Source organism: Sarcophilus harrisii, chromosome 6 (genome assembly GCF_902635505.1).
Source record: "Sarcophilus harrisii chromosome 6, mSarHar1.11, whole genome shotgun sequence".
Lineage (NCBI taxonomy): Eukaryota > Metazoa > Chordata > Mammalia > Dasyuromorphia > Dasyuridae > Sarcophilus > Sarcophilus harrisii.
This window is the reverse complement of record NC_045431.1, coordinates 248,308,930-248,381,018: the sequence shown is the minus strand read 5'-3', so window position 1 is coordinate 248,381,018 and position 72,089 is coordinate 248,308,930. Positions and strand designations below refer to the sequence as shown.

At 37.0% G+C, this 72,089-nt stretch overlaps 5 protein-coding genes across 5 annotated transcripts in view; all 5 read right to left on the bottom strand.

The window, feature by feature from the left end:
* Window positions 1–2,518, bottom strand: part of LOC100913449 (olfactory receptor 10Q1-like) — a 5,852-nt gene extending 3,334 nt beyond the window's left edge. The window contains exon 1 of the mRNA XM_003773969.2: window positions 2,486–2,518. Coding sequence (XP_003774017.2) covers window positions 2,486–2,518 — 33 coding nt within the window. The remainder of the gene's footprint in view (window positions 1–2,485) is intronic.
* Window positions 2,519–8,560: 6,042 nt separating this feature from the next.
* LOC100913714 (olfactory receptor 10Q1-like) lies at window positions 8,561–9,523 on the bottom strand. The gene has a single exon (XM_003773970.1). The coding sequence runs from the start codon at window positions 9,521–9,523 to the stop codon at window positions 8,561–8,563; it is 963 nt and encodes a 320-aa protein (XP_003774018.1).
* Window positions 9,524–19,268: 9,745 nt separating this feature from the next.
* LOC100913981 (olfactory receptor 10Q1-like) lies at window positions 19,269–20,231 on the bottom strand. The gene has a single exon (XM_003773971.1). The coding sequence runs from the start codon at window positions 20,229–20,231 to the stop codon at window positions 19,269–19,271; it is 963 nt and encodes a 320-aa protein (XP_003774019.1).
* A 12,558-nt stretch (window positions 20,232–32,789) lies between these two features.
* LOC100914237 (olfactory receptor 10Q1-like) lies at window positions 32,790–38,856 on the bottom strand. The gene is made up of 2 exons (XM_003773972.3): window positions 38,832–38,856; window positions 32,790–33,757 (listed from the first exon to the last, which is right to left on the bottom strand). Exons 1-2 carry the CDS (start codon window positions 38,854–38,856, stop codon window positions 32,790–32,792), a joined length of 993 nt encoding a protein of 330 aa, XP_003774020.3.
* A 9,915-nt stretch (window positions 38,857–48,771) lies between these two features.
* LOC105750928 (olfactory receptor 10Q1-like) lies at window positions 48,772–60,918 on the bottom strand. Its single transcript, XM_031943681.1, has 2 exons — window positions 60,837–60,918; window positions 48,772–49,730 (listed from the first exon to the last, which is right to left on the bottom strand). Exons 1-2 carry the CDS (start codon window positions 60,916–60,918, stop codon window positions 48,772–48,774), a joined length of 1,041 nt encoding a protein of 346 aa, XP_031799541.1.
* Between the last annotated feature and the right edge of the window lie 11,171 nt (window positions 60,919–72,089).

Genomic DNA, 72,089 nt, shown 5'->3' with positions numbered 1-72,089 from the left:
AGAAGTATTCAGGATTGGATCATAATATGACTCCTTTGATCCTGATGGATCAAAGTTGGAGCTCAGCCTGGAGCTGTCTGGGCTACCTGAAGAGCTCTCCATTGATTGAGCCAACAAATATTTATTGCCTGACTACTATGTGCCTACCATAGTTATATGGTACTGTGTGGGATAAAAAGGAAGAACAGATGTGCCCTGAGAATGCAGAATCATTGTATGTCAGAGCTTGGAGGGACCTTAGAACATAGAATATTGGAGCTGGGAAGGAACCTGGAAAGGGGTATGTTAGAACTAGAAGAATACAACTTAAAGCAAGGAGGGACTTTAGAAAAGGGAGTTTCAGAGTAAGAAGGAACTTTAGAAAACAAAATCTCAATGTGGTAGAGACCTTTAAATTTAGAAGATGGAATGTGTCACAGCTGAAATATATCTTAGAGATCTCCAAGTTTAATATCAACATTTTACAGGTGAGAATATTAAAGACCAGAAAGAGAAAATGACATACTCCAGTTGTGAATTCCATAGCACAGATTAATTAGAACCCAGTGAATTCCATAGCACAGATTAATTAGAAACCAGGACATCTTAATCCATCATTCTTTCTTCTACACTACTCAGTTGGCATAATCTCTCTTATTTATCAACCAAGAAGCATTATTATATTGTTGTTTGTCCTTCATTCTTGAAGAGGACCATGAGAAGTGATTCTATGACATGCAAGTGAATTGAACCTACTACAAACCAGACATAGTATTAAATCCTAGAGATACAATTACAAAGAATGAAATAAACTTCATTGATGAGGTGCTGACAATCTAATAGAGGAGAGAGCAAGTAAATATAAAATGTATGTAGCATTAATACAAATTAATTAATTTACCTTGTTATTAAATATAAGGTCATTTGGAAAGGGAGAGCCTAATAGTTTGCAGGGGAATAAAAAAAAAGCCTTTTGCAGAAGACTATGCTCAAACTGGGTCATAAAGGAAGAGAAAGACTCTATGAGGTGGAACTGAGGAGAAAGTTCTTTCCAAGCATGTGAGGTAGTTATGCAAAGATGCAGAGGTGGTAGAAGTATAAGGGGCAGAAGAAGACCAGTTTGGCTGGACAAGAATCCAGAAGGAAGAACAATGGATTATTCTATACTTTTGGAAACAAGGATAATTTATTTTCAGCAACTGCAGTATTGGGCAATAGAAAGAGCAGGTCAGTTGATACTGGATTTAGATGAGTCAAGAACCAGATCCTGAACTAATTCTGGATGTCAGCATTTTTAAAAGTAAAATGAGGGTTTTGTTTTCAATATCCTTAAAGATAAGTGTCATTTCTTATAAGACTGAAATCTTTGACATCTCTCCTTCCTTCTTGAGGACCAGGAATTGAGACCACAGACAAATTGATTCAATTTGATGCCAGAAAAACTTAGTCTAGAGAAAAAGGTCCTGCATTTGGAGTCAGAGAATCTTGGATTCAATATTGAATCTTCTTGGGCAAGTCATTATGGAATTGTGGATCGGTAGGATTGAGGCTTTCTAGTCAAATTCCTCTCATTATAGAAGAGGAAATTAAGCTCTCGAATTGTTAAGTGACCTAAGATTATAGGACCATTGACCTAGAGCTGGAAGAGACCTAAAAGATCACTTAGTGCAAAAACCTTCATTTTACAAATGAGAAACTAACACTCAAACAGGACAGATGATTTGCTCAATTACAGAGGTCATGAGTATGAGGGGAGATATTTGAACCAAGGTCCTCTGACCAAGGAGCCCATATTCATTTCTCTATGCTCAGTTTTCTTCTCTGCAAAATAAATGGGTTGGATGCAACCAATAATCTTCTCTTTAAAAAATTTTTAAAGTAGTATTTATACAAGCAAAGATAATTTTCAACATTACCTTTTGCAAAACTTTGTGTTCTAAATTTTTCTCCTTCTCTCTCTTCTTCTTCTCCTAAAGAGCAAACAATCCACAAAAGTTTAAACAGTTCAATTCTTCTAAATTCTTCTAAACATTTTTCCATATTCATCATGCTGCACACACACAAAAAAATCAAGGAAAAAAAGGAAAAAAAAAACATGAGAAAGAAAAGACAAATAACAACAAAAACAGGTGAAAGTACTATACTTTGATTTACATTCAGAGACCATAGTTTTTTTGTTTTTTTTTTTTTGGATGTAGATCACAAGACTATTGGAAATGCCTTTCTCATTTCAACTAGTAGTTTTCAGAGTGTTTGGTAGCCCCTAAGTTTCTTGAAACCTTTTTAAGGTTTCTGTAAGGTAAAAAATTCTAAGACATTTTAATTTTTAATATATTAATAACTATAATTAAAATAAACAAAAAATCTTTAGGGTCTCAATGATTTTGCAGAGCATAAGGGGGTTCTGTGTGTAGCACTAGACTAGATGATCTCTAAGATTCTTCCAACTCTAAATCCCAACATCTTTATTTAGTCAATTAAACAAAAATAAAGAAAAAAATTATACTCCCTTACCACTATTCAGTGACTCTGACTCCATGAGCCATTTAAGGAAAATCTTTGTTTCATGGGCCTTTGTCTTGAGATGCTCCAGTGACAGTGTTCATAAAATACTTTGTAATTCTCAACTTCTTGTTGAGTTAAATGGAATGAGAGCCCATGACATTCAAAGGAGGCAGGGTTTCCTATAAAGGAGAGACCTTGGCTGGTGCAGGTACTCCCTGCCTCTGCTTTCTGGCTGGATTTCATTCAGTTGCAAATGGATAGAAATTTCAGTGTCCTTCACAAGCTAAGAGCCTTCAAGTACAATTGCTTTTTGGGTAATGATCAAAACAGAGTTTTCTTAGATTATGGTCCAAGTTTATTCCCTGCATCAAGTAACCCAGTTATTTGACACAGTACCTCTATCCATCAACAGGATAGACATTGTCTTCTTATCCAGGTTATTTTGGGCTCTCTTTGAGTTATTTCTCAGGGGAATGATTCAGTGAATCACATGCTTTTCCCTAGGGCTGTCTTAAAGTGGGTCTGAGATTTGGGGAAAGCATTCTGAATAGAGGACAACAAAGACAAAGTTAATGGGCAGTCACATCCTCCAGGGTTTTATCTGTGGAGGCCACAGGTGATATGTGGGGAATAGGAAGAAGCAAGTTTGCATTGCAATCTGCTCCCCATCAGAGGCTTAATCTGTGTATCAATAATTCTCTCCCAGGGGAATGTTAAAGATGCAAATTTATGGAGACTTAAGATTCATGAAAATTTTTAACACTGTGGAAAGACTTTTGTATATGAGAAGGGAGGGGAAGCAGGAAAGTGATTGAGAATCAGGAATCCTGGATGATGGAATGATTAAGAGTCCCAGGTTGGTTTTTAGATCTTTTAGTTCATTCATTTTTCAATAAATACTGCCATATATTACACTGATCCTTGTTATATAACCAAGAAATTCAAATAAACAGAACTCACTTTAAAAATGATTTCTTTGAATATTTCATGCATTTTTAGAACTGTCATTTTTATCCAATAATAGCCCTTAGTAAAGTGCTTGTTAATGAGGTGATTTAGACAATTCTAATAGACTTGTGTTGGAAAGTGCCATTTGCATCCAGGAAGAGAACTATGGAGATGAATGTGTATCAAAGCATAGTATTTTCACCTTTTTGTTGTGGTGGTTTGCTTGTTTTTCTTTTTCTTTTGATTTTCTTTTTCTTGCATAGCATGACGAATATGGAAATATTTAGAAGAATGGAACATATTTATTCTATAGCTGTTGTCTTGGGGAAGAGGTGGGGGAAGAGAGGAAGCAAAATTTGGAACACAAGATTTTGAATGTTGAAAACTATCATTGCATGTTTTTGGAAAAATAAAATACCATTAAGTGTGGAAATAGCTTTCAAATGGGAAAAAGGTGCTGCTGTAATGCCAAAGTTCATTTTTAATGGGGTGACCAGTTCCTACAATTGTCCTATCTTGTCATTCTGCCTTAAGGTTATGACCATCCCCTCTAAATGGTTGAGATAAAGGTTTTATAAGACATTCGTTAATGTCATTAGAATATCAGTAACCTCCCTCCATCCCCACCTAGGTCTCTCCTTTGTCATTGTTCTTGTTATTCCATAAAAGGCTTGCTGTCCCAATACTCGGGGCTAGACTCTTTGAGATGATAGTCTCGTCTAACCCTGGGATCCATTGGTCCCAGTGCTTCTCTACATTTAATAAACTATTGAATTGGTCTCTAATCTCTGTCTTGCTCAGTTTCTTTTGGCATTACACTGCTTGAATGAATAAATGATTTATAATTATTTCTATTTTACTTCTCTAAAAATCTCTGCATTTTATGAAATTAGAAGTTTGGAGCTTCTCTAAATTTCATTATCTTCTCCAGTGTCATTAGCACAGGGCTTGAAATAAAGTGGATTTTAGGTATAGTGTAGTTTCTAGATCTCTTATGGAGTGTCATAGCTAAACTATTTGTAATGGCTCTACTTGCCTCAAATCTCTCCCCACTTCAATCCATCCTCCATTCAGTCACTAAAGTGATCTTCCTAAAGTTGAGTTCTATCATATCCCCGCCTCCCCTCCCTTCCCCCCCCCCCCACTCATACTCAACAAATTCTAATGACTCTCTATAGTCTTGAGGATCAAATATCAAATTTTCTGCTGACATCCTAAACTTTTCATAACAACTCATTGTTGCCTTTTAAGTCTTCTTCTACTTTACTCTTAAATATTTAGTTTTTGATCCAGTGATCTTCATCTTCTGATTATTTCACTAACAAGATGCTTTCTCTCTTGACTCTATATATTTCTTGTGGCTGTCTCCAATGCATGAAATGCTCTCTCTCCTTTGTCCCATCTGCTGCCCTCCTTTGCTTCCTTTAAATCCCAACTAAAATTTCCTTTTTTACTGGAAACCTTCCACACCTTCATTTAATTAGACTTCTTTTCTTCTGTTATTTCCTAGTTAGCCTAAGTAGAGGATTCTGGGAAGCAGAATTGGTAAGTAGGTTGATAAATTCCAAGCTCTTCAGATTTCCTCCACAAACAGAACAAATTTATGCCTCAGATTGAACATAGGTGGGTGAAATACAAATAAGATTTGGGGCAGAACACCAGTCCTTCTAGGATAACAGGAGAAACTCTGAAGAAAGACCTGGGGCTAGGATTAATCTATGTGAAATGCAAATACCTCTGGGCTAGCTCTGTAGAAAGGGCAAATGAGAACCCCTGGGGCTAATGGTATTTGGTTGGAGCCTTAGTTCAAAAACTTTCACTTCTGGGATAGTAAGAGGAGTCCAGGATCTAAGGGAACCTCAGTTGATTAGGAACCCTAGCCCAGCTGTGTTGTGATGCTACCCTCGAGGAGAAAGATCCAGCAAAAGTTAAGTGCAGAAGTAGGGGAACAGGGACACCGCTGACTGCTGGCATTTTCAGCAGGGGGGAGCTCTTGGTTTGAGATTCCAGGTCACAGGGGAGAGCAGAAGTGAAACCTAGAACACCATCCTGCCACTCCATGATAGTTCTTACTGAAAAAAATGAATTAGCAAAGAAGAAAGACCTCAAGGAGAGAAACTTACTAATAGAGACAACCAGGATTCATGCTGAAAGACATTAAAAAAAAGCCTCTCCTACTCCAAAGAGTAATGTTAAATTGCTCCCTGCCCAGAGAGAAGTTTTAGAACTCAAAAAGATTTCAAAAATCAAATGAGAGAGATTAAGAAAAAACTAAAAAAACAAAAACAAAAACAAAAAAACAACAACCCCCCCCCAACAAAAAACACTACAAGACTAAAACAAAACAAAACAAAACAAAATCCAAGAAAAACAAGATTATAAAAAAAGGTAACTAACCAAAAACAGAGATCCAGAATCTTAAGGAAAATTCTTTGAAAATTAAAATTGGGGAAACCAGTGAAGTGATAAGAGACCAAGAAACAAAATATAAAGAAAGAAAAAAAAATAGAACAGAATGTGAAACAACTTAAGTAAAACTTGCTTGCATATATTTATTTATGAGTGGTTTTTCTCCTATTAGCCTGTAAGGTCCTTGAAGTTAGGGACTGTTTTGTCTTTTTTTGTATCTTTAATCCTTAACATAGAGCTTGGCATTCAGCAGGTGCTTAATAAACACTGATTGTTGATTACCTAGATATCTGGCCTCAGAGACAGGAAAGCTGATTTCAGTTTGTACTTTTGAAAGATTTTGTCTGTGTTATTCTGTGTAAATCATTTTCCTTCTTGCTCTAAGAAAAGTAATCACATCAGGATTCTTATTTCTTTTGGAGAGCACTGCTCATTGATTAGCATATAGTTTCATTTGACTATCTTGTGACTAATTTCTCCTGTGCCCCACAGAAAACTTTGGTCTTCTTTTTGTTCTGTCTCTCTTATTAGAATATAATCTGTGAGGCACTTAAATGGCAAAATGAATATATCACTTTTTTTTTTAAAGTGAGGAAGACTTGAATTCAAGTCTGGCTTCAGATATTTATGAACAGTATGACTGTGGGCAAGTTAAGAAGAAATTACAAAAATATACCAGGGACTAATGGCAACAGGATGAAAATATTGTACATGCCTCTGTTCCTATCTGACCTAGAAGCACTTAGTTATCCTAGTCACTGAAAAGCTACCAGGCAGAGAATTATTATTTGCTCAAATTACATATATGCACAATCAGTTCTTAATGAACTTAGCAATCAACTAATTTTTTTCTTCACTACCCACTATATCAAAATTTAAGAAATCTATTTTATGTGTAATTTTTATATGTAAATAAAATATTAAAAAGAAAAAGATTCTACAACATATCATAAAATGGCTATCCTTCTGCTTCAAGAGAAAAGTAAGATTAGGATCTAAGAAGGTTGGGGTGCATGAAACCAGAGAATTGGGCTCTTATTGAAATATACCTATTTGCCTAAATTTACATACAGAGTTTTGGATAGAAATTATAGTTTTTTCCTATCAATGGAAATTAATTAACAATGTGGTGCTTCCTGAAAAAACTTAGTGGTATGTGCACCTGCTTAAAAGTCCTGACCTTCTAATTGTTGTGGAAACACTATTTCCACAAAGGACAGCCAACCGTTTCACTGATATAGTTTCATGATTGTGGGAGTTAATGCCCAAAGAGCTTTAAAACTGTGCATATATATCCTTTGATCCAACAGTGCCATTACTGGATCTGTATCCCAAGGAAATCATAAAGGAGGGAAAAGGACCCATATGTGCAAAAATATTTGTAGTAGCTCTTTTTGGAGCAAAGAATTGGAAAATGAAGAGATGCCCATCAATTGAGGAATGGTTGAATAAGCTGTGGTAATGAAGATAATGGAATATTATTGTTCTATAAAAAATGATGAACTAACTTTCTGAGCTCCAAAATGTTGGAGAGAAGCAAGGGCACAGTAATAGTGGTAGAACAGATTTTTAGGGAAGATTAGTTGGACAGGAAGAAGTACATGGGAGTGTGTAGGGAGATGTAAGCACACACAATCCCAATAATGGTGCTATTACCACAGAGGATCATTATGTAGAGGAGAAGGAAGAAACAGAAAAAGAAAACCTGGATACTGGGAGAAGTGGTTAAAACTTGGAACACAAACTTGAAGGGGCCAGACTAGTTAAGATGGAAAGTATTGGAAGAAGATATCTCACCATCTTCTCTGAGCTTCTTCGGTCCCTACGACCAAAGACATATACCATCCAATAAGAGATGAGTGTGATGGGACATAAGGGAGTTGCCTCTCAGTAGGGTTTTTCTTGTCTACATTTTCCTAAGTTTCAGAGCAATGAGTCTAGAAGAATTCTTAGGGGATCCACTCAGAAGATCATTCATGAAGAACTGACATTTTCCAGTCTGTTATGTAGGGTGGGACCTCTTCTGTAAAAAAGGTTTTTAATCTAGATTTTAAGGTACATCTTTCTATTCACCGATAACTGAAACTTACCATTTAGCATGGGGACAAAATTATCTTTTATTTTGCAGTGTTATTTTGAGGATCAAATGAGATAGTATATATAAGGAGGATTCATCGCATGGAACATACTCAAAATTGCTCTTCTTGGTTCTAGTTGATTACATGGAACATTTAGGGCCTACTTCTGCTTGTATGGTGATTACACTCTGAGAGAACTTGGATTTTTTTGTGACAACAAACCTGTTAAAGTCTTGTTCCTAAAGGTTCAAAATTTATTTCTCTTAATAGAATGTTCTTTATCTCTAGGAATCCAGGAACCAGAATTTCTAGTGTCAGTTCCAGTTGGTACCCAGCTCTAATGAAAGATAAACAGAAAGCACTGTGTGTCATTTTAAAAGGGTTTCAGTCTGTTTATTAAAAAAAGTTTGTATTTTAATCCACATTTGCTTACCTAGGTAGAGAATCGCAGAACAAAACAGAACAAAAAAATCTATAGTGACATGGATCTAAACAATAAGCCAGCTGATATGTATTTATTAAGCACTCTTTATGAAACTAAAGTAACTAAGGAAGTATGAATTGTGGGAAATGATGTGTTGGAGCTCTGTTTTTTAAGGGCTCTATTTCTTAGCCACCATCAGGTCTCCTACCCTCCACCTTCACAGATTCTCAAAGGCTGCCTTTTTGCTCATGGCTTTTTTCAGAGCATTTTTGACATCCTTGTTCCTTAAGGTATAAATGACGGGATTGAGGAGGGGAGTGACAAAGGTATAGACCAATGCAAGATACCGATCTTCATCTGCAGGAGTGCTTGATGGGGGCCGAAAGTAGACCAAACTGCAGCAGCCATATTGTAGCAGGACCACAGTGAGATGGGAAGAGCAGGTAGAGAAGGCTCGCTGGCGTCCCTCAGCTGAAGGGATGTGCAAGATGGCGATGGTAATGAAGACATAGGAAATGCAGATGAGTAGGAAGGGGGTGGTCAGTACAAGGATGCTTATCACATAGAGGACAGCCTGTGGCACACGAGTGTCAGCACAAGCTAGCTGTAGGACAGGTGGTATATCACAGAAGAAATGATTGATCTCCAGGAAGCGTCCACAGAAGGGTAGGGTGAAAACCAATGATGTGAGTGGCAGTGAAAGAAAAAAAGCCAGACCCAGGGGTCCAGTCACCATTTGGATACACAGCTGTGGGGTCATGATGAGAGTGTATTGTAGGGGATGGCAGATGGCCACATAGCGATCATATGCCATGACAGCCAATAGGAAACAGTCAGTGCTGCCAAGGGTGGCAAAAAAGAACATCTGGGTTGCACAAGCAGTCAATGAGATGGGTTTCCTTTCCCCCATGATGTTGGAGAGCATCAGTGGAACTAAAGTAGTTGTATAACAGATCTCTAGGAAGGACAGGCTGGACAGAAAGAAGTACATGGGGGTTTGCAGGGAGATATTTGTGTACACAGCCCAGATAATGGCAGCATTCCCACAGAGAATCATTACATAGAGAAAAAGGAAGAAGCAAAATAGGAGAACCTGAATCTTGGGGGAAGAAGTGAACACTCTGAATACAAATTCAGTGGGACCAGATTGATTGAGATGAATAATAGCAGGAGAAGACATGTCACCTATCAAAGAAAAATAGAAAGTCAAGACAAGTTCCTGAATTTCCTTGATAATATGCCATTTCTAGAGAATAGACTGATAGAATCTTGAACTTTCACTATATTAAGGATCCTTTGACAGAAATACTTTTAACTCTTTGATTTTTAAATTCATTGTTTCATGGAGCAAGTAAAATTTCATGATCTCTCTGCTGCCATCTTTCTCTTTCAGTTTAATAGTGTATATCATCAGTGCAAAACTCTTTATGCTTACTCTCTCAGCCTTGCACTTGAAAAGGCAAGTTGAGTCTTGGGAGGCCAATTGACTAGCATTGTGGGGATAATCCTGAGTGGTTGTAATTTTTAACATCATTTCTCATGAACTCCCAATATGAAAAATCTTCCATTATTACTTAACAGTGGTTAATTAATTTGCTTTTTCAGAAGTATATATATTGAGAAGGTTTAGAAAAGATGGAAATTAGAAACCTAGAAATATATTCTTTCTTCCATTTAATGGAGTCTTGGAAGAGCATAGTCTGAAAGTTAAAGTGCTTGGTAGGTAATATACCTTTTATCCTAGGACCTTCCCTCCCTAATGCACTTCATTCACACCCACTGAGATATGTACATCACACAAACACACATATCTAGAAAAAGAGCCTCTCTAGGGATAGTCAACTCTAACTTCATTGACAAGGGCAACGAGAAAGTAAATAGAGGGTATAAGTCACCAAGTGGTACCTTCAGGGCCTAGAAATCCTTTTCTTTACTGGCATAACCACCAATAGTGCTTCTGGGAGTGACATAATCAATGGACCTTGAACATGTTCCCTAGCTCACTTGGGCCAGCATCTTCCAGGGTCAGGTCTATTAGCTGCTGGATTAAGGCAGTGCTGGCATTGGTCATGAAAGTCAATTTTTGCAGCTGGCTGATACAGGAGCCTTTGCTGCTGTCACTAGTATCTCAAGACACTTTAGATGGTTCTTTGGTCTATTTTTTTATTTCTATTATTTTTTTCTTCTGATCTTTTGAATTCCACAAGTTTACTACTTGATTCATTCTACCTCCAGTTTAACATCCACCTTAGATGAGGAAATAAGAAAGCATGTAAAAGGTACCATGGTACCACAATAAGATCAGATGAACATGCTAAGAATTAAAATATTAAGAAAAAGTCCTATAGACAGACTATTGCCATTTGTGGAGGAAAAGACTGTCAAAGAAAATTTGTTCTTTTTGTCTTTGTTCAAGTGCATTTAATGAGGAGATTCTGGTGTCAGGATTTCAGTCTACCCTCCAAATTATGAGATGAATAATGTAAACTTCTACTTATAGAGCTAAAAGGTGAAGCCATAGAAGAAGAGCAGAAGTAGAAGGTAAAAAGAATAGATAGAAAAAGAGGATGGGGAAATGTAGGGAAAGAAGGAAGAATAGTTGTTAAATATACTCAATGTGGCTCCTTCTCCCAACTACTTTTCACACTGGAAATTTTGTTCCCAGGAAGTACCTAATATCTTCCCTCCCAAAGTTTCTAGGAATAGCCCTGAATGGTTGAATTTCTGATAATTTTGTTCTTGGACCACCATCCACTAGATTTCCCATTGTTAACCAGTCAGTTGAAATTGGTGAGATTTCACAAAAGTGTGAGAAAGAAGCAAGAGCAAGCAGAGTAGGTGTAAAATAATATCCTCAAGCCAGGGGACATTCTTCCCTTTCATACACACAGTGCTTTTGAGGAGAGTTTAAATTTAATAATAAAAAAGTATTTGTAATAGTTAGTGCCTTTATAAATATTATCTCTCTTTCTCTTCACAAAACCCTAGGTGCTATTCTTATCTCCATTTCATAGATGGAAAAAAGAGGCAGGGAGACATTAAGTGACTTGCCTGGATCACACACTCAATAAAGCTTCTTGGTGTGGATTTGTAGTCAGATCTTCCTGCCTCCAGGTTCAGCACTCCATGCAGTACACCACAAAGGTTTGATACATGGAAAAAACACATGAGACTCTAAGGGAAATCTGAGGGCACAGGAAGTCCTAGTGCCAGACCCCTTGTGTTCAATGCCAACCTTTCCAGTTCTTGAAGACAGCTGTCACATTTAACCAAAGTCATATGTTTTTAGCACATGACTAGGAAAGAAAGGCTTGACTCTTGGATTTTTTCCTATTTTTACCAGCTGTCATATTGGGTAGTTCTCAATTATCTAAATAAAATGAGGAGGTTGGAAAAATTGGTCTCTTTCAGTTTTGACCCTATGATCCTGTGAGGGCAGAATTTTTTTTTAACCTAGAAAAGATGGATGATCAGCAACATCTATTTGGAACCAAGTAGATCTCTTTTCAATGATTCAAACTTACCCATTAGGACACATAGACTTCACTTGGCTATTAATATGGAAGACATTGCCATCTTCTTAGTCATCAGGCTTCCAAAGTAGATTTTATCAACTACTTATTTTCTCTCATTCTCCATATCCAATCATTTCCCATCTTTCCTCATTTATTCCTACATAACATCTATTGCATGTGCCCATGTTTTTCTTCTGATACTGCTACCACTCGGCTACAGGCCCCCACCTCCATATGCCTGTAAATTGCAATAGCTTTCTAACTGGTTTTCCCGCCACAAGTCTCTCCATTCCAACCTCCACTCAGCTGTCAAAGGGATCTTCCTAAAGCATACTTCCAATCATGTCAACTCTTCCCCTTGCACTCAATCTATTCCACTAACTTCCAGTCTCCAGAATTCAATATGAAATCTCCTTTTTAGTCATTGTTATCTTCATCTCTTCTTACATTTCCAATCTTCTTACCCATTTTATTCTGTCACATATTCTGTGGTGCAGTCACATTGTTCTCACATTCTTCCCACGAGACACTCTACTTCCCCACTGAAAACATTTTTTCTAACTGTCCCCTAAGCTTGAAATGCTCTTCCCCTCCAACCTCTGCCTTCTGCCTTCTCTGGATTTCATCACATTAAATAACACAGAAGAACTTGATAATGAAACTTGGCTTCTACCTTTCACCTCACCTGATGAACAATTGGTGTGGAATGAGATATATGCTTTCAGACATATAAAATAAATGGAAATTTTGTTTGACTAAACTAAGTTATTTCAGGAAGGGTTCTATTGTGGCAAGGTAGGAAATCATTGAGAAATGATAGTGATATGTATAAAAAAGGAATAACCTCAAATTCTTTTGAAAGAAAAGCAGGGGCCCTTAGATATGGTGCTTGAGACATAAAAGGGAAACTATTCAATTTTATTAGTTATATAGAGAATCAGAGATAGTCTAAATTTTTAAAAATTATACTCCAAAATACTCTCCTGCTTCTTTGATCCTCAGAAGTCCTGGGTCAAAATCCTAAACCTGTTCTTAACTAGGACAAATTACTTCTTTCTGAGCCCCAATAACTCTTCCTAGGATGTATGTGAGACATGGCAAGATCTGGAGAAAAGATCAAGAAAATAGAAGAATATTTGGACTACTGAAAGCTATGATCAAAGAAAGAACCTTGATATAATAATACAAAAAATAATTAAAGAATATTCTTCTGAAAGGATAGAACAATAGGGGAAAGTAGAAATATAAAAAGCCCACCAAAGAACCCTTGAAAGAGATCTTGCAAGGAAAACATACAGAACATCATAGGTAAATTTTGAAATTCTCAGATCAAAGAGAAAATTTTACAAGGTACAATAAAAAATTCAAATATACTGGAGCTACAATTAGACTAACACAAGAACTATATGCAGCTACAATAAAAGACTTCAAGTCCTGGAACCCTATATATTGAACAAGCAAATGAAATAGGGTTGGGGCCAAAAATATTAACTCCAGCAAAATTATATATAATACTGAAAGACCAAAATGGACATTTATCCACTAGATTTTTCAGGATTTTGTTGCAACCAAGTCAGAACTCAATAGAAACCTTGACATATAATTGGCCAAATTAAAGACTACTTTCAAGGGACTCAGTAAGGTCAACATTTTTATGTTTTATATGTGAAAATGTAAACCATATGAATAAGATTGTCATTGATAATTGAATAGTCCAAAAGTAAAGACTGGGGAAGAGCTGAATATGATGTGATTCTAACAAAACAAAACCACATAGAAAAACTGTAATTATGCTAAGTGCAAGAGCAAAAATAGACACAGAGGTATTAAATAAGGGAGGAGACCTGATAGGTCTGAAATCTTACTGGAATCAGGAATGTATTAAACTAGGAAATATATACCTAGAAGGGTTTAACACCCTCCAAAAGCTATAAATACACGAGTGAGGGAAAAGGATAAAGCAGGGAAGAGAAGGATATTTATTTTATTAGGAGTTGGACAAAGTGTATATCATTAATGGGAAAGGGGTAAAGAGAAAGGGAAAGGGTGAAGGTGGAAGCTAAAGGAGGGATCGTTGAGGTGGTGGCAAGGGGAGGTAAAGTAATAGCAAGGCAAGCTAATTAGTGGAAGTAGAAGTTAGCAGAAATAGGAGACGAGATAATGCATATATATGTTTATGTATATGCGTATGTATATGTGGGCTGATGTATATGTACATTTTCATATGTGCATGTGTATATTTGTATGTGTATGTGTGTTTGTGTCTATATGAGTGTGTGCCAGCACAAATATATCCATGATAAAATTTAGCCTGCTTGAGGGAAATAGGGAGAATAAAAAAGTAAAAAAAGAATAAAATAAAAAATGCACAGCAGAGAACACAAGAAACCCTAAGAGGAAGCAAAGGACAGTTATGAATGCAGTTTTTTTTTTTATTATATATACTTTCTTGAAAGACATTTACGTATTTTGAAGAGAATTCTGTTGTGTACATGACAATTGTTTCTTTTTTTTTCTGTTTTTCTTTTTTTTAAATTTAAGTTTTAAAGCAAAAAAAAAAAAAAAAAAAAAGAAATGAGATGTCTCAAGGTCTCTTCTAAAATCTTTGAATTTCCTGACCTATATTCCACTGATTTTCCCTGATGATAAAGCAGCAGATTTATCCAAATACTTGGTGTTTGACATGTAGGAAGAATTTAATGAATATATGTTGAACAGAGTTGAACTAAAGTAAGCTTCTGGGTTACAAAGATTCCCTGAGTCTGTGCATGTGGTGACTTCAAAGAACTGTGGAGTCTATGGGATAATTCTTCTTTATACTTAAAGCTCCTCAATTTTGGACTTATTGAAGATTAGGAAGTCATGCCAGACAATAAACTGATACCCAGAAAATGTTCAAAGACAAAGAAAGGAAGGCCCTTTCTACCTTGGACACCTCTTCTGTGGAGGATTTTGGTAATGTGATCATAAATGGCACATGGTGAAAAGGCTTCTCTTTCTATTTTCATCAGAACATGTAGAAGGAAATTTCTTCCTCAGTGTGAGGGCAGAGTAAAGCACTCTGGGTTTGCAGTCAGAGGATAGGAGTTCAAATCAGAGTTCTGCATGATTTTTCTCATTTGCTAATGAAGGGGCTGGACTAGTTGAATTCTTATGTTGCTGAGAGCTCTAAAACTATAATTTTGTGATTTTATAAGATGAAAATTTCTTGAATTATCTTCTGGACAATGTTCTGGGGACTCTGGTTTTGGAGCCCTTTAAGAAAAATCAAAATTTTAACCTCCTAATGAATTACAAGTGCCCTCAATCCTGTCCAAAGGGAATCAGCTTCCTCATTAGTCAAGTTAGACTTGGCTATTCATCTTGCTAGCTTCTTCCAGACAGCTGGACTAAATATTTACTGCTGCCTTGATCGACACAAAATTGTCACAATCACAATCAGAGGTTGGAGCTTTTACAGGAGCTCTGTTCTGCTTGAAGAACTATTCATTGAATCCTTAAGAAATATTTATTGAATGCCTATTACATGCTGTGTAACATGTGTAGTGATGCATGAGATGCAGAGAAGAAGCAGATGCAGGTCCCTTCTAAAGGATTGTGAGACATATCATGCGGGAACTGGGAGGGACTCTTAGAGCATAGTGCTGAAAGGAACACAAGAACATAACACATGGAATGCATCAGAGCTGGAGTCAGGTCAACAAGCATTTATTAAGTGCCTACTGTGCACCAAGAATTGCATTATTTGAAGAGTAGCTCACACTTCCACATTTTTATAGATGAAAAATGAGGTTCAGAAAAGACAAGTGATATAGCAATTTGGCAGCAAAGCTGGGTATAGAACCAAAGGGACTTGAATTACAGTGAAAGGCTCTTTCATTTATACCAGTCACTTCACATAAATATTAGTGATTTTCCTAAACTTGAAGATGCAAGATTAGGATACAGAAAAGAATTTCAGTGTGGCATAGTGGAAAGGGCTCAGCTCTGGGGCTGAGCCCCAGCTTGGTTGTACTACAATTGTGTGACTTTAGGCAAGTGATTCAATTGTCCTAGACCTCACTATTCATTTTTGTAAAATGAGAGAGTGATTACCAATGAGCTTGAAGATATGTCTTACCTCTAAAATAACAACAAAAACAACTACCATTTGTATAGCTTTTAGGTTTGCAAAATGGTTTGCTCCTTTAAATGAACTTGATTAATAGATGACATCTTTGAAATCATTCTGGCACAGAGAGTGAGTAGAAGCAGACAGGATAGTTAATGGATCCTTCTAAAATGATGGTGCCAGAACAGCTTAGTCTAGGGGACAGGATCCTAGATCTGCCACTGGAGGATCTTAGTTTCAATCCTAACCTGGCTAAGGAAAGTCACTTCTCTATAAGTCTCTGCTTTCTCATAAAATAAAAGACTTGGATTCGATCTATGATTTTTAATCTGAACTATTTTTTCACATCTCAATAACATTATTTCAACGTAATTGATTTCTGTTGTATTCCTATTGATCTCATTTGTCGAATTTAATGATTCTGAGAAGTCAGAAATCCATTAGCTTCATCAGGCTGCCAAAGGAGTCCATGAACTCCATGACTGCAGAATCTCTAAGGGTACCATCCAGCTTTAAAAAAATATGATGCTTATCTAGACAACGAAATGAAAATAAAGAAAAAAGTCATATTCCTTACCACCATCCAATGCTTCTGCCTCCATGAGCCATCTAGCAAAAGGCTCTGATCCAAAGACTGTTTTGGACATGCAATGCTTTGACCTCAGTCCTTTCAAAAAATACACTGATTTTCTTCAATCTTTTTGTTTTGTGTTCAATGGAATGATGACCCATGACTTGCCAAAGCAGTAGAATTTACTGGAAAGGAAAGTGTTTCAGTTCTATGCCTTTGCTTTCTGATTTGATTTCATTCAGAAAGCAAGGAGAGACTTAGGTTCCCTTTATTACATGGTGACCTGAGAGAGACAACACTTTTACTGAATGGAGTTGGTCAGGGATATCACAGAGTCTTACTAGATGAAGTCTAAGTTGTCTCACAAATTAAAAACCCAAATAAGTACAAGTTTTGGTGTGTCCATTCATAGTATTGCTCTGGCTACTTTGGCAACGTAATTGAGTTTTTTTTTTGAATAGTTTCTCATGGGAGTGGTTTGCTGAACTACAGGAGTTTTCCCCATGGTCCCTCTAAGTGAATCCCAGGCAAGATTAATGGGCACTGAGATCCTCTCTGTATGTGATGTGAAACCACTACTGATATCTAGGGACTAATAGGAGGGAGTCTCATTCTTCTGTCCTCCCCTCCCTTCAATCAGGGGCTTCTTGAGGCCTGTTCCAGTTTATCTTAGTAGTGGGAAAACATGTGTTTATCCTAGCACTGGAAGAGCCCCGTATAGGAGATCAGGAGACTGGGATTAACATCCCAGTTTGGTCACTGAACAAAGTGTATAACTCTGGGGTAAGGAACTAAGCTCTTGTGGTTCAATTGCTATGCAGTGGTTCCCTCATTTGGCCCTTTTTCTTTTCAATCAACATTTATTAATCATTTTCATAGGAGAGCCTGATACCAGAAAGCTCTGATATTGTCTTCAAGGAGTTTATAGTCTGGTGTCATTCCAGAATAAGTTCATTTCTTTTTTTTTATTGCTAGGGGCTGGTTAATTTTTTCTGAGCTAAAAATTCCAGCTCCCAAGGGATATGGTAAAATATGGGAACATCATATTACTACATTGTTTCCCAATTTTTTTATCTATGAAATGAGACTTTTGGATAAGATGGTTCTTAAAGTACCTTCTAGCACCAAAATCCTATGATTCTATGAGGCTGATACAATAAGATTTGGAGGCATAGGACCTAGATGTAGATCCTGCCTACTATTTACTTTTGCACATTGTTTTCTCCATTAGAATATGATTTCCTTGATAGTAGGAGTTTTTTTGGCTTTTATTTTTATTTCCAGTGCTTTGCACAGTGCCTGAATAATAGCAGGCACTTAAAAATATTAAACAATTTTCTCTTTTCTTGTAGGTGACTTTAGGCACATCCCTTTATTTCTTTTGACTTCAATTTTGTCATGTGAAAATGAGAGATTTGAAGTAGATAATAGGTTTCCTGGTGGCTTTGCCTGCCTTGAGTCTTTCCCCACTTCAATCCATTCTCCATTCAGTCATTAAAACATTCTTCTTAAAGTGTTGTCCTTTTATATTCCTTTACAACCCACAGTCAATAACTGCTGTAGCTCTCTATGATTTCTGGGAGCAAATACAGAATGTTCTACTTGCCACCCAAAGCCCTTGATAACAAATCTTTGCTACATTTTCAGTCTTTTTACACTTTACTCCTCAACATTTAGTCTTTGATCCAATGATCATGATCTAATTATTCCATTTACAAGAAACTCTTCCTTTTGACTTCATATATTTTCTGTTTCTGCCCTCAGTACCTGCAATTGTCCCTCATCTCCTCTTCCTGGTAACCTCCTTAAGCTTTCTTTAAGTCTCAGCTGAAATCTCCTCTTTTACTGGAAACCTTCCCTACCCCCAATTAATTCTATTTCTTTTCTTTTGTTAATAATTTCTTATTTATCCTATATAAAACTTGCTTGTATGTATTTATTTGTCTGTGTATTTTTTCCCCTTAATAATCTGTAAGGTCCTTGAAGGTAGAAACTGTGTTTTGTCTCATTTTATATCCTCAATATTTAACACGTTGCCTAAACATAGTAGGTGCTTAATAAATGTTGATGAATTGATTGGTTGATTAGAGATCTGTTCTCAGTGGCTGGAATATCTGGGTTGAAGTTCTACTTCTACTACATTCTTTCTTGAGTACCTGGGTAACATTTCCCCCTCTTTCTCTAGCAAAAGTAATTATGTCAGTATTCTCATTTTTTTTCTGGAAAGATCATTATACTCATTGATTGGCATGTAGTTCTACTCAACTATCATTTGAACCCTACTGGAAAAAACTCTCTTTCCTGCAGTCCTCTTTATGTCCTATCTGTCTTATTAGAAGTTAATTCGTGAGACACTTAGGCAGAAAATATGCGAGACAGAGGATTTCAATACATAATATTTAAGTTTCCTTCCAGATTTAATTCATTATCCTGTCACTATATTCCTGAGTAGAGAATTGAAGGATATGCAGGGAATATAGAGTGTCATTTGAAAATGGGCTGAATCTGTTTATGAAAAGTTTGTATTTTTATCCTCATTTGCTCTTGCAGGTGTAGGGTTGCAAAAATATGACAATTATGAACTCAATCAATAAATTTGACAGGTGACAAGCATTTATTAAACAAACAAAAAACTAAGCACATATAAACTGTGGGAAATAATGCATTGGAGCTCTGTTTTTTAAGGGTTCTATTTCTTAGCAACCATTGAGTCTCTTAGCCTCCACCTTCACAGGTTCTCAGAGGCTGCCTTTTTGCTCATGGCTTTTTTCAGAGCATCTTTGACATCCTTGTTCCTTAAAGTATAAATGACGGGATTGAGGAGGGGAGTGACAAAGGTGTAGACTAATGCAAGATACCTATCTTCATCTGCAGGAGTGTTTGATGGGGGTCGAAAGTAGACCAAACTACAGCAGCCATATTGTAGTAGGACCACAGTGAGATGGGAAGAGCAGGTAGAGAAGGCTCGCTGGCGTCCCTCAGCTGAAGGAATGTGCAAGATGGCGATGGTAATGAAGACATAGGAAATGCAGATGAGTAGGAAGGGGGTGGTCAGTACAAGGATGCCCATCACATAGAGGACAGCCTGTGGCACACGAGTGTCAGCACAAGCAAGTTGTAGTACAGGTGGTACATCACAGAAGAAATGGTTGATCTCCAGGAAGCGTCCACAGAAGGGCAGGGTGAAGACCAATGATGTGAGTGGCAGTGAAAGGAAAAGAGCCAGACCCAGGGAACCAGCTACCATTTGGGTACACAGCTGTGGGGTCATGATGAGAGTGTATTGTAGGGGATGGCAGATGGCCACGTAGCGATCATATGCCATGACAGCCAATAAGAAACAGTCAGTGCTGCCAAGGGTGGCAAAAAAGAACATCTGGGTTGCACAAGCAGTCAATGGGATGGGTTTCCTTTTCCCCATGATATTGGAGAGCATCAGCGGTACCAAAGTAGTTGTATAACAGATCTCCAGGAAGGACAGGTTGGACAGGAAGAAGTACATGGGGGTTTGTAGCGAGATGTTTGTGTACACAGCCCAGATAATGGCAGCATTCCCACAGAGAATCATTACATAGAAAAAAAGGAAGAAGCAGAAGAGGAGAACTTGAATCTTGGGGGAAGAGGTGAATACCCTGAATACAAATTCAGTGGGGCCAGATTGGTTGAGATGAATAGTAGCAGGAGTAGACATGTCACCTATCAAAGAAAAATAGAAAATCAAACTCCATTACTGCATTTACTTGATAATGCCATTAACACTCAATGTTTTTTTTTTTTTTTTTCCCCTAGAATCATAGATAGATGAGTAGAATTTTAGACTTTCAATATTTATTAAGGATCCTTTGGCAGAAATTATTTTATGCTTTTGGTTCTCAATTCCATTTGTTCAAGAAGAGAGTGAAATTTTATGACTTCTTCGGAACAGAAGTGAGTGCAAGGGATAATGTTGTAAAAAATTACGCAGGCATGGGTTCTGTCAATAAAAAATTATAATTATTAAAAAAAAGAAAGAACAAAAAAAAAAGAAAATACCAAATGGAATCACCAAGAATCAGAAACAAGTGAACAATAACAATACTAATGATTTTCAATACTAGAAACAATACTAGAGATGCTTTTAAACTAAAACCAAGATCTCTTCACTACAATGAAAATTCAGTAAAAATAAAAATAATTCCTATAAAAATTTTTTATGACTTCTATTGTAGCACTTTTCTCTTACAGTCTCATAATATGTATTTTCAATGTAAAATTTTCTGTGTTAACTCTCCCACCATTGTACTTGAAATGGTAAGTTGAGTCTTGATGGTATAGTTGATTAGCTTTGTTGGGGTAATTGTGAGTGGTTGTGACTTTTAACAATATAGCTCATGTGCTCTTATCTTGAGGGATCTTTCAAATATTACTTAGCTGCTGAATATAATTTGCTTTTAAAGAGGTTATATGCACTGAGATGTTTTAGAAGAGATAGAAATGAGAAGAAAAAAGCTTCTTCTGAAACCAAAAAGTATATGCCATCTTCCATGTAATGAAATCTTTGAAGAGCACAAAGTAGATTTAAAGTAGTTGTTACAAAACACTTCTCTTTAATCAAGCATTCAGTCTATCCTTATCCACTCTCATTTGAACACATGGAGACATGTACAAGAAAAGTTTCTAGGAATAGTTGATTCCAATTTCATTGACAAAGGGAATGAGAAAATCAAGCAAAGAATGTAATCCATGAGGTGGTACTTTCTGGGCTTGGATGTTCTTTTCTTTACTGGCATAACCACCAAGCTTACTTCTGGGAGTGACATTGTTTAATGGATTTTACACAAACTCCCTAGATCAGTTGGGTCTCTATCTCTTCTAAAACATCTCAGTGCAATATAACCCTATTGGCTGTCATGGCATAGGATGAGATCTATTGGCTGTTGGATCTCTGCTATGGAGTACTGTATCAAGTTGGCCAATTACTACAGCTTCCAGCTGTCTCCAGTAGCTTAGGACACTTGACATGGTTCTTCTTATCCTTTCAGTTTATGAGTTTATCATTGGATTCATCTTATCTCCAAATCAACCTTCACCAAGATGAGGAAAAAATAAATTATAAAAATGGCACCATGAATTCAATGACACATGGCAGTTGGGAAAAGATATGGCAGCATGCCCCCATTCTATACTTGTCACTGAAAAACTACCACAGAAAGAGAGAGAGAGAGAGAGAGAGAGAGAGAGAGAATATATAAGGAATTATCTGCTCAAATCATGTATTTGCACACTCTGTTCTCAATGAAAAGATTTATATTGTTGCTTGGCAAACAACTAAAAGATTTTTCTTCACTAGCTACTATGTCAAACGGGCATAGAGTATTTTTTTAATATTCTGAAATGGGGAGAATTGAAATCTTTTACACATACCTAGATGTATATTTACTAACCCAATATGATTTACAGTGGCTGAAGACAGAGAATATTGTGCCTGCTTTAGATAATTCAAGAAAAGAGAATCCACAAATGCTCTAAGGACTGGGCACTTAACTGGTCAATACTAATTACATTAGCACTGATATTCTGTATTCTATGTTCTTAGTTTCCTTCAAAATATGATTTGGTATAATTTTATTCTTTCAATTACTTTATTATTATTGTAATATTTCATCTAGAGAATTAAAAAAACAGTCTCTGGAATAAATTATACATAGGTATTATACAATTATACTTTATTTTTAGATATCTTTAAAAATAAAATAGACATTTATGTCCCTGAGTGAGTTCAGATGTACTAAAAGTAGAGAAATATGATAAAAAAAAAAAAACCCTGGTATCTCTTGTTACAGTAATACTCTCAATGTGAAACACTAGAGATGAACTATGGAAAATATTGAAATCAATTGTAATATCATTAAACTACCTGCAAAATTAATGAGATGTATCATTTTTTATCTGGATTGTTTGGATATTTCTATAGTTTATGGAATATGATTCAATTAATGATCTATTCTAAATGCTGCCAAACTTGTCTCATCTTGTCATGCAATAATACTGTTTCCCGGGAGAATGTGCCGGTGAAGAACAAAGTCTGGAAAGTCCCCCTGTCAAATCTGGAAAGGTAAAACTCGAGTAAAGCCCCAGTGATGAACCTTGTGTGTGTTCCTTGTCTGAATATCAGTCTCCCTAAGTCTGAAAAGACTCAAAACCAGGTTAGCTAAGGGCATGACACTTAACCATGACAACCCTCAAAAAGGATGTGTCAAATCACAGGGAGGTGGCCATCTGTTGTCAATGGACGGGATCCTTTCAGTGAAATACACAGCTTTCAATGAAATTCACCAAGATAGCTTCTAGGACTTACAGTCAGGTAATTTTGGGTAAGCTCCCTAGCTAAGTTAGATCCTATGGAATGAGGTCTATTGGCTATTGGATCAATACAATGCTCGCCTGAGTCAAGCCAGTCTATTACTGCTGCTACCATCAACTCTAGTTTCTACTATTGTCATCTGTAGATGTCACAAGCTTACCACCTGATTCATTCTATCTCCAGATCAACATTCACCTAACATGAGGAAATAAGAAAGCATAGAAAGGCACCATACCTTTGGTGCCTCAGAAAGATCAGGTGAATATTCTAACAGAAAAATACTTATACATAGACTATTGTCATTCACAGAGGAAGATGGTCAAAATGTCAAAGAAGACTTTGTTCAAAGTTACCTCACTGGGAAATTATGATGGCAGAATTCCAGTCTCGTTTTCCTGACTGTAAGATGAATATAGTAAAAGTCTTCTCATGCTGCTAGAAAGATGAAGACAGAAGAAGCAGCAGAAGCAAAAGAAAGGAAGAGAAGGGAAAGGGCTGTGTGTGTGTGTGTGTGTGTGTGTGTGTGTGTGTGTGTGTATGAGAGAGAGAGAGAGAGAGAGAGAGAGAGAGAGAGAGAGCATGCATGCAAGATGAAGAAATATACTTGTTACTCTACTGCTCTTGGTTTCCTCTGCCAAATGCTCCTCACATTGGAAATTTGGATCCCCAGGGAGTGGTTGAACCCTTGTCTCCTTAAGGGCCTAAGGGTAATCCTGAGGGGTTGGGATTTCTAGTGCTTGCTCATGAGCCATCATTTGCTAGGTTCTCCATTGTTGACCAGACAGTTGGCATTAATTAGAACTCACAAAAGCATGTTGACTAGGAAGGCAGAGCAAGAAGAATAGTTCTAAAATAATTGTCTCAAACAGAGACATTCTTTCCTTGTATACACACAGAGCCTTTGAGGAGAGTCCAAATTTAATCATAATTATAATAATAATTATATCAATGATAAAGCTAATGCTTCTAGGTTTTCTAAGGACTTTATAAATATTGTCTTCATTTTTCCTCACAAAACTCAGGGAGATAGGTGCTATTTTTATCTCTATTTTAAAGATGAAAAAAAGGCAGGGAGAGATTGAGTAACTTACTTTGGATGACTCACTTAGTGTCTCTGTATGGATTTATATTAAGGTCTTCCTGCCTCCAGTTTCAGTTGTCAATGAAGTTACCAGTTAGGTCTGATACAAGGTAGCCATGGAAAAGATTTATGAGACTCCCAGAGAAATTTATAATGACAAACATTCCAGTTCTTGAGGATAGTTGTCATATTTCACCAAAGGCATGTTTCCAATATATCATTAGGAGTCAAAGGTCTGAATCTCAGACCCTTTTAAAAATATTATTATTTTTTACTTTTTACTGTGTTGCCCTAACCACTTTTCCTTCCCAGTTCTCAGTTATCTAAATGAAATGAGGAAGTTGGAATAGATTATATGTATGCTATTTTTTTTAGTTTTGACCCTTGTGATCTTGTGACAGTGACATTTTTTTTGAACCCAGAAAAGATGAATGGACAACAGTATGTATTTGCAAGCAAATCTCAATGGTGAGACGTCAACCATTAGGACATATAGACCTTACTTGGCTATTACTATGGAGGATGTTACCATTTTAGTAATCCAGGCTTCTTCAGAAGAGATGATCAATTATTCATTTTCTCTCACTGTTCAGATCTAATTATTTGCCATGTCTCCTCATTTTGACCTTCCTAATATCTATTGGCTATGTCTTTTCCTCCCTGGATACTGCTACCATCCAGGTACAGGATCCCATCTCCAAATACCCTGGCTACTACAGGAGATGGTTATTTGGTCTCCTTGCCACAAGTCTTTCTCCATTCCAACCCATGCTTCACTTGGCTGCCCAAGTCATCTTCCTAACGCTCAGTTCCTGTGTCATCTCTTCCTCTACTCCTTGCACTCAGTCTATTCTAATTGCTTGCAATTGTCTCCAGAATTCAATATCAAATCTTTGGATTTGTTACCTTGACCCCTTCTTATCTTTCCAGGCTTTATACACATTACATTCTGCCACATATTCTGGGGTTTCTTTCCTTGCTATTTTTCCCAAATGACACTCTAATTCCTCACTTGGAGCATTTTCTTTGGCTGCCCCTTAAGGCTGGAATGCTTTCTCTTTCTTCATTTTTATCTCCTGCATTCTCTGGTTTTCATCATTTTAAATAACATTAAAGGACTTGAGAATGAAGCTTGATTTTTCTCTTCTAAAGACACATGGTAAACAATTGGTATGGAATGAGGTATATGGGAGCAGCTAAGTGGCCCAATGGTCTGGGTGGTCTCAGTCACTTAACAATACCTACCTGTGTGACCCTGGGCAAGTCACTTAACCCCAATTGCCTCAGGAAAAAAAAAAAAAAGAAATGAGACGTGCTTTCAGACATATAAAATAAATTTATTTTTTACTTGATTAAAATGTAGTTTAAGGCAATGTTCTATTATGGCATCTGGGAAGCCATTGAGAAATGATGGTGATGTAAATTAAAAAAAGGAAGAATATCAACAAAATTCTTTTGCAAGAAAAGCAGGGTCTTTTAGATGTAATATATGGGACACAAAAAGAAAACTAAAATAGTTCCATTAATTATACTGAGTTTTTTAAAAAATTGTATCACAGAGGACTGTTCTGCTCCTCTGATTTATGCTCCAGAAATTCTCAGTTAAAATCCCTAGTCTGTATACCCAATTAGCTGTTTGACTTTGTGCAGATCAATTCCCAATTCTGAGCCCTTGTATCTCTGTCTAGAAATGAGGAATATAAGCTCCATGCTTCTTAAAGCCTCTTCTGAAACCCATGGATTCTTTGATCCATATCTCACAGATTTTTCCTGAAGATAAAGCATCAAATTTGTCCAAATCTATGGTGGCTGGCCTGTAGGAAGAGACTGATGGATATCTTTTCAAGCGAACTGCTCTAATGGAAGCTTCAGGGTAACAAAAACTCCCCGAGTGTTCAAGTGGTGGCTGCAAAAATCTATGGAGACTATGGGATAATTCTCCTCCATAGTTAGTGCTCATCAATTTTGCACTTATTGAAGGGTAGGAACACATGACAGACAATGAAGAGGTAACCAGAAAACCAAAACCCTGAGAAAGGCCCTCTCTGTATTGGACAGCTCTTCTATGAAGGACTTATGTCAGGATGTTGTCAAACATGGTACTTGATGAAAAGACATGTCTGATACTTCATCTGCACATGTAGTGCTCAATTCCTTGCTCAGCATGGTGGCAAAGCAAAGCTTTCTGGGTTTGCAGTCAGATGGGAGTGTTTCAAATACCACTTCTGAATGAATTTTCTCTTTTGTAAGTGAAAGGATTGGACTATTTGACTTCTCAAGTGCTTTAGAGTTCCAAATCTATACTTTTATGATTTTACTTATTTATTTTATCTTATTTTATTTTATATTCTTTTTTTTTTTTGCTGAGGCAGTTGGGGTGAAATGACTTGCCCAGAATCACACAGCTAGGAAGTGTTAAATGTCTAAGACCAACTTTGAACTCAGATCCTCCTGACTTCAGGGCTGGTGCTCTATGCACTATGCCATTTAGCTGCCCCACTTTTATGATTTGATAAGAATAAAGATCTTTAAATTATCTTCTGGACAATGGGCTGGGAACTTTGGTTTTAGAATTTTCTAAGAAGAATCAAGATGGTAGCAACCTAAGGAATCACAAGTGTCCTTGGTCCTGTCCAGAAGGAATCAGCTTGCTCATTAGTAAAGCTAGGGTTGGCTATTCAGTTTGCTAGCTAGCTTCTTCCAGACAGCTGGAATTGTCTGAATCTACACAGGATTGTCAGAGGTTGGAACTTTTACAGGAGCTATATATACTGCCTGAAGGGCTGTCCACCGTACCTTACAAATATTCATTGAATGTCTATTGCATGTTCTCCAACATGTTTGGAGCTGCATGGAATAAAGGGAAGGAGAAATTGCAGGTCTTGTTCTAAGGATTTTGAATTATATGACATCTGACTAAAGAAAGAATTCTAGAGTAAAGATTCTTAAACTGTGGATTGAGACCCCATATGGGGTCTTGCATCTGAATTTAAGGGTCACAAATAATAATTTATTATCAGTATTTAATTTGAATATCTATCTTTATATATGAATACAACTGGGGTCTCATAAAAATTTCTTGTGTGAAAAGGGGTCTTGGGTATAAGAAGCTTAAGAGAATAGTGCTGAAAGGAATATTGGAATAATGAATATGGAGTGCATCAGAGGTAAAATGAATTTATTAAGTGCTTACTGAGTACCATGAACTAAATTGTGTGAAGTGTACACTAGGCATTGATTCCAATCTTCACATTTTACAGATGAAAAATGTGAGTTGTAGAAAGGACAAGTGATATGGTAAGTTGGTAAACGAGGGGTCATGAATTCCAGTTGGGGGTTCTTTCATTTACACCAGTCACTTGGCATAAATAGCATTTATTTTTCTATAAAAGAAAAGGGAAAGTTAAGAATACAGAAAAGAGTTTTAATGTGGCATAGTGGAAAGAGCTGAGATCCAGTTAAAACATGTGATAAGTCTATGACTCAATAGTCCTAGACCATTACAAAAAAAGAGCTTACAAAAAGTCTCTCTCTCTCTCTCTCTCTCTCTCTCTCTCTCTCTCTCTCTCTTTTTGTAAAAATAGAGTGATTATGAATGTGCTTGAAGATATCCACCATCTTTTAATTAACAACAAACAAAACAACTACCATTTGTGTTGCTTTTAGTTTTACAAAATGATTTACCTTTTTAAATGAATTTCAGTAATAAATGACATCTCTGAAATCTTTTCTGCATAAAGCTCATGTAGAAGTAGACAGGATATTTGATGGATATTACTAAGATGATAATGCTAGAAAAGCTCAGTCTGGTGGATAGGATTCCAGATTTGCCATTGGAGGATACTATTTCGACCTCATCTTTTTTCAAAAAGTAACTTCACCTCTATAGACCTCCAATTTCTCCTCATAAAATAAGAGAATTAGATTAAATCTATGGTTCTTAATTTCAAGTCTATGAACTTTTTTCACATTTCAATAACATTATTTCAATATAAGAAGGTTCTTTTGTATTCTTATTTGTTTTATTTCATTTAAATATGTGATATTCAGGAGTTAGAAGTCCATTAGCGTAACCAGTTTTCCAAAGGGGTCTATGATACTAAAAATTGTTAAGGACTCCATGGTGTAGAATCTCTAAAGTTACCATCTATGATCCTTAGCTAGGCAACTAAATGAAAATAAAGAAAAAAGTCATATTCCTTACCATCATCCAGTGTCTTCGACTCCATGAGTTAGGCTCTGATCCAAAGACTATCTTGGACATGTAGTGCTTTGGCATCAGTCCTCTCAGAAAACACATCAATTGTCTTTGATCTCTTTGCTTTGAGTTCATTAGAATGAAAGCCCATGGCTTTCCAAGAGAGCAGAATTTCAGGAGAGGTGATATCTTGGCTGGTGCTTCTGTTCTATCCCTCTGCTTTCTGGCTAGATTTCATTCAGTTGAAGGTGAGGAAAGACTTTAGATACCCTTTATTACCTTATGATCTTAGAGAGTTGACACCTTTGGTACATGAAATATGGTCAGTGATATCACAGTCTTCTTTGATATAATTCAGGGTGTTCTCCACATTAAGTATCCCCAAAAATACAAGTTTTAATATGTCCCTTAATAATGTTGCCCTGGTTACTTTGGCAAGATTATTTAGTGTCTTCTTTACCTACTCTCTCAGGGGAATGGTTTGCTGAAATATGGGAGTATTCCCATTGGATCCCACTAAGTGAATCACAAGCAAGATTAATGGGCACTCAAATTTTCCTGTTTGTGATATGGAATCACAAGTAATATCTAGGGACTCATAGAAAGGACTCTCACTCTTCTGTCCTTCCCTCCCTTCCATCAGGTACTTTCTAGGCCCTTCTCCAGGATATCTTAGTAGTGGGTAGTGGTGAAACATCGGATTATATCAACACTGGCAAGAGTCCAGTTTTGGGAATCAGGAGACTGGGCCTGAACAAAATGTGTAACCCCAGAGTGAGATACTAAGTTTTTGTAGTTGGATAGAGATGGCCTTCTTTGCATAGATTCTGACTTGGCTATATTTTTTTCAACCAACATTAGTAAACATTTATTAAATAAGAGTTAAATAAAGACAGGTGCGGTCTTCAAACAGTTTACTGTCTGATTCCATGTCAGATTAAGTTCATTTCTTTTTTGATAAGGGCTGGTTGATTTTTTTGAGTTAAAATTCCAATTCCCAAGAGATGTGATGGGGCCAAAATTAGGGTACATACATAGCCCTACATCATCACTCAGCTTCTTCATCTATGTAATGGGCATTTGGACAAGATGATTTCTGAAGTCCCCTCTAGCTCTAAATCCTATGATCCTAAGAGGGTGACAGGATGGCACAGTGGGAACAAAAGAAACATTGGAAGTGGAAGCAGAGGATATGAGTGCAGATCCTGCCTATTATTTACTTTCTATATAAAAATCCTATATTCAGCTATTAGATTGATCTTCCTAAAATGCAAGTCTGACCATGTCACATCCATCTGCCATTTAATAAACACCGAACATCTCCCTATTTTCTTAGGATCCATTCTAAAATCCCTTATTTTCATTTTCAAAATTTCTCATAACCTTCCCTTCTCCTTGAATCTTTCCATTCATCTTACGCCTTCTTTACACTCTTCCAAACAATGGAGGAAAAACTCTTACAGTCTTTATTCATACAGTTTAGTGAAATAGTTCTCATTGTTCTCCATACATGATCATCCATCTCTCAGTTTTGATCATTTTCAACAGGCTGTCCACCATGCTGGACTGGAATGCTCTGCTCTTCTCTGCCATCTGGGTTCCCTGACTTTTTTCACGTCTTAATCATAGTCCCATCTTCTGCAATGAACCTTTGCCAAGTCTTCTTATTCCTAGTGTCTTCCTGAGAAACAGGGTGGTTAGGGAATAATAAGAAATATTCAGGATCAATCTGGACTAATATAAGAAGGACATTTTGAGTTTTCAAATGAGATAGTGCATTTAATGCTGATTCATCCCATTGCACACACTCAAAATTGCCCTTCCTGATTCTAGTGGATTTCATGGTGTCTTTATTGCCTTCTTCTTCTTACATAGCAATCATGATCTGAGAGGACTTTGTTTGTTGTAACAATTAACTTGCTCTAATCTTATTTCTCCATTTTCAAAAATTGTTTCTCTTTTCAGAATGTTCTCTGTCTTTCCAGGTATTAAAATTTGTGGAGTCAGATCAAATCCTATTCAGCCCATGAAGTAGACTATCTGAATAGTTCTAAATTCCCGTTCTATATATTGTGATACACAAAGTTGTACAATACATCTCTCCCTTTCCCTTTCCTTCCTTCCTTCTTTCCTCTCTCTCCCTCTCTCTCTCTCTTTGTATCTCTGTCTTTAATTTTCTGTCTTCCTCTCTGTTATGTATATTATATGTGTATATATATATATATGTATATGCATTACCATACATATTATTTTACAAAATAAAGCCCTGGGTCATTTCTGATAATTCTAAGATTTGGAGTCACAGAGCAAGAACTATCTATTGCTGCTTTCAGGGAGCCTAGAACTATCATGGCCTTTGAATCAAGAGTAAGAATAAGGGATGATTCATGATAGGAAATGCCCAATCATTCTGTTACTAGGTTATTATCTGGCCGGAAGGAAATGGCTTCCAAAGCTCAAAAGTGGTTGATTAGAACCAGAAATGGTGATTTCCAAGCAAACTTCATAGGTACCACTACATCAATATAAAGGACTTTTCAAACCTTAAAGAATTATGTAACCATGTAGGAATTATATAAATATTATTGGAGATTCAGTTTTGTAAAATGAAGACAATACTCTAGTATTTTACACATCTGTTATGAGGTTGAAATGTCATAATGCATTAAAGTATTTTATAAGCCTTAAAATCCTTTATAAATGTGCTCTTTCATTATTACAATCAGTATTTTTATTCTCTTCATCTTGTATTTGATGGAGTGCTTATAGAAATAGTCTTGGGATAAGTTATTATCCCTTTGTCGTTCTTTTATGATTAATATTTATAGGATAATGTTGTGTAAATGTATAAATGACATTTTATTGGGGGGGCAGGGTAATTGGTTGAATGTATTTAGATGTAATCACCTTTTGTAGGTTCACTGTCCTGATGACAGGAAAAATGTTTATTTATTTGATCCTATTCCCACCTGGTTTTGATTTATTCTTCCAGTTCTATATATTTGTATATTTTTCCTTCTACATTTTGGGACTTTGTACATTTGGTATGGTGATCAATATGGTTCTGGATTTCAATATCATGATAATGATGATAATATTTAGAATAATATTGGAGCATGACTTTAGATTCATTCTTCCAATCACCATACACAGCAGCATCTTGAGTATCTAGAACAAGATTAGTTATATCTCTGGGCTTTATATATTTCTCTAATAATGCCCTTTTGAGCCCTCATACCAATATTTTTACCACAGTTGCAAATGATTAGGGCTCCAGTTTCATGTAACTAGTTATTTGTAAGAATCTCTACTTCTTGGCTAGGTTAAGATGGGGGACGGCTCAGGACTTCATTGATTACAACCTGACTTTTGCCTAATTCCAATATGATGGACACTAGTTTTTGGCGGTCTCATCTTTTGAGCTTTCAAAGGTCCTAAAACAGGGAAGAATAAAGTTAAAGATGCAAAGAACAGAGGCCTGGATTTATGGGCTTCCTGATTAGTGGAGATGAGGAGGGACACGTTGGACAGGAAGAAATACATGGAGGTTTGCAAGGAAATGTTTGTGTACACTGACCAGATAATGGCAGCATTCCCACAGAGAATCATTACATAGAGAAACCAATTCAGCATCTTTTTCAAGAAAACTCCAAAAAGGAGTCACAAAATATTGGACCTGAATGAAAAAGCAATGAAACAGCGAAAATATAAAATTAAGGTCTGGAAATTGCTTTATAAAATATGTTATCTCACATGTTCCAAAATGTCAATATTAGAATTAATAATTACTATCATGATTTTCAAAATAATTATTAGTGATCAAGATAATTATTTTTTATTAATATTAATATAAACAATTAGATGGCACAGTAAATAGAGTGCTGGAGTCAGGAAAACTTATCTTCCCAAGTTCAGATCTGCTCTCAGATTTGTTCTCACTACCTTTGTGAACCTGGACCTGTCATTTTATCTTGTTTATCTCACTTTCCGCACCTTTAAAATAAGCTGCAGAAGGAAATGGAAAAACTACTCCAATGTCTTTGTCAAGAATATCCCAAATGGGGTCATAAAGAGTCAGACATGATTGTAAGAACTGAACAATAACAACAACAATAACAATGATAATATTAATATGGTAAAAATAATTATCATTGCTTTGAAACCTAAAATTACAGTGGCAGAAAACAAAAATGCTCCGGGAAATAGTAGGATTCTACACAAAAGTAAGACAGTTAAACTTACAGTCTGAAGGATTTCAAGAGACCATAGTCATCACTGATTCTAGCCTCTCTGTTAATAAAAAGTTTTAATTTTATCCATGTTGCTCTCTTGAGTATTAGAGTCTCAGAAAACCTTCCAATGTTGATAGCAACCTAATCAATGAGTCAGCCAATAATCATTTATTGAGCACCTATTATGACATTGAAGAAACTAAGAAAGTATGAATTGTGGGAAATGATGTCTCAGAAGCAATTTAATCAATCAGTCAGCCAACAATCATTTATTGAGCACCTATTATGAAACTGAAGAAACTAAGAAAGCATGAATTATGGGAAATGATGCATTGGAGCTGTACTTTTTAAAGCCTTTGTTTCTTAGCAACCATTGAGTCTCCTATCCTCCACCTTCACAGGTTCTCAGAGGCTGCCTTTTTGCTCATGGCTTTTTTCAGAACATTTTTGACATCCTTATTCCTTAAGGTATAAATGATAGGGTTGAGGAGGGGAGTAACAAAGGTGTAGACTAAGGCAATATGCCTATCTTCATCTGCAGGAGTGCTTGATGGGGGTCGAAAGTAAACCAAACTGCCACAGCCATATTGTAGTAGGACCACAGTGAGATGGGAAGAGCAAGTGGAGAAGGCTCGCTGGCGTCCCTCAGCTGAAGGAATATGCAAGATGGTGATGGCAATGAAGACATAAGAAATGCAAATGAGCAGGAAGGGGATGGTCAGCACAAGGATGCTTATCACATAGAGGACAGCCTGTGGCACACGAGTGTCAGCACAAGCTAGCTGTAGGACAGGTGGTATATCACAGAAAAAATGGTTGATCTCCAGGAAGCGTCCACAGAAGGGCAGGGTGAAGACCAATGATGTGAGTGGCAGTGAAAGAAAAAGAGCCAGACCCAGGGCTCCAGCCACCATTTGGGTACACAGCTGTGGGGTCATGATGAGAGTGTATTGTAGGGGATGGCAGATGGCCACATAGCGGTCATATGCCATGACAGCCAATAGGAAACAGTCAGTGCTGCCAAGGGTGGCAAAAAAGAACATCTGAGTTGCACAACCACCCATTGGGATGGGCTTCCTTTCCCCCATGATGTTGGAGAGCATCAGCGGTACCAAAGTAGTTGTATAACAGATCTCCAGGAAAGATAGGTTGGACAAGAAAAAGTACATGGGTGTTTGTAGTGAGATGTTTGTGTACACAGCCCAGATAATGGCAGCATTCCCACAGAGAATCATTACATAGAGAAAAAGGAAGAAGCAGAAGAGGAGGATCTGAATCCTGGTGGAAGAAGTAAACACCCTGAATACAAACTCAGTGGGGCCAGATTGGTTAAGATGAATAAGAGCAGGAGAAGACATGTCACCTATCAAAGAAAAATAGAAAATCAAACCCCATTACTGGATTTCCTTGAAAATATCAGCAACTTTCATTTTGTTTCTAAAATCATGGACTGGTAGAGTTTTGGACTTCCAACATTTATTAAAGATCTTTTGGCAGAAATAATTTTACCTCTTTGGTTCTTAATTTCATTTGTTCATGAAGGGAATGATCTCTATTGTGCCACTTTTCTCTTACAGCCTAATATATATCATTGGTACAAAACTCTCTATGCTCACTCTCACAATTGTGAATTTGAAAAGGTAAATTGAATCTTTAGAAGCCAGTTGACTAGCATTATAGGGGTAATCCTGAGTGGTCGTGACTTTTAACATCATTGCTCATAAACTCCATTGCTCCAAAGCTCCCATTCTGATGGGATCTTTTCAATAATACTTAACCAGTAGAACTAATTTATTTTTAGAGAATTTTTGTACTGAGATGATTTAGAAAAGGTAGAATTTAAAAAAATGAGCCCTTTTGAAATCAAAAGGTACATTGTCCTTTCTGTATAATGGAATCATTGAAGAGCATAGTCTCAAACTTAAAGTGAATGAAATATTCCTCTTCAACTCAAGAGATTGCCCAACCTCATTTATTTCCTTTTACACAGAGACAAATGCACGCACGCACACACAAACATGCAAGAAAAGCCTCTGTGGGAACTGATTCCAACTTCATTAACAAAGGTACTGAGGAAGTCAAGTAGAGGCTATAATTTATCAAGTGATACTTTCTGGGTCTAAACATCTTTTTCTTTACTGGCATAACCACCAAGAGTAATTCTGTAAGTAACATAATCAATGGACTTTGAACAAGCTTCTTAGCTTGGGCCAGTTTTTTTTTGGTGAAATCTATTGGATATTGGACCAATGCAGCCCTGGCATGCGTCCTTTTAGTCTATTATTGTTGCTGCCAGCTACAGTAGTCTCTGCTGCTGTCACTAGTAGCTCGTGGTACTTGAGATTTTTTTTCGTATTTTTTGTGTTTTTATATTTAACAAGTTTGTCACTTGATTCATTCTATCTCCAGATTAACATTCACCTAAGATGAAGAAATAAGAAAGTACAGAAAAGGTACCATGTCTATGGTATCACAAAAAGATCAGTTGAATATTCTAAGGAAGAAAATATGTAAAAGAATAATACCTAGGCACAGACTATTCCCATTTGCAGAGGAAAAGACTTAGTGGGAAAGAACATTTAGTGTTTCATTCAACACCATCTCACCAGGAAATTCTGGTGGCAGAAAATATAGTTCACTTGACTACAAGATGAATAGAGTAAAATTCTTCTCATAGAGCTAGAAGAGTGAAGATAAAGAAGAAGCAGCAAAAGCAGAAGAAAGGAAGAAGAGAAGAAAGCTTGGAGGAGGAAGAATAGTTATTATATTCCCTTGAGATTCCTGTTCCAACTGCTCCTCAACCTGGAAGTTTGGGTTTCCAGGGAAAGGCAGAGCTCTTCTCTTTTCAAAGCTGTTGGAGTAACCTTGGAGGGTTGGGCATTCTAGTAAGCTTGTTCATGGGCCACCATCCACTATTTTCTCCATTGTTAACCAGCCTATTGACATTGATTGGATTTCGCAAAAAGTTATTAACTGGGAAGTTATGTAATTCTAATATAATTCCCTCAAACTAGGGGACATTCTTCCCTTGCAAACACACAGAGCCTTTGCGGAGAGTCTAAATTTAATAATAATTATAACAATGATATCAATAATAAAGCTCAAGATTTGCCATGCACTTAAATATTATCTCCTTTTGCTCTCACAAATGCCCATTTTACACATGAAAAAAATGGGGTAGGGAGACATTAAGTGACTTGCCTGGGACCACAGTTAATGTGTCTTGGGCCACGTCTTCTTGACTTCAGGTTTAAGTATCTATGTAGTGAGTGCCCCACTAAGCTTTGATACAAAGATAGCCAAGCACACATAGAAAAACATGAGAGTCCCAGGGAACTCTCAGCTCCTGGACCCCAGACTCCTTGTGTACAATGACAATCCTTCCAATTCTTAAAGATAGGTGTCACATTTTACCAAAGTCATTTGTTTCCAGAACATAATCAGGAAGCCAAAGACCTGAGTCTTGAACCTTTTTCTACTTCTTACCAGTTATTTTACATTGGACAAGTCACTTTTCTTCCCAGTTCTCTCAGTTATCTAAATTAAATTAAGAGGTTGGAATAGGTTACATGTACAGTCCCTTTTAGTTTTGATCCCCATGATCTTGCAAGAGCATCAATCTCTGTAATGAATATTGATGCAAAAATATTAGCAATGAGATTACAGAAAGTCATCTCCAGGACGATATACTATAACCAAATAGGATTTATAGCAGGAATGCAGGCATAATTTTTTTTAACCCAAGAAGAATAGATAGCCACATGTATTTGCAACCAAGTAGATCTCTACTCAATGATAAGACCTCATCCTTTAAGACATATAGACCTGACTTGGCTATTATTATGAAGGGCATAGTCATCTCCCCATCATCAAGGCTTCCAAAGTAGATGCTATCAACTACTCTTTCTCTCACTTCCCATGTCCAATTATTTGCCATGTTTCCTCATTTCTACCTTTATGACATCTCTTGCTAAGCCCATTTTCTTTCTCTGACACTTCCACCACCTTGTACCTTGTATGGGGCCCTATTTCCATCTGTCCTGGCTACCATAGTAGGTTGCTAATTGGTGTTCCTGCTTCAAGTCTTACTTCATTCTATCCTAGTCTTCACTCAGCTGCCAAAGTGATCATCCTTAAATTCAGTTACAACCATGTTAGCCCTTCCCCTATTCCCTGCACTTATTTACTTCCAATGGTTTCCAGTTGTCTCCAGAATTCAATATAAAATCTATTTTTAAACTAGTTATTGTTATCTTGATCTTTTATTACACTTCTAATATTTATATACATTATATTTTCCCACATATTATGTGATGCAGCGATATTGTCCTCCTTGATGTTTTTCCTATAAGGTACACCATCTTCCCACTTAGAGCACTTTTTTCTGGCTATTCCCCAAATTTGGAATTCTCTCCCTCTTCTCACTGATACCTTCTGATTTCTCTGGATTTCATCGTATTGAATAACACTATAGAATTGAGGATAAAACTGGGCTTCTACCTCTTAGCACACATGCTAAACAGTTAGTGTGAAATGAGTCATGTACTTTCAGACATATAATACATATATATTTTGGTTTGACTAAAGTAGGTTATTTCAGGAAGAACTCTATTGTGGCAGGAGAAAAGTCATTGAAAAATGACAGTGATATGTATAAAAAAGGAAGAATATTAACAAAATTCTTCTGAAAGAAAAGTAAGGTCCCTTAGATGTAGTGCGGGAGATGTGAAAGGGAAACTATTTTGTTCCATTAATTATACAGAAGACTATAGTATAGTCTTAGGTTTTTTAATACTACACTCCAACAGGCTGTTCTCTTTTGATTAAGGTTCTAGGAATCCTGGTTTAAAATCCCTTCATTTCCTAACTAGTTGTGTGATTTTGGTCAAATTGCTTTCTTCTCTGAGCCCAAGTATTTCTGCCTAGAAATGAGGAATGGAAGCTTCATTTTCCTTAAGGTCTCTTCTGGAATCCTTGAATTCCCTGACTCGTATCCTACTGATTCTTCCTGCTGATAAAACATCAAGTTTGTCCAAATCAATGGTGTCTGGTATATAGAAAGAGCTTTCAGGAATATCTGTTGAAGTGAACTACTTTAAAGGAAGCTTCAGGATTACAAAAATTCCCTGAGTGGGCAAGTGGTGAGTCCAAAGAACTGTGGAGATTATGGGATAATTCCCCTCCATAGTTAGAGATCATCAATTACTTATTGAAGGTTAGGAAGACATGTCGGACAATAAAGAAGTAACCAGGAACTGTTCAAAGACCCTATAGAAGCCCCTCTCTACATTGGACAGCTCTTCTATAGAGGGTTCATGGCAACATGCGGGCACAAGTGGCCCAGGAGAAAAGACATGCCTGTTATTGCATCAGAACATACAGAGGGCAATTTCTTCCTCAGCACTCTGGTTCTGGAGTCAGAAGACAAGTGTTCATATTTCACCTTTGTACAACTTTTCTCATTTGTAAATGAAGATTTTGGACTATTTGACTTCTGAAGTCCTTCAGAGTTCTAAGTCTATACTTTTGTGATTTTATAAGATTAAAGATCCTTGAATTATCTTTTGGACCATGGACTGAAGACTCTGGTTTTAGACCTAAGAAAAACCAAAATTTAACAGCTTAATGAGTCACAAGAACCCCAAGTCCTGTCCTGAAGGTATCAGCTTCCTCATTAGTCAAGTTAGGCTTGACTATTCAGTTTGCTAGCTCCTTCCAAACAGCCAGACTTAATGTTTACTGGTGCCCTGAGTCTGTACAGGATTATCAAAAGTTGGAACTTTTCTAGGACCTGTCTGTAGTGACTGAAGAACTGTCCACTAGACCCTTAAGAAATTGTTATCTAATGCTGTTACATGCCCTGTAACATGTGTGATTCTGCATGAGATTCAAAGAAGGAGCAGATGCTGATCTCTTCCTAAGGATTGTGTCATATCTCATCTGAGCTGGGAAGGATTGTAGATGATAGTGCTAAAAGGAACACTGGATCATAGAACAGAGAATGCACCAGAACTGGTCAAATCAGAAAACATTTATTAGATGTTTGCTGTGCCCCTAGAACTTTATTGTGTTAAAAAATAGCTCAGGCATTGAATCCAACTTCCACATTTTATAGATGAAAAATATTAGGTTCAGAAAGGATACGTTAAATAGCAAGTTGATAGCCGAGCTGGGAATAGAACTGAGGGGTCCTGAATCCCAGTTAAAATCTCTCTCATTTATATCAGTCACTTGGCATAAATAACACTAATTTTTCTATTTGTTGTATTTAAACATGATTCAGAAGAGTTCAGTAGACTGCCAAAAGAGTCCATGAGACTTAAAACGGTTAACAATCCCTGGGCTAATGTATTTTTAACACTCCATCCAGCTTTAGACTCTATATTCTTAGGTAAACAAATAAATGAAAATGGAGAAAAGAATTAATTGTTCCTTACCACCATCCAATGCTTCTGACTTCATAAATCATTTAGCCAAAAACTCTGATCCAAAAACTATCTTGAACATGCAATGCTTTGGCCTCCTGTCTCTCAGAATATATACCAATTTCCTTTGACTTCTTTGTTTTGAGTTCAATAGAATGAGGACCCATGGCTTTCCAAGAGAAGGTTTTCTGGAAAGGAGAGGCCTTGGCTGGTGCTTCAGTTCTAGTCCTCTGCTTTCAGCTGAAGGTGAAGAGAGAGTTAAGTGCTCTTTATTACTTGAGGACCTTAGAGAGCTGACAACTTTGGTATGAGGAGGATGGTCAGGGTCCTCTCAGATATAGTCTAGGGTGCCCTCCAAAGTAAATACTCCAATAAATAAAAGTTCTTGTATGTCAATTTATAGTATGTCTCTAATTACTTTGGCAAGGTTGTTTAGTGTTTCCTTTGAATACTATTTCAGGGAAATGGTTTGCTAAAATATAGGAGTTTTCCCAATGGATCCCTGTACACGAATCCCAGACAAGATTAATGGGCACTCAGCTGATCTTTGGGATGCAGAACCACAACTAATATCTAGGGACCTAGAGGAGGGACTCTCACTCTTCTGTCCTCCTCTCCTTTCCACCAGGGACTTCGTGAGGCCATGTTCTAGAATATCTTAGTAATGGGAAATGGTAGAAGCATGGGTTTTCCCTAGCATTGGCAAGAGGCCAGTCCTGGGAATCAGGGGACTGGGCCTAAAGTCCCAGTTTGGCCATTGCACCAAATTTGTCACCTTAGCTTAAATTTCTAAGCTCTTCTGGTTGGGTGAAGATGGAAAGGTCTCAGGTACAGACACTCACTTGACCATCTTCTTTTCTACTTATATTTTTAAAACATTTATTATTAGGGAGTCAAATAAGTGAAAGTTCAGATACTGTTCTCAGGGTGATTATAGTATGATGTCATGCCAGATTAAGGTCATTTCTTCTTTTTTTAGAGGCTGCCCCATTTTTTAGTCAAAAATTCTAACTCCCAAGTGATAATGGTAAGGTCAAAGCAGGGATCCTTTTTCAGCTTTTTCATTTGTGAAATGAGACATTTAGACAAAATGATTCCTAAAGTGCTTTCTAACTCTAAATCCTATGATCCTATGAGGGTGACAGGAAGGCACAGTGGAAAAAAAAGAAGCATTGGATTTAGATTCACTTCATGCTTACTATTTACTTTCTATATCCATCTTCCAATCAGATTGATCTTCATAAAGTCCAGGTTTGACCATATCACAATCTATTTCCTTTTAGTAGATGTTAGCAGCTCCCTATTATCACCAAGAGCCAATCTAAAATCTTTTTTGGTTTTTAAAGTCCCTCATAAACTTACCCTCTTTACCAAACTTTTCATTAATCTGACATGTTCTTCTCTGTTAGGAGGAGGTAGGTAGGATGTTTCATCATCATTCTTCTGGAATTATGGCTGGTCCATTACATTTACTGGAATTCTTAAGCCTTTCAAAGTTGTTTTTCTTTGTATGTTCTTCTAGTTTTGCTCATTTTAATCTAAGTATTTTGATCACCACTTTATGCAAAAAGAAGCAGGCCCAGAAGAACTTCCTCAAATTGCTAGTAATTATTAATTGTCAAGCTGAGTCCTCTCATAACTATAGAAAAATGGATAATTATATACAAAATTATAAAAAAAAATTTAACCAAATAATACACAGGAATTTGATATAGCTGAATGCAAACAAAAACACAAACCAAAATTGAATTTCCATAAAGATGATAAGGAAGCAGGATTTAGATGAATTAAGAAATAAATTCTATCCAATATACAACGAAGGCTCTGATTGTTGGGATGCTTTTTGTTACAACAATCCTATGTCAATCAAGCAAGCAACACTCACATATTTGACACCTGTTATATGCCAGGTACTTTACTAGTTCCTGGTGAACACAAAAGATAGAGTGAAACAAATTCTTTTCTTCAAGAAACTTAGACTTTATCAGAAGAGATAAGTTGTATATATACAAATATATGCAAAACAATCAGGGGACAGTTGGGTGGGACCACAATTATAGATTTACCTCTTTTTAATTTCAACTCATTGCTGCAAATTCTACCCTCTGAGGTTATGCTTAGATGTATAAGATCATAGATTTATGACTAAGAAGGGTCTTAGAAGCCACTGAGTACAACATTATTTTCAGATGAGGAAACTGAGATGTTTAGTAATTTCTCCAAAGTCACATAGAAAGTATACTATGACATCCTCAATTGGATCCATGGCTATGCCAAAGAATTTAGCTATAATAATAATATTAATAACCATAATGTTAAAATTTGCATTTGGGATCAAATTGACACCATTTTTGGAAAGAATAAAAAAGGCTCATAATAGATAGATGTTATGGATGCTATGTGTAACCAAAAGTGATTTGCCTTTGGATGGAGCTTATGAAACAACTTAGATCCAAAATGGAACTAAAAGTCCTTCTCTGTGCAGTATTTATGTAGCATCAGTTCTCATATATCTGCCAGGAAGAGTTAACAGTGTCTGAATTATGCTGATTTGTTTTTAGAAAGCGCTTATTAAAAATAATGTTCAAGACTAAGTTGTTCATGCCAGAAATGAAGAAATATTAGGCTTATGCAGCCTGGACTCATTAATAAGTACAACTTATATAAAGGACCAGGAGAAATTGTGTAACATATCCTTTCAGTTGCACTGCAAAATTTAAGAACTTACTGAACTTAAATACCTGTTCAAGTGGCCAGAAATTTATCACCTTTGATAAACTTTTAAGGTAACAAATCTGGATCGTTGCATTCACATTTAGAAGAGTGTTTTTAATATAGTCACCATGCCAAATATTAATGATTTCCCAACTATATTGAATGAAAAGTTTCCCAGATATGGAGATCTAGTGGATGAAATATGATTCACATGAGTAGAGCAATTCATAACATTCCCATAATCTGGTCTGCTACTGGAGTTTTCTTGGAGATACTTTCAATGAGCCAAAAAAAGAAATGATTTTGTTACAATATATTTTTTATCAGTTACAACCCCATCCCCTTCCTTTCATTGTATCTACTTGTGCAATAATTTAAAAACTACTCAGTATATAAGAATAGCAGGGTAGTGACATTCAATCATTGTTTATAGCTGAATTCTATCAAAAAATATGAAAGCAAGACCAAATGAGTATATAATTCATGTATATTTTATTGTTTTTTTTTTTTTTAATAGCCTTTTATTTACAGGTTATATGCATGGGTATTTTACAGCGTTAACAATTGCCAAACCTCTTGTTCCAGTTTTTCACCTCTTACCCCCCACCCCCTCCCCCAGATGGCAGGATGACCAGTAGATGTTAAATACATTAAAATATAAATTAGATACACAATAAGTATACAATTCATGTATATTTTAGCAAAAATAGATTCTATAGTTCATTGGGTGGGCAGAGCCAAGATGACAGAGAAAAGCCAGGGATTTGCCTCATTTTTCCCAAGTTCTCCTCCAAGCAACTTAAAAACAATGTTTTAAAATGAATTCTGGAGTGACACAATTAGCAAAAGGACAAGGTAAAATTTTTTTTTTTTTTTTTTTTTTTTTTTTTTAGCACAAGACAACTCAGAAGGTCAGTAAGAAAGGTGTGTCACATTAGGGAGAGAATGAAGCTCAGTCCAGAGTAGGCAATTCCTAGAAAACCAGTAGCTAGCTGTACATCAGCAAACAAGCAGAAGACTTTGGGGATGACAGAATCAGTAGCAATTACTTCTGGAGCACTCAGCTCACAGACAGTAAGGGAATAGACAATTGGTCAGAAAAGGATTGTAGGTTTCCTTTGCTGCCAGTAGATGCAGGACTTTGTTGCATTGCCCATATATAGATACAGGATGAAGTCCTGGGATACAGTCAAGGGACAGGGAGGAGTACTAGCACAATTGACTTTGTGATCACAAGAGAGTTGGGACCTTGATCACAGTTTTGCAAGGAGGAAAAGAGTACCAGGGTTATTCACGTACCAGAGTACAGGCCAAGAGAGAAGTAAACTCACATCTCTTAGATCATACTACATTGTAAGAACTAAAAGTTTGAAGACTTTCAGAAATATCATGAAGTTACAATTAGGATCATATAAGATTTATTTATTTATTTTTTTATTTAATAGCCTTTTATTTACAGGATATATACATGGGTAACTTTACAGCATTAACAATTGCCAAACCTCTTGTTCCAAGTTTTTCACCTCTTACCCCCCCACCCCCTCCCCTAGATGGCAGGATGACCAGTAGATGTTAAATACATTAAAATATAAATTAGATACACAATAAGTATACATGACCAAAACGTTATTTTGCTGTACAAAAAGAATCAGACTCTGAAATATTGTACAATCAGCTTGTGAAGAAAATCAAAAATGCAGGTCTGCATAAATATAGGGATTGGGAATTCAATGTAATGGTTTTTAGTCATCTCCCAGAGTTCTTTTTCTGGGTATAGCTGGTTCAGTTCATTACTGCTCCATTAGAAATGATTTGGTTGATCTCGTTGCTGAGGATGGCCTGGTCCATCAGAACTGGTCATCATCTAGTATTGTTGTTGAAGTATATAATGATCTTCTGGTCCTGCTCATTTCACTCAGCATCAGTTCGTGTAAGTCTCTCCAGGCCTTTCTGAAATTAGGATCATATAAGATTTAGCAGCTTCTATCTACACTGGAGGATCAAAGGGCTTGGAATATGAAATTTCAGAGGGAAAGGAAGCTAGGATTACAACCAAGAATTACTGAGGAAAAGACCAGAGCTGATTGGAAAATTCAAGAGAAGCATAAAAAGATAAACAGGAAAGGAAAGGAATGTCATAAGGAATTCAATAAGACTAAACTTTCCATTCTTACATGGGAAAATACTTGTAACTCCTAAGAACTTTATCATTATTGGGAGAGTTAGAAGTATACATAGTAGAAAGGCATGGGTATGAGTTGAATAAAATAGAATGCTATGTCAAAAAATAAAGGGTAAGGAAGAGGAATGCCCTGGGAGAAGGGGAAGAATGCGATAAATAATGTTATATAAAAAATAGAAGTGCTTTTACAGTGGAGGGAAAGGTGAAGGAGTTAGGCTGGGAGTGCTTGAACCTTCCTTTCATTGGAATTGGCTCAAAGAAGAAATAATATAAAAACTTAGCTGGGTGTAGAAATCAGGAAGTTAGGAAAATAGGAATTAGATAAGGGAATTGGGAGGAACTGATAAAAAGCTGATAAAAAATAGGTGAGTGGAAACTGTAGTTAGAAGCAAAATACCTTTAAGGGTAGACAGGGTAAAAGCAGAGAGGATAAATCGGGGAAAATATGATAGAGAATAACGGAAACAATCATAACTCTGAAAAACTTTTTTTTTTTTTTTACTTTTTCTTTGATAAAAGTCGAATTTCTCAAATACATAGAGAACTGATCTAAATTTATAAGAATGAAAATCACTGCTGAATTGATGTGGTCAGAGGATAGGGAGTTTTCAGATGAAGTAAACAAAGCTACCAATAGCCATGTGAAAAATGTTCTAAATCACTATTGATTAGAAAAATATAAATTAAAACAACTCTGAGGTTCCAACATAAATCTATTGGATTGGTTAAGTGACACAAAAGGAAATGACAAATGATGGATGGGATGTGAGAAAATTGATACTAAAGCACTATTGGTGCAGTTGGGAACTGACACAAACATTCTGGATAGCAATTATTATTTTTTTTATTATAGCTTTTTATTTACAAGATATATGCATGGATAATTTTCTAGGCATTGACAACTGCAAAACCTTTTGTTCCAATTTTTCCCCTCCTTCCCCCCACTCCCTCCCCCACATGGCAGGTTGATCAATACATGTTAAATATGTTAAAACATATGTTAAATACAATATATGTATACATGTCTATACAATTATTTAGCTGTACAAAAATAATCAGATTTTGAAATAGTGTACAATTAGCCTGTGACGGAAATCAAAAATGCCGGTGGACAAAAATAGAGGGATTGGGAATTCTGTGTAGTGGTTCATAGTCATTTCTCAGAATTCTTTTGCTGGGTGTAGCTGGTTCAATTCATTACTGCTCTATTGGAACTGATAGTTCATCTCATTGCTGAGGATGGCCAGGTCCATCAGAATTGATAATCATATAGTATTGTTGTTGAAGTATATAATGATCTCCTGGTCCTGCTCATTTCACTCAGCATCAGATCATGTAAGTCTCTGGAGAGCAGTTTTGAACTATGCTCAATTCTGACCCATACTTTTTGACCCAGCAAAACCATTGCTAGATTGATGTTGTAAAGAAGGAAAAAATAGCAAAAAGGAAAAGATGTATATACAAAAATATTTATGGAAGGTCTTTTGGTAGGGGCTAAGAACTGGAAATTGAAGGGATGAAATTGGGGAATGGCTGAGTAAGTAGTGGTATATGATTATGATGGAATACTATGCTGCAAGGAATGATGAACAGCACAGTCTCAGAAAAACCTGTAAAGACTTACATCAGCTTATGCAAAGTGAAGTGAGCAGAGCCAGGAGAATATAGAAACAGTAATATTGTACAATGAACAAGCTATTAGTATTCATAGAAATACGATGATCCAAGACAATACCAAAGGATGAATGATGAAAAATACTATCGACCTAAAAAGAAAGAACAGATGGAGTTTCAGTGCAGATTGAAACAACTTTTTAAAGCTTTTTTTTTTTCTTTTTGGTCTGTATTTTCTTTCACAACTTGCATGGAAATATGTTTTGCACAATTGCACATGTGTAAACTTTATCAAATTTCTTACTTTCTCAAGGATGGAGAAAGGGAAAAGAGAGGGAAAAAATCTGGAACTCAAAAAAATGAATGTGAAAAATTATTTTACATGTAATTGGGAAAAATAAAATATTAAAAAGAATAGATTCTACAGCATATCATAAAATGGCTATCCATTCTTTTCTTGAAGAGAAAAATAAGATTGGGAGCCAAGAAGGTGGAAGTGTATGAAATGAGAATTGAATTCTTATTGAAATATATCCACTTGCCTAGATTTGGATCTAGAGCTTTGGGGCACAATGAAGGTTGGAAAGGATAAATCTTGCCAGTGCGTGAATGGATAGAAATGAACTAACATTGAAGAACTTAGTGATAGTGCTTGAAGTCTGAACTCCCTAATTCTTGTGAAACCATTATCTTTGTGTAGGAGGATGGTCAGCTCTGTTACACTGATATAGTTTCATGTTTGTGCAAGTTAGGAATAGGGACTAAACATGAATGTTTGATAACTTTTGGAAGAACCAATGGCACCTACTTCTAAAGAACCTCAATGGCCACACCTTTAGTGGGTCAAGACTCCTTTCCCCACATGGAGAAAGGAATGAAGTTATGTAGATAAAACCAGCTAGAATCATTGATTAGTAAGTTATATAGCCTCTTCTCTTTCCTGGGATGTTTATAGGAGGGTGTTGTGCACTTCAGGTAATCATCAACTATTCCTAATGTCGTTTAAGTTCCAGGATAAGGGGATGCTTCATTAGTCCTGGTATGTAGCCTCTGGAATAAAAGGTAACCCACTAAATTTTGTGTTTATTCTGTATGACATACTGGATTAACTTGGACCCTGAAAGACATGGATTTAAATACTGCCTCTGACAACAATTTTGTCATCAAGGACATGTTTTTCAATGTCTCTTGGCCTCAGGCTTATAATAGTTAAAACAGGAAAAACAATACCTTTAATATCTACCTCATATGGTTGTTATGAAACTTAAATGAAAATATGCATGAAAAAATACTTTGAATGTCTTAAGTTACTATACCTCTATAAATATGTGGAGAATTTTCTGTGAGACTGAAAAAGTAATTTAACCCTTTCTAATCTCATCTGTAAAATGGCCTGGGGGAAGACAGGATTGGATTTGATCATCTCTAACGTCCTTTATAGTTGTAAATCTTGATTGTGTGAAATGGTAACAGTGTTTTCTAAAACCTGCTAAATAAAGGTCAGATATTGTTTGGCCTATTCAAAAATAGTATCTTCAAAGGCACTTTAGATCTGACATCCCTAAGCATGTACAAAGCTTCAGTTTGTCTAATTTAAGGTAAAACACTTGTTCTTTGGGCTGCCCAACCCAGTTGGAAGAGATCTAGATTGGATTGCCTGTCTGATACCAACTGACCCACTTCCAAAGCATAACTAATATTCAGACTCCAAGTGGCAGTGAAACTATAATGTTCCTATTTACTTTGGTTTTAGACCTGAAATGGGGCCTCAATAATCACTTATTGTAAATCCATGATTTTATTAAATGGAAGAAACAAGGCTTAGAAAGAAAAAGTCATTTACCTAAGTTCACCCAAAGAATAAAGAAGAGAGATAAAATTAGAATTCCAATCTTCAGAGAACAGAGGCAGTATTTTTTATATTATTCCATGACACCTCTCTAAAGGTCCTTACAGGGAAGTGGGATATATCTGGTTAACAGTGGATATAACATATATATAGTCCTATGATTATATAGATCATAATACACTATACTAACATATTAATATAATGTATATTATAATTCTACAACTTTGGCTTTTACATTACAAGGATACTTACCATAGTGTAAATGTGAACTATGTGTATAGTACAGCCAACCTCATTTTACATCTATATATCTATATCTAATCAACAAGTTATATGGAAAGAAAAATAAAATTCAGAAGAATGCTTTCTAGTTTTGATGACTAAGCTTGGTCCTGTAGAAGAGAGGAGAAATAGCATTTCCTTCCTTGAATTGTAGAAATCCCCACTTCACTGGGAACCAGTTGACATTATTGTCATAGCGGGAAAGCTTAAGTATAGGGCTGCTAGAGTTAACTAGGACATTAATTATCATACTTTATTGTTAATAATAATGTCATAATTGACTTTCTCCACTCAGACACTCTTTCAGAAGAGATGATTACAGTTTCTTTCCCCAGAGGAAAATCTTGAAATGGTAAATATTTATATCTTTTATTAAACCTTGATCTCCAAGATTAAATATAAAATCCTCTGCTTGAGCTTCTAAAGTCCTTCAAATCCAGCTTTTTAAAAAAAAGTCTCCCTACACTTTACTCCCTTGCAATGAAGTCCTTTGATTCTATGACACTGGCTTCTTTGCTGTTACTCAAGCAAGACGTTTCATCTTCTAACAATGCATTTTCATTGACTATCTGTCATGCCTGAAATTCATCTTTTGGTTCATCTCTGTCTCTTGGTTTCCATAGTTTTCCTCCCATATAAAATCCCATCTTCTACAAAAAGCCTTTGCCAATCCCTCTTAAGGCTAGTGCCTTCCCTCTGTTGATTATTTCTAATTAATTCTATATATGGTTGTTTGTACATAAGTTTTATATGTTGACTCACCCATTAGACTGTGAGATTTCTCAGAGCATGGATTATCTTTGAATTTTCTTTGTATCCCTAACACAGCATAGAGCCTGAATGTAGCAGAACTTTAATTAATGATTGTTGATTTTTTTTTTTTTTTTTACTTCTGTCAGTGGGAATATTAAAGAGAGGGCTGGTTTCAAATTCTACTTTGACCAGTTATTATTCATATGACATTAACAAAGTTGTTTAAAGGTAGGACTAAATAAAGTCTTTTTTATCTTAAAGTCTGGGATTTGATTATCCTATGATCCCTGAATGGGCAAGTGCTGGAATGAGGACTATGTAAGGAAAGTGGTTTTTCTGTTAAAATGATCTACTTATACATAAAAAAAAAAAGAAAACAAAAAAAGAACCTAAAAACAAACTAAACCGTTTGACTTAGATGTCATATTTACTCTCCTCATGATAGTTTCATGTAAAAATCAAGTATTAAATAATTAAATAGAAGAAACCTACAAAGTATAGGAAACTAAGTATTAGACTCATGTTTTGAAGAGTCCCAGTGCTTTAATCTTATACCTTCACAGAGTTTCAGAAGTTGCTTTGCGACTCACAGATTTTCTCAGAGCTTCTTTGACATCTTTGTTTCGTAGGGTATAAATGAGGGGATTAAGCAGAGGTATGACAAAGGTATAAACCAAGGCAAACTGCCGGTCCTCGTCCTCTGATGTGCTAGATCTGGGACGTAAGTAGACCAGGCTACAACAGCCATATTGCAGCAGGACTACAGTGAGATGGGAGGAACAGGTAGAGAAGGCCCTCCGGCGCCCCTCTGCTGAGCGAATCCGCAAGATAGTGATAGCAATGAAAAAATAGGAGATGCAAATAAGTAGGAAGGGAATAACTAACACAAAGATACCCACCACATATAGGATAGCCTGATGTATATGGGTATCCTCACAGGCTAGTCTTAGAACAGGTGGGGCATCACAAAGGAAATGATTGATCTCTAGACGATGCCCACAGAAGGGAACAGAGCAAACCAGTGCAGTGAGTGGTAGTGTAAGGCAAATAGCTAGGCCCAAGGAGCCTACCACCATCTGGATACACAGCTGCTGGGTCATGATGAGGGTATAGTGCAAGGGATGGCAAATGGCCACATAACGGTCATATGCTATGACAGCCAGTAGGAAACAATCAGCGCCACCGAAGGTGAGGAAAAACAACATCTGAGCCCCACAGCCGGCCAATGAGATGGGCTTCTGAGTTCCAAAGATGTTGGAGAGCATCAAGGGTACAGTAGTAGAAGTGTAACAGATTTCAAGGGAAGATAGATTAGACAGGAAGAAGTACATGGGGGTGTGGAGGGAGCTGTAGGCACACACAACCCCAATAATGGCACTATTACCACAGAGGATCATTATGTAGAGAAGAAGAAAGAAACAAAAAAGGAGGATTTGGATCTTGGGGGAAGTGGTTAATACTCGGAACACAAATTCAGTGGGGCCAGACTGGTTAAGATGGAGAGAAGACATCTCACCTGCCAAAAAGAAATAGAAAGTCAGAAAAATCTTGTTATTAGATTACCTGAAAAAAGAACAAGTTAGGATTACAAATTTTTGAGAGAATTATGACATTTTAAAGGGCTTCTTAGATGTCATTGCTTTCTCTGGACCAGAATATTTCTAACTAGCATCATAATAATAACAGCAAAAGTAATCACTGGCACTTATATAGCACTTCAGAGTTTATAAACAAACTCCTTTACATAGGGTATCTCCTTTATTCCCTGATTCCTCTATGAGGTAGTTGCTATTATTCTTCATATTTTATAGATGAAACAATGGAGACTGAGGAAAGCTAAGTAACTTGGCCGTAGATGTCTGACAACTGATAAGTGATGAGACAGGTGTAGCACTTGATGGACTCAAATTTTCCTTCTAACCCTGCATGCTAGATTCTAAATGTCTTTTAGCATTGGCATTCCATATTATAGAATCCAATGCCCCTTCAAGCTCTGACATTCTGTTGACTCCTAGCTTTCAAATTCCATATTCTATGTACAAAAGTCCCTTTCAGCAGTCTTATTTTATGATTCTGATTCTATCTGATCCTCTACAAGGAATAGTATAGTAGCATGGTTAGATCACTGGATTTGAAGTCAGGGAAGAAGACATGGGTTTATCCTGCCTCATGTGTTTAAGAACTTAACCACTTCATTTTTCTCATCTGTAATTTTAATAAAGATGAATAAATATATGACTTTTTAATGCTTGCAAAGCATTTCTATTATCTTATTTAAAATTCATTAAAACCAGTTTACAGATGGAGAAATCATCTGTAAAGTGACTAGCAAAGATCTGTGGAAGGATTTGAACTTTTTTACTGGAATCCAAGACTTTTTGCCTATTTTACTGTCTCTAGTATTCTATCATTCTATTTCCACAATTGGTGGGGTAAGATGACACCCACTAAAGTTTCTCCCATTATCAATTTTTATTTTTTTAAATTTTTATCTATTTTTAATTTTTTCTCTCATTATCAAAAAAAATGCACACCATCTGACTGTCCTATTATTGACCTATATGTCTTCTCTCATTTTCAGCTAAATTTCATTAAAAGACCTTTATCCTTCTTAAAAGCTTTTGCACATAGTGGTCCATTTACCTGGAATTCTCTCCCACCTCATTTCTTCACATGCTCTTGATATGTGAAGAATCACATGTATTCTTCATGTTTCATTCAAGACTCAGCTCAAATGTCACTTTGTATTGGAGGCCTTCCCAATCTTCCCAATAATTTGAGCCTTTCCTTCTGAGGTTACCTTTCTCCCACTCTGTACGTATTTCATCTTCCCCTTTAGAATATGAGCATTTTGGAGGTGTGGATGGAAATGTCATGACTTTCCAAAGATATGGAAGTGGAAGAAAAAATACATGGAAGGTTCCAAGAAAAAGCAAAAATTTTGAGTGCAGTTCTGGTAATGATTGGTATGTTGATTGTTCAATGTCCAGCCCAAGTATAAAACAATTTTTCATCATATTGGCCAATGGTTAATTTTCAGGCTCAACAACTCTCAAAGACTGTCTATAGAGGCATGAGATGGAATACTGGTGGAAGAAAAGTTTGTGCTTACTGAATTACAGATTTCTGTCTAGAGATCTTAATGAAATGTTGAAATTTGGAGATATTTTAGCATCATATAGATCCAGACAAGCACTCATTTTGATCTTTTTATGATATACTTTGCTCCCCTATCTCATCCTATGAAATCTGTTAGCCATGAATAGAGAAACCATCCTAGCATCTTTTCCAGGAAGGTTACAATTAATTTCCTCTCCAATTTGTTCTTCTATTCCATAAATACATGAAGAATCTATGTTTTCACTGGTCATGGTAATGTCTAGTGTGGGCATTTCTTCTTCCAACTCAAATTTCGACCCAACTATGACTTAAAAGATAAAGCTTAGGAAATTACCAAAGGTATTTATACCAAAATGGGGGTAAGACATAAGTCATATGATTCAACAACAATCTACAAGAGACTTGCCTAAGATTGCAGAGCTAGCAAGCAAAATTGGTGCCATTTGAATCCATGTCTTCTTGACTGTAAGCTTAGCACACTATTCAAGCTCTTTCTGTATTGAACACTTTAAAATGACAGCTGTTTTCTTACTCTAATTTCCTTTCCTGGAGCTAATTTCTTAAGATTATTAATGGAGGAATAGCAAGAATAGGAGATGGTACAAGAGAAAGGGGAGAAAAAGAGAGGAGCTCTAGAGGAGGAAGAGAGAGCAAAGCGGGGAGTGGGAGAGGAAGTGAGGAGAAGGTAGAATTGTAAGTAAAAACAATGATCATAATGTCAAAATTTCATGTTATTTCAATTGTCATTTGAGGAGCTTATCAAACTAAAAAAAATAATAGGATCAAACAGTTAGAATGGAAGTTGTAATAGTTGTAATCTATCTAGTCCTGTTTATACCTCACTAAAAACACTTTCTAATGGTGATTTGCTTGAGGATCTCCAATGGCAGCAAACTCATTACCTGAGACAGTAGTCCATTCTGTTTTGGGATAGTGCTGACTGGTTACAAATTTTTATTTGTATGGAATAGAATTCAATTTCTCCATGACTTCTTTTCTATACTCTTAAATTTTTCTCTGGTGTTAAGTAGAATAAATTGTATCCTTTTTGTATATAATGTTTTGAATATGTGAAGACAACCCTCATGCCTTTCCTAAGATAAGTTTTAAGTTTTTAAAAAAGTATTTGACCAGGAATAAAAAACCAAGCAACCAACCAAAACCCCAAGTGGGCTTTGTCCTTGGACTGTTGTTTTGTTATTTACTGACTACATGACATTGGTCATACCATTTCTCTCCTAGGACTCTCTTTATTGATTTAAAAAAAATTGTTTACCATATACTGAATTTGCTTGCTGTCTAAGGAAGAAGGTAGGAGGAAGGAAGGAAGAAAAAAATTTGGAACACAAGTTTTTGCAAGGGTGAATGTTGAAAATGATCTCTATATGTTTATTTTTACTGTTATTAAAACTTTTTATTTATAAAACATAGGCATGAGTAATTTTTCAACACGGACCCTTGCAAAACTTTCTGTTCCAAAATTTTCCCTACTTTCCCCCACCTCTTACCCTAGATGGTAGGTAATCTAATATATGTTAAATATGTTAAAATATATATATATATATATATATATATATATATATACATGCATTTTGAAAATAAAAAGCTAAAAAAGAAAAAGGAAGAAAATAAAAAAACATAAAAATGTATTGATATTTGATAATATAGCTCTAATTCTAGCTTTAAATGCTATGATCTCAAGACAAACCCACTCCTCACTCTATAAATTAATCAGTCAAGAAAACTTTATTAAGCAACTACTATATGCTAATCTATATTCCTATCATTTTCCTAACTGGAAAAGTATCTCTTTTCAATGAGACCTCACTTAATAAACCATTTGTTGGGTGAGAGGAAAAGAAGAAATAGGAAATAAACATGAGCTTCTACTGAAATGAAAATAAAGGCACTCTGTGAAATGATAATATGAAATAGAAACATCTTATAGATTTGAAAGATTATAATGATTCACCATACTGAAAAAGCATGACATAGACATCCATCATAGGTTACAAAGATTTTTCTTTTGTTACATGAAATAACTTACAAACTTAACCAAATATGACTTAGTAAGACAAACTCATACTCATTAAGCAATTTGCTTTTGGGGAGAAACAACTTTAAAAATCTCAGAGGGTGGAAGGAGGGGAGGAATGGGAAAAATTAGGCAGGATTTAGGGCATAAGAGAAGGGAACTGGAAGGAATTGGGTTGTCTAAAGATATGTTAATCAAGACTGTATCAGAGGGATTGACCATATTCTAGCAAGACATTCTGGTAAACTGAGCTGATTATGATCCATAATAGGAACAGGATAGACTCATCATAACAATTCCTGTGAATAAACTGATTTAGAATTCACATCAGTACTATTTGCCAGGCACTGTGTTGCACATTTTACAAATATTCATTTGATCAACAGAAGAAACCTATGAGATAAGTGCTATTATTCATGTTGTTGTTATTCCCATTTTACTTTTGAGGAAAGTGAGATTCAGTGACTTGTCACACAGCTCTGAGATTGTGTTTGAATTCAGGTCTTCCTGACTCCAGGCTCAGTTTTGTGTCTAATTTACTACCTCTCTGTCTCTGCTGTTTGAGAAGGAGGTTGTGAATTAATAACCAGGAAAAAATCATAATTTTTACCAACTGCTAACACTAACATTCAGGTAGGTTTAAAGAGGGAGAAAGAGACATGATTCTTTTGTTCAAATATATATATTCCTTTCTTCAAATAATGTGGATTACCATGTGTCAGGAGAATTACTATGGGTTTGTAGGATCATAGATCTAGTTCTGGAAAGGATCTTAGAGGCTATCTTGCTTCCTCCCTTCCTCCACCCAATCATATTTTACACTTGAAGAGTGGTTGCCTTAGAAAATGAAGTGATTTGCTTAAGTTTAAATGAATATTAAGTGTTGGATACAAACGGGAAGGAGGGTCAGCTGAGAACCAGGTTTCAGCTTGTTAGAAAGAGGGAAAGGAAGACTTCCTAATAACAAGAGTATTCTCCAGTTTGGCCTGGACTGCTCCAAAGGTAGGGATTTTCTAACTCTTTTAGGATGCTAAATTTCTCTTTAGATTTGACCTGGTAGTCAATAGAGTATTCCCACTTCATGTCATTCTTTTAATGTATTCTTCCATACTCCTCCCACAGGGATTGCCTCCTATTGCCTTCCTACTTTCTATTTCCTATTTATCACTCCTGGTGATGTGGTTTGAGGACCAAAGTGATAGAGTGACATAGACACCAGATAATGGTAGGCACCAAAAGTTGGGGTTCATTCATGTCAAGAATTCACAGTGGTCATTCTCTTTGTAAAAGGTAGATTTTTAGGGAAGATGTTACAGACAAAATGGAGGGATATAATAGACACTGGGAATGTAAATATGAAATAGAATTAGGAGAGCATATGAAAGTCAAGGTACTCATTGGAGTCACAACTCACAATTACCAGTAGAAAGGGAGCACCCCATGAGGAGGAGAAGTAGGATCAAAAGCATAGTGGAATTAGGAGAGATACCAATTGGGGAGTGAATCAACTCCATTTCTTGTCCATAACACTATTCCAGGGTTTGATACACTATCGGCTATCTCTAGTGCCAATCTGGATGAGATCCTGATTCACTAGATGGGCTCTGGGAGAGATACTCCAGGAGCACTGGACAAAAATGACTCCTTGAGGCAAGCAGGGAAAGGCACTTATGGAGATCAGCTCAATGTTATAATGACACTTTCTGTGAAGGTTTTAGGTAGCCCCATTGTCCAGTTAGAAATCCAAGCATCAAATCTGTGAGGCTAAGTTTCTCCTATAAATTTTCCTATGGTCCACACCATCTTTATTGAATCTCTTTTGGATTATAGCCCAACATAGCATTCTGCTGTGTAGTGTCTTTATTTTCACCTTTCCCCCTGTATGTCATGGTGCCTTTCCTCTCATCTCCCCAATATGCCTCATGGTGTCTTTGTCTTCCTTATAGCTAAGTAACTCTTTGAGGATGCTAAATTTCTCTTTAGATTTGACCTGCCAGTCAATGGAGTATTTCCATTTCATGTCATTCTTTTAATGGGTTCTTCCATAATCTTTTCCTATTAGGATTGCTCTTCTATTGCTCTCCCACCTCTATTTCCTATTTATAACTCCTGGTGATGTGGTTTGAGGATCAAAGTGATAGAACTGATGTAGACACTAGACAATGGTAGGCACCAAAATTTGGGGTTCATTCATGTGGAGAATTCACAGTGGTCATTCTCTTTGTAAAAGGTAGATTTTTAGGGAAGATGTTACAGACAAAATGGAGGGATATAATAGACACTGGGAATGTAAATATGAAATAGAATTAGGAGATACATGAAGTTTTCGATGTACTCTTTATTGAGTCACAACTCACAATTACCAGTAGAAAGGGAGCACCCCATGAGGAGGAGAAGTAGGATCAAAAAGCATAGTGGAATTAGGAGAGATACCAATTGGGAGGAATCAACTCATTTCTCTTGGTCCACAACACTATTCAGGTTTGATACCATTTGCTATCTCTAGTGCTAACTGATGAGATCCTGATTCACTAGATGGGTTTGGGAGAGATATCTAGGAGTACTGACAAAATGACTCCCTGAGGCAAGCAGGGAAAGGCACTTATGGAGATCAGCTCAATGTTATAATGACACTTTCTGTGAAGGTTTTAGTGTTCCACAACCAGTTAGGAAATCCAAGCATCAAATCCAGAGGTGCTAAGTTTCCTCCTATAAATTCCTTCCATGGTCCACACCATCTCTTTATTGAATCTCTTTGGATTATAGCCCAACATAGCATCTCTGCTGTAGTGTCTTATTTCTCACCTCTGTATGTCATGGTGCCTTCCTCCTATCTCCCAATATGCCTCCTATGGTGTCTTTACCTCTTCCTTATAGCTATAACCTTGAGGATGCTAAATTTCTTCTTAGATTTGACCTGCCAGTCAATGTGAGTATTTCCACTTGGCGTCATTCTTTAATGGGTTCTTCCATACTTTTCCTTTTCCTATTAGATTGCCTTCATTGCTCCCAAATTTATTTCTATTTATAACTCCTGGTGATGTGGTTTGATATCAAAGGAGGAACCGATGTATTACTCAGACAATGGTAGGCACCAAAATTTGGGTTCATTCCATGAGGAATCTACAGTATTATCTTTGTAAAAAGGTAGATTTTTAGGGAAGATGTTGGTGACAAAATGAAGGACATAATAGACCTGAATGGTAAATATGGAAATAGAGTTGAGGGAGTTAAGGCGAAAGCCGGGCGTATCTATTGGAAACCTGGCAATTACCAGTAGAAAGGGAGCACTCCATGAGGAGGAGAAGTAGGATTGAGAAGCATAGTGGAATTAGAAGAGAAAGCACTTGGGGGGAATCAACTCATTTCTCTTGGTCTACAAATAATATTCAGAATTTCACCACTGGTGTCTATTTTGGACATTTCATTTTGTCTGTAACCTCTTCTAAATAAACTGCATCAGTTAGGTATCAAACCCTTGCCAAAGAGCATGGTCATTGTGAATTCTTCACAGGGCCAAACCCAACATTTGGTGCCTGAACATTAATCTCAACATTTGGCGCTGAACCCCAAACACATCACTAACTATGTGACTTTCAGCAATTTATATTTCCTCTCTTCAACTCAGTTTCCTTTGCCTCATAAAAATGAAGAAGAATACAGCAGATGATTCTAAACCTTTCTAAATCTCTTTGATTCTAAGGACTTATATATTTCCTTTGTTCTCCTAAAACCAATTAATTTTGAGGGAAAGCAGAGCCAGGTACATGAGCAGGTTCATGAAACTGTTTGAACTAAACTGAACAGAATCCTAAGTGTGTCAAAGATGCCCTAATGACTTAATGAGATGGAAAAATTCTAAGATCATAATTTTTTTTTATTGTTCTGGGATTTTTCTACAGTAGAGAGAAACCAGGCTTATTGAGGTAACAGATAGCCAACTCCTGTAATGTTAAATGTGGTTGAAGTTAGAAAGCTTGGAGGCCTCTAGGGTTTAGAGCAGAACAAGACTGTTAGAATAGGTGGCAATCTACACCTGTACAAGATTGGTCCTCCATTCAAGAGCTCAAGGATCCATTAAACTATCAAAGGGACTTTTGAAGGACCCTGTAATCTGGTTTTAATGAGCTCCTTGTTTCTGTGAATTAGGGTGATGAATACATCCTGCAGGGTACAAGCCTTGAAGAAAGCAGTTTTATCCAGCCAGGACAAAGGCTGCACTGTTGCCTCTCCCAAGATAGGTAGATTCAAAAATATTAGCTGTGACTGTGGATCCTAGGACTATGGGGGTTAAATAGAAATTTTATAGGCAGAATTTGAAGATATTTTACTCTTATTCTGCCTACCGTATGAGAAAAAGAATGATTAGTGTCAGGTCCCTGGTTTGGTGCTTTCTTAAAGCAGCCTACCTGGGCTAGACTAAGAGCTCTTGATCAATTGAAGATCTATCCTTTAATGAATATTCTCTACTTACCCAGAAACTAGGGAATACAGAGAAATGGAAGATGTACACCATGCTTTAAGGAAACCAGAGGTAGGAAATGCCAAAGCTAGTTTGCATCTTGGAGTAGAGAACATGGGCTTTCAGAGCTGGAAGGGATTATAAGACGTAGGTTTAGAGCTGGAAGCCGATTTCCCCATCATCTAGTTCACTCCCCAGATTTACCAATGAGAAAACTGAGATCTAGAGAGGCTAGATTATTCGTCCATCATAAAGTGTGTAGTGACCGGCAGATTTGAGTCTTTGTCTTTTGATTCCAAATTGAGGACATTTTATACCTAATTCTGCTTCACAGTACCTTAGAGATCAAATTACTTTCACAAATGAAAGAAAGTTGAGTTCTAGATAAGAACAATGGTTTGCTCAAGATCCTATAGTAAATAAGCAACAGTGCCAGGATTAGAACACAAGTATCCTGATTCCTCTTTGGGAATCTCTAAGTCACCAGAGCCCTTCTATTGCTTGCAAACCTGGTGATGTTGTTGGATTTCTTTCCTTTAACAGGAAGAAACTCCATCTTGCTATTAGTATACGTCACCAATTCCTGATTATCCTGTTTGTATGGAGGATTGTGAGAATGGCGACTTTACTGGCCTCAATTGGCTACTTCCTTCCGGCCTCTGCATCTTTGAATAATAACTCTTTGAGATATTGACAATATTTTTTAGCCAGGTATGGGACCTGGTTTGTCCAGTGTATTCCATCTGGCCCTTGATCCCTCCTCTGAGTTCTAATTTTACTTCTGGGCTGGTTTCCTGAAAATCTCCGCAAGACTATTTTCCATATAAAAGACCTGCTCATGATGAAAATTCGCTTAATTTTTTTCAACACTTCAATCCATCATGAGCTATACTCTTCCCTCATAGTCCCTTACTTTAAATGATATCTCTCTTCTTACTAGTATATATTAACTCTGGTTAGTCTGGCAAAACTCCTGTCTGAATCCATCTGCCAAATACTGATATACCCAGGCTCATTGCTTGTTTCTTTTAGAGGATTTTCTTCCAAATCTTCTTGGTAACTCCTATTGCTCCTCCCAGTTCCATTTGCTGTCTACCATTCCTACCTCTATTGTATCCCTTCATTTGTCTGTTTTCCCTAAATTAACCCATCTTCTGGCTAAGAGAATGCATGCAATATGAATGTCATATGTTTGCCTTTGAACTAGGACTTCTTTCAGGAAGAGAAGGTTAATATGATACAGAGGGGTTGTAGCATGGTTTAAAGAGCAGGTCATTAATCTTCCTAAAGGAAAACTAAAAATATCTATGAGCAAAGTTTGGGGAAAGTTTGGGGTATGGTATCAAAAGTTGATATCGTATATACTATCAGATTTGCATCGGTTATTTTGCTATCTGCATTTTCCTTTCTGCCTTAAAAAGTTCTTTCATGGAATCACTGATTACAAAGAATGCAAAAAGAGATATACTTTGGAATGAAGGTAAGGCAAAATGTATGAGTATGAAAAAGAAGACAGGCCTATTAATTAGACAACTCTGTGATCATGAGAAATGATATAAATTCTTCAGCCTCAATTTCAACCAGAAATGAAGGAATAGATGTAAATTTACTATGAAGGGGTATCTTCTGGTTCTGTAAACTATGATTCCAAGCGACTTGAGGTGTAAATATGGCTAAGCTGGCCTCCCGTGAAAAATAAAACAGTATTAGAATAGAAGTGATTTTCATGATCTGAAGGCTTAGAAATAAATGAAAATAAATAAATAAAAGCATCCTTACTATCTTCCAGTGTTTATATTCCATTAGCCATCTGAGGAAAAGCTCTGCTCCACTAGCCGTCTTTTTCCTGAGTTTCTCCTGGGCTCAGTTAATCTCCTTTCATCTGCTTGGATTTAATGGATGGGGTCTATAATTTCAATGACACATGGGTGTCCTAGGAAAGGGCAAGACCCTGGCTGATGGTGGATTCCCTGCCTTTGCTCTTGGAGAAGCCTATGTACATGAAATAGGGACAGGCTGTGCCCTTTTCTTTGAGAGAAGAAGATTTGCAATATAGCTCAGAAGTGTACCTAACGGGCTTGAGAGAGCCTGATATTCCTCCAGTTTTATAAAATCAGCTAGGAAGTTCCCAAGTCTCATTATATTATAGTCATTCCTGCTTCAGCCAGATTATTAATATCATCTATCTCTGGAGCCTCTCTCTCCAGTAGAAATACCCCTGAGCATGGAGATTTTCTAGTAGCTCCTAACAAGAAAAACTTAAGTCAAAGGTACAAAGGAAAGGTTAATGGGCATCCAAACTCTGGAGTCTTTTAATAGAGATCAGGCTGGTGCCTGGGGACTAGGGCAAAATTAGACTTCTTGTTCTCCCTAGATCAGGAATGGTGAAATACAATAAATCTTAGCAGCAGTGGAAAATGTAAAAATGAGATTAAAAATAATTCCAACGGCTAATGTTCTGTACAGATTCAGGACTAGAATGAGGAGGCTTGGGCCACCAGCTTGCCACTGATTATCAATATGGTCCTGCTCTTGGGAGGGACTCGTGGATGGAGTGGATATATAATGGTGGCACTTTGGCTGTATTTATAAATGGTTTCGGCACTGAGGCAAATATGTAAGTTGGCAAATCCTGCCTTATATATTGGCTCATAAGGTTTGCAATTTCAGATGTTCAAGACATCTAAAATTATGTGTATTTGTATAAGAAAAGCCTCTAGGGAAGCAAGGGAATGGAAGTTCAAGGTGCAGGGAGTGACCTGAGGGGATGAGAGGTTCTGAGGCACAGGCGAGTCCTACATGGAGGTGGGGTATAGCCCCAGGAGGTGGGTGTCTGGACCCGAGGTACCAACTCCCTCCCAGTGCTCTTGGGGCCCAGCATGCCCCTTCTTCTTCCTAGGCTAATCCTACTATGCCAGGTCTTGTGAGCACTTCACCTTCCCCAGAACCCAGTGGGCAGGCAAATATGCCATCTAAGAAACAAAGTTCTTTTACTCTACCCCTACCTCCTGGTGGATTCAGTCTCTCATGGGATCCGCTGGTGTGCTGAATAAAAGTGGCCCAGCCGTGCCGTTGACGAACGGTCATTAAGAGTAGCTCAAAGAGGAGCTACTGGGTTATGCAGTCTATAGGGCAATATGTATAATAATGAAGTTTGTTATATTGGCCAATGCATATGATATCTGGGTATACACACTTTGGGAAAATGTTTGTTACAAATGCACATATGTAATATATATAGATACACACACACACACACACACATATATATATACACACATATGCCAGGTACATATATATGGCATATGTGCGCATTTATATAAAATGCAAATGTGTTAATACAGCTAACCTTTATATGGTGCTTTAGATTTTACAAATATTAATTCATTTGATCCTTAGAATGGCTCTGAAGCAGGTGCTATTATTATTCCCCGTTTTCCAAATGAAGAACCTGAGGTGAAAGAGAAGAATTCTGTGTCCAGCATCGTACATCCAGGGTAAAATCTGAGCTACGACCTCAAGTTTTCGGTATTCTATCCACCCATGCTTTCTAATTGACTTTGGATTTAGGAAGACTTGAATTCAAAACTGTGCCTCAGATGCTTACTACCTATATGATCCTGGAGCCAAGTAACTTAACTTGTTTGCTTCTGCCTAAGAAGCGTATAAAATGAGGTATAATAGCACTGATCTTTATGGAAAAGGATTGTTGTGGAGGAGAAATGAAACCATTTGTAAAGCTTTTGCAATCCTCAAACTTTGTAAATTGTATAGACATCAGAGGAGAAACTCTCCTGTAATCCATTTACTTTTGGCGATCTTCAATTAGCTGTCAACTACTTTTATACCCAACTGAAATGTCTGTACAGTTTTACCTCCATTTTTACCTAGTCTTTCCGGGACCAAAAAGAAAAATTCTAATCTCATTCCATGTAACTGCTCTTCAGTCCTTGGAAGACAGCAGTTCTGGGCCTTTCTCCTCTAAGAGGCTAGCTCAGTTCTTTAATTGATATCCCTATGAGATATGATCTTGCATTCTTCCCAGCTTTTCTGTCCTCTTGCATGGTTCCCCTGGGATGTTTCCTCTGATATTGAACAGAATCTCCAATGTCTCCTCAGCAGAATAGAATGGCAGCTACTTACTCTCTCTTCTGTTTCAGTATTCTTTCCTCTTAAGGTGAGGGTCTAGAATTGTTCAGTTTCTGGCCACACTATCTATCATTCAGTTTTTGGTTCACTATTCGCTTTCCATCAACATTGTCCCAGAAAAGATAATCCTCATCCTGACTCTTGTGCCAGGTGACCTTTTTCTAAAACTTCAAACCCCAAAGGAGAGGATCTACCAAAGTGGAGGAGGAGATCATCAAAAACTCATGCCTTTAGCTTCCTCCTCTAAATGGAGGACATTGAACCAGATAATCTTTAAGCTCAGTTCTAGATCCTAGAATCCTGTGGTTTTATTATCTATTTCATCAGGAAAGGAAATTAGCATTCTGATGAAGTATCGCATACACCAGAATTTTTACCAATACTCCTATTTGATATTTCATAACCTGGGAAGTAGATGTTATTTTATTTCCATTAGAGACACCTGGGGCAAAGTATGAGAGTTAAAGCTCAGTCCACTGTGTCATTCACCTGCTTTTATCAATGTCAAAAATACACTATCATAGGTCCTGCAAGTTTCAGCTAACTCGTTAGACAGCTAAATATCAGCCAATATTGGCTAGTAATCACCAACTGGCCCTGTGCTCTAGAATGATTTTTTCCTGAGTTATGTCACAAGAACAGAATTTCATTGACATCTGAGATTCACAAACCAAAGTTCAAGTCTTTACTTTGTATACATTGGGAAAGAATATGAGGATCTGATTCCTTCTGAGCTAGGGAAGCTTCAGTATTGCTTCTGCTTTAAAAACCAAATGGAAAGAAGTTCTAGACTTGAACCAAGAGGCAAATGAGTGAACTTGTTTCAATAGTTAGTGGTAGCTGTGATCTTGAGTAAATCAATTTAATCTCTTGAGTTTTAGTTTCGTTTATAACCTAACAATTAGCCTAGGCGTGTTAGGTACCGAGGGTACTGGTAAAGGGGCACAATTTCTATTACTCATTAAATTTACATTTACTGGGGAGACATAACATAAATTTCAAGCAAATATGACCTACATAGGGAAGGAGAGGGAATACACATTTACACAGTTCCTACTTATGCCTTAGGCTCTAGTAATGAGTTCTTCAAAGATCAATATCCTTTGGACTATGGCCTGGACTATGTTTTAGGAAAAAATGAAGGCTAGAAAATTTCAATCTGAGGGAAACTGGCGCGGAAGGATCTAGGCAAGAAGACGGCAGTTTATTTGAAGAAAGGCAAGAAAAGAGGAGAGAGTCTTCACCCAGATATAACAGATGGACTTCTAAAGCAGGATAACAAAAACATTATTGATTAGGGAATTCCTAGAGCAACCTGCAATGAGAGCCATTGCTGCTTTGGTTCTTCCTTCCTTCCTCCTTCCTTCCTTCCTTCCCTCCTTCCTTCCTTCCTTCCTTCCTCCTTCCTTCCTTCCTTCCTTTTCCTTCCTTCCTCCCTTCCTCCTTCCTTCCTCCCTCTTCCCTTCCTTCCTTCCCTTCCCTTCCTTCCCTTCCTCCTCCTCCTTCCTCCTTCCTTCCTTCCTTCCTTCCTTTCATCCTCCACCTACTCCTTTTACTATTACTATTACTACTACTACTATTAATGCTGCTTTCAGCTGTTGCCATTGTTGCTGCTATTACAACTGCTGCTACTGCTGCTACTTACCATTACCATCATTGCTGGTCCCACTAGTATCATCACTGTCACCACCATTACTACTACTGCTGGAGTTGATGCCAAAGCATTACTTCACCGCTGCCACTACTGCTACTAATGCCGCTGCTCTTATTTCTGCCTCCACTATTACCATTACTGCTGACATGTTCTCTATTATTGCTTCTATTGGCGCCATCAATTGGCTGCTATTATTACTACTACTGTTGCTATTGCTACTACTACTACTACTTGTTGAATCTCTTATGAAGTAAGGTTATTAGAGTTGATAGGACAAGCTTAATTATCTAATTTAGTAGTCTGTGGGAATGATTGATCTGATCTTAGAAGGAGAGTATTATGGGCCAAAGAAACATGTACTAAGTAGAACTGATAGAGCAGTAATGCCTTCTTGTGTTCACACCTTTAGAGAGCCTTATAAGCATTTCTATACCTGATGGAGTTCATACATTTGTAGATTTTCAGGGGGTCGTAGTAGAGATACCTGAATTGCTACCTTAATCCCTGCCTAGAAGGAGGAGTTTACTTTTGGGAGATCATATAAAGAGGTTCTTAGTTTTGGGGCTACTTCGGAACATTGTTAGCTGGAGAGTATACCTGGGGAGACTGAGAAACCAGGAGAACTCATGAGATATTAGCCCACAAACCCCTCTCTCAGAGGCAAGAGATTCGTTACAACTTTCACCTTGGTGCTGGCTGGAGGCCAAGAGCGTGAGGCAAGTGGACAGTCTGCAAGAGCCTGAACCAAGCAGAGAGATAGCCCCAAGAAAGCCACCCAGTGCCCTCCAAGGAAGGAGAAACAAATGATTTTATTTTATCACCCACGTATTTGAGTAATTATTACTTTAACCAAAAATGTGAAGCCTGCCTCCAGAAAAACCTCCCCAAGAAACCCGTCTTCAGAGAGAACTTTATATTTTGTGTAAGAAAATACCAACTACTATTATTACCACCACCACCACCACCACCACCATCACCACTCTTCCAATACTTTACATTCTACACTTACTTCCAACCTATGAGGCAAGGGCCTCTTTATGAGACAAACCTAGGATAAGGTTAATTTTAGAGAGGAAGAAATGAGACCGCTAAGAAACGTGCTAAAGGTCACAAATTACTAAGGGCTACCATCAGTTTTTTGGCCTGAGAGGTAGGGTATGTGCTATTATTATCCCCACTTCCAATGAAGAAACTGAGATAGTAGAAAGTGTTGCCCAGCATCATATCTAGTAAGTGCTTGAGAAGGGCTTTGACCTCAAGTTTCTAGCATTTTATCCACTTAGCCGCTTGGACTTGGCTGACTTTGACTCAAAGACGAGCCCTTAAACTTCCTCCTCAGATGCGCTTACTAGTTGTGTGAGCCTGATGAATAATAATTTAACCTGTTTGTTTCAGAACTACATCTGTACAACAATGGGACTATAAATAACACTAATCTTTATGCCACAGATTGTCTTTGAGGAGAAAATGGAAATCATGATATGTAAACCTCTTTGCAATCCTCAAAACTATGTATAAATTATATAGACAGTACCGAAGAACCTCGTAGAGAATCCAATCCATTTCTGAGATCTCTTCAATTAGGGCCAATCAACCATCTTATGACAAACGAATGTCTTATGGCTCAGTCTTCACCCATTTCTCCTTTCAGTCTTCCTCCGGGACCACTAGAAAAATCTGAATCCTTTATACCATGTAACTGCCTTCAAGTCCATGAAGACATAATTTCTGCCTTTTCACCTAAGATGAGTTTCAAAGTTCTCACTTGATATCCCTCACGGCGGACATCAGTCTTGGGTCTTCCTTCTATGTTTGTCCTCTGCATGGTCTCCTCTTGCTACTCCATTTTTCAATGTCCTTCCATATTGAACAGAATTTCCAAATGTCCTCACCAGAATAGAATGCAGAAGCATTTTAATCTCCTCTTGAAGCTCTGGCCATTCTTTTCTCCTTATATTCAGGATTGTGTCTGGCTCTTGGCCACACCCATTCATCATTCAGTTTCTTTTGTCTACTATTCTTTCCCATCTAGATCATTGTCACAGAAATATAACTCTCCCCATCCTGACTTTGTTAGGTGAATCCTTTTTTTCTCTAAAAAAACTCAAACTTAAAGGAGAGTATTTATCCAAAGTGGAGGAGAGGTCATCAAAACTTCATGCCTTAGCCTCCCTCTGTGAAATGTGTGGAGACATTGAACCAGATAATCTTGCTTTCTTCCGGTTCTAGATCCTAGAATCCTGTGGTTTTATAATCATTCATCAGGAAAGGAAATTACCATTTAGATGAAGTACTTTCCATAAGGCCACCAGAATTTTGGCCTATAACATTATCCTATTTGATATTTGGTAACCTGGGAAGTAGATGTTATTTTATCTCATTAGATAACTGGGGGCAAGAATAAATGAGTCTGCTTCAGTTTGACAAAGGTCTACCTGCTTTTACTTAGTGTTGAAAAATACACCATCATAGTCCTCCAGTTTTCCGTGTCAACTGTTAAAGACAGCATATCAATCGTTATTACTAATAATCACCAGCTCATTCTCAATCTGTTAGAAAGCTTTATTCCTGAGTTCTAATATAAACAAGAATAGAACTTCATTGATGAATATCTGGAAGAATTCAAGGTTGAAGGTGACGATTTTATACATTGGGAAAGAAATGAGGATCTGTCTCTCACTGGAGCTAGGAAAGCTTCAGTACCAAATGGTATCAAGCCAAATGGAACCAAATGTAAAAAGCTCTGGACTTGGAACTAAAAGACAAAGGAGTGAACTCTAGTTCTATAGTGTTCTTCAAAATGTAGTCTTCTTGTTTGGTTTTCTGAGGGTCCTGGAGTAGCCTTTAGTTTCAATTGATTAATCACCATGAACATCCCAGGTGTTAAAGTCCAAACTTTATTATTCCTCTCATAACGTACTTTCCTTGCCTGGGTTCCAGACTAGCTTTTTAGAGACCTTCCAGAGTCTTGGTTTGTGGAGAAGCTAAGTAGGACAGGCCTGCCTGTGGTGTGATGGATGAATGAATCTCATCTTTTGAGTCCCCCAGCCTGCCTGGCTGTTCTGAGACCTCTGGAGCCCTACTGAGTCTGTCTCTGGCCTCTGACTTCATTGAATTTGTTGCGGTAGCTTTATATGCTCATTTTGTGAGTATATAAAGCACTATATCACTAGAAACCATTATTTATTTTAAGGTTAAATCAATCATACTTGAACTTGAGAATTATTAATCACCATGCTGAACTAGGTAAGCATTGTCTCTATCAATTCCACTGAGTTAATATCTTTGTAAGAACTCCTTGTTTTAAGTACAAGAGTTCTGTTCTACAATATAGCTCCACAGTTAGTAGCTGTGTGATCTTGGAGTAAATCAATGACTTTCCAGCTCTTTTAGTCGTCCCATTTATAACCTAATAATGCTTCCAAGTGTTAGGCATCAAGGATATCAGTAAAAAGGGAGCATTTCTGCTCATTAAATTTCTTAAGCTTCCTGGGACATAATATTTCAAGCAAAGTATGACATATAGGGGAAGGAGAGAATACTACCTCTATAGGTTCCTACTATGTCAGGCTCTGTAATGACTTCTTTCAAGATAGATTAATATCTCCTAAATCCGATGATCCTGCACCATGTGTTTTAGGGAAAAAATGAAGGCCAGAAAATTTTGAATCTGAGGAAACTGCTGTGAAGGCCCATGGAAGACAGCAGCTTTATCGAAGAAAGAAGTACAGCAAAAGGGAGAGAGTTCTTTCCAGATATAGCAGATGGCTGGTGTGAAAGTATTGAGGCGAAAAGAAATAAAACAGCCAGGTGATCAGAACTTATGAGCAAACTGCAAAGAGTGGATACTACTTAATGCTGTTGGTGCTGTTCTTTTCTTTCTTCTTTCTTGTAAAGGTCAGAACCTGAAAAGGTACTGAATCAAGGATAGTAGGGTGCTGAAGTTAAGCACCCATTCAGTGTGTGAGATAATGGTTCCCCAAACATACCTTTTAATGCAACAGGTGATGTAATGGTTGCGGGAATGCCCAATGTGCTGTGGTGATGTAATGGTGTTGGAGCATTTAAGGGCTGAAGGACCTACAATGAGCTTCCAGCCATGCCTCCCAGCCACAGACACAGAGCAATCTCTCCTCAACAAAGCCACAGACACAAAGAAGACTCTTGACTCCATCTTTGACCATCAATTCCCTCATGAGTCTCCTGTCCCTTCTTACCCTCCACTAAGACCAGGACTCAGGATGATCCAGAAGTCCCAGAGCCAGCAGGACATCATACTCTTCCTCCTTCCTCCTTCCTTCCCTTCCCTCCCTTCCTTCCTTCCTTCCTTCCTTCCTTCCCTTCCCTCCTCCCCTCCCCTCCCTCCCTCCTTCTTCCTTCCTTCCTTCCTTCCTCCTTCCTTCCTTCCCTTCCTTCCTTGCTTCCTTTTTCTTGTTTTCTGCCTTCTTGTTCCTCATTCCCTACTCTCTTCCTCTCCTCCTCCCGTCCTCCTCCACCACCTCCTTCTTCTCATCTTCCTCCTTCCTCTTCCACCTCCTCCTCCTCCTCCTCCTCTCTCTTCCTCCTTCTTCTTCCACCCTCCTCTTCCTCCTTGTCCTCTTCTCCTCCTTGCTCTTCTACTACTATTTTTATTACTACTACTATGACCACCACCACCACCACTGCTACCAGTACTATTGGTGATACTATTATCGCTGCTGCTGCTACTACTACTACTACTACTACCACTACCAACCACCACCACTACTACTGCTGTTATTGTTGTTGCTACTACTACTATTGCTGCTGCTCTATTTTCTTTTTTTCCTTTTATGTACTTTCACTTAGCTCGCTGCTGTGCTACTTACTACTACTACTACTTCTAGTACTACTGCTGCTGCTGCTACTCCTACTACAATTAGTACTACAACTATTACCACTGCTGCTGCTGCTGCTACAGATGAAAAAATGAAATCATTTTTGTAAAGCTTTTTGCAATCCTCAAAACTGTGTTTAAATTATATAGACATTAGAGAAGAATCTCCTATGTAGTCCATTCCATTTCTGGAGATCTCCAGTTAGTCATTCAGCCACATTACAACCCACCTAAATGTCTGTGGCTATAGTCTTTACCCATTTTTTCCTCATTCTTTCTTCTGGGACCAATAGAAAAATTCTAATCCTCATTCCACGTAACTACCTTTCAAGTCCTTGAAGATAACATTTATGCCTTTCTTTTCTCTGTCAGTTTCAAGTTCCTTCAACTGATATCCCTATGACATGGTCTTTGGGTTCCTCCTATGCTTGTCCTCTTGCATGGTCTCTTCTGCGATGATTCCAATTTTCAATGTCCTTTCTGACATTGTACAGAATTCTCCAAATGTCTCCTCACCAGAGTAGAATGCAGAAGTACTCTTACTCCTTCAGTCTCAATATTATTTCTCTCTTAAGGTGGTCTAGGATTGAGTTCAGTTTTTTGGCCACAACATTCATCATCCAGTTTGTGGTTCACTATTCTTTCTATCTAGATCATTGTCACAGAAAATGTAACTCCTTTATCCTGATTCTGTGTCTGTTGAATTTTTTCTCTAAAAACTTTCTTGAAAAACTTAAAGGGGAGGTGTCCATCCAAGGTGGAGGAGAGATCATCAAAAACTTCATGCCTTAGTCTCCCCCTTTGTGAAATGGTGACAATGAACCAGATAATCTTTAAGGTTTCTTAGAAAAGAATCACTGGCCCCTAGAATATAGACTCTACTATGAAATGAAAAACACAGGTATTAGAAGGTTTCTTTGCCTTCATTAGATGTTTAAGATGGTAATGAAGTTAGTCAAAATGACTAGAAGGACAAACAAGGATAATGAAGAGAACCCAAAAGAAAAGTCCCACATCGCTGATGTGGATGTCAGAAGATAACCAAAATCAGAAAATGAGAATCTCATGTAAAAATGATGGGTTACATGGGAACTACAAAAGAAAAGGAGATATTTCATGTATGAGGGTAAGGATGGGATGGGATATCAGAGCCTGAGGAGACAGCATAGTCTAGATGGTTTGTTATGCTTTTTTTTTTTTTTTGGTAGTATCAACAAGTCGTGGAAGAATGTTGATGCAGAGACTAGAAGAATTAGTCTCTTTCTTTTTTTTTTCCCTAATTTTTTATTAAAGTCTTTTTATTCACAAAGCATAAGCATGGGTAATTTTTCCAACATTGACTCCTGCATAAACCCCTGCTACAAATTTTCCCCTTCTTCCCCTCATCTCCTCCCCAACCCGTCAGGCAATCCAAAACATCCCAAATATTCCAAAATACACACCAGATCCAATATCTGTATACGTATTGATACAGCTATCCGGTTGAGCAAGAAAAATCAGATTAAGAAGGAAGAAAAAGAAAAATGGAGAAAAAAGAAACAAAATGCAAAGAAATAATAACAAAGAGAGTGAGAATGCTATACTGTGTTCCACCCTGTGTGTCCATGATTCTCTCTCTGGGTTCTCAACATCACTGTATAAGTGGAATTGGTCTGAATCATCTCAATGTTGAAGAGAACACATCTGTCAGAATTGATCACCATATAGTCTTGTTGTTGCCATGTATAATGATCTCCTGGTTCTATTCATTTTACTTTGGATCAGCTCATGTAGGTGTCTGCAAGCCTCTCTAAAATCATCCTGCTGGTTGTTTCTTACAGAACAATAATATTCCATGACATTCATATACCACAATTTATTCAGCCATTCTCCCGTTGATGGGCATCCACTCAGTTTCCAGTTTCTTGCCACTACAAAAAGAACTGCTACAAACATTTTTGCACATGTGGGTGCCTTTTCCTCTTTTAAGATCTTTGGGTTATAATCCCAACAGAAACAGGGCTGGATCAAAGCATTTGCAGAGTTTGATAACTTTTTGAGCATAGCTCCAAACTGCTCTCCAGAATGGTTGGATCCATTCACAGTTCCACCAACAATGTATCAGTGTCCCAGTTTTCTCACATGCCCTGAAACATTCCTCATTATCTTTTTCTGTCATCTTAGCCAATCTAACAGGTATGTAGTGATATCTCAGAGTTGAGATATTACTCTGATTTGCATTTGCATTACTCTGATCAAAAGTGATTTGGAGCACCTTTTCATGTGGGTACAAATAGTTTCAATTTCTTCATCTGAAAATTATCTGTTTATATCTTTGACCATTTATCAGTTGGAGAATGGCTTGAATTATTACAAATTTGATTCAATTATCTATATATTTTAGAAATGAGCCCTTTATCAGATCCTTTGGATATAGAAATGTTTCTCCAGTTTCTTGCTTCCTTTCTAATCTTGCCTGCATTAGTTTTGTTTGTACAAAAACTTTTAAACTTAAAATGATCAAAATTATATATTTTATGATAAATAATGATCTCTAGTTCTTCGTTGGTCACAAATTCCTTTCTCCTCCATAAATCTGAGAGGTAAACTATCCTATGTTCTGCTAATTTGTTTATAGTATCATTCTTTGTGTCTAGATCATGAACCCATTTTGACCTTATCTTGGTTAGGTCTGTTTATATACAGTATTAGGTGTGGGTCTACGCCTACTTTCTGTCATACTAATTTCCAATTTTCCCAGCAGTTTTGTCAAATAGTGAATTCTTATCCCAACAGGTGGGGCTTTTTGGTTTGTCAAATATTAGATTGTTCTACTCATTGGCTATTTTGTTCTGTGAGCCTAACCTATTTCACTGATCAATCAATCTATTTATAGCTATTAGCAAATGGTTTTGATGGCCACTGCTTTATAATATAGTTTTAGATCTGGTATGGCTAGGCCACCTTCATATGCTTTTCTATTCATTAATTCTTTTGAAATTCTTGACCTTTTGTTCTTCCATATGAATTTTATTGTTATTTTTTCTAGTTCAGTAAAATAGTTTCTTGGGAGTTGGATTGATATAGCACTAAATAAATAGTTTAGGGAGTATTGTCATCTTTATTATATTTGCTCGACCTATCCAAGAGCATTTGATATTTTTCCAACTGTTTACATCTGATTTTATTTGTATGGAAAGTGTTTTGTAGTTTTGCTTATATAGTTCCTGACTTTCCCTTGGCAGATAAATTCCCAAATATTTTATATTATCAACAGTTATTTTAAATGAAATTTCTCTTTGCATCTCTTGCTGTTGGATTTTGTTAGTGATGTATAAGAGTGCTGATGATTTATAAATATTTTGTATCCTGCAACTTTTCTAAAGTTGTGGGTTGCTTCTAATAGCTCTGTAATTGATAGTCTAGGGTTCTCCAAGTATACCAACATATCATTTGCAAAGAGTGATAATTTGGTTTCCTTTTTACCTACTCTCATTCCTTTAATCTCTTTTTCTTCTCTTATTGCCCAGGCTAGCATTTCTAGTAGAATATAGAATATTGAATACTAATGGTGATAGTGGACAACCTTGTTTTACCCCTGATCTTATTGGGAATGGTTCC

Coding starts and splice junctions, on each gene's coding strand:
- LOC100913714 (XM_003773970.1), bottom strand. CDS start 9,523: ATGTCTTCTCCTGCTATTATTCATCTCAATCAATCTGGTCCCACTGAA.
- LOC100913981 (XM_003773971.1), bottom strand. CDS start 20,231: ATGTCTACTCCTGCTACTATTCATCTCAACCAATCTGGCCCCACTGAA.
- LOC100914237 (XM_003773972.3), bottom strand. CDS start 38,856: ATGAAGTCAGAAGCATTGGATGGTG. Junction 33,758..38,831: donor GTCAGAAGCATTGGATGGTG/GTAAGGAACAAT, acceptor TTTCTTTGATAG/GTGACATGTCTTCTCCTGCT.
- LOC105750928 (XM_031943681.1), bottom strand. CDS start 60,918: ATGACCGTTCGTCAACGGCACGGCTGGGCCACTTTTATTCAGCACACC. Junction 49,731..60,836: donor GAGACTGAATCCACCAGGAG/GTAGGGGTAGAG, acceptor TCTTTTTGGCAG/GTGAGATGTCTTCTCTCCAT.